Raw genomic sequence first — 72,089 nt, 5'->3', positions numbered from 1 at the left:
GCTGAAGTTGACAACCCTCTGCCTCACTGCCATGTCATTGCCACTCTGGTCTGAGGATGATGGTGCTGACATGGCAGCCCGAGAGGCAGGTGTGGGTGGGCAAGGTGATCCTGGAGCTGGGCTGTGGAGCGGTTGTGGTGGAATGGCACGGTGGGAGTCCAACAAAGCAGCTGAGGTGGCAACAGGGCCAGAGACAGGAGCATAGGCAATGTATGGACAGCAGGCACTCCAAACGCAGTGCAGGTGGGCAGCAGGCACACACACTGTACAGGCAGAAGCAGATGTCAAGGTTGGAGGCAGCACAGGGCAGGTGGAGGCAGGGTAAATGGCACGGAGGCTGGATCGTGGGTCTTCCATGTCTCACAATGATGGCAGCCATGAACAGAGTGAAGGGACTTTGCGTGTAAAAAATGAGAAAAGCGTGGACACGTGAAATCAGAGGAAAGGCCCTCAGCACGTAACCTACGTGACATGCCCTGCGCTTAGGCGTTGAGCACACCATATTCAGGGATACATTAGTACGTGTAGAAGCAACTCCGAACGTGCATGCGAAGAGGAGGAGACAGACGAGTGGAGTACTGCGTATTTTGGGGTGCCACACAATCCGTTCACTTTAGGGACCATACAAACTTCTTATTTTGGTGGGGGATTTGCCTCTGCAGATACGCGCATCTACTTTTGATTTTTGAGAGGCTAACGGTGAGAGTCATGTACACATTTTTTTCTACTATGGGTCCCCCTGTGTATCACGTACCACTATTCTTACCTTTCTGGTAGCTTTCCGGCGTTCGTGTATGCATTTTTTGTTTTGCTAGGTGCCACTGCATATCGCGTATGGCTTTTTTCTTATTTTGCAAACTATCCTGTTATTGCGTACGCATTTATGTTTATTTTGGGGTGCGTGTGCATTATGCATACCTTATTTTCCACACCTGGGGGACATTTGAGCCTTGCTGAACCACAGAACTACGTCTTCAATCATGTAGACTGCCCCCTCACTCAAATTGCCCTGGACAATTACTTGATGTGCCTTCCATATTTCCGTCACACCTGGAACATGAGTGGAAAGGCCCCAAGAGGGAAATGTGGGAGACGGGGCTGGGGTCAGGGACGTGCTGTGGAAGCAGCTGTCCCGGCCCCAAGGTATCCGAGACATGCTGTGGAAGCAGCTGTCCCAGCCCCAAGGGGTCCAGGACCTGTTGTGGAAGCAGAAGTCCCAGCCCCAAGGGGACTGGGACATGCAGTGGAAGCAGCTGTCCTAGCCCGAAAGGGTAAGGGATGTGCTGTGGAAGCAGCTGTCCCAGCCCAAGTGGTCTGGGACGTGCTGCAAAAGCAGCTGTCCCAGCCCAAAAGGGTAAGGGACATGCTGTGGAAGTAGCTGCCCCAGCCCCAGAGGGTAATGCCATGCCCTAGGCCACTTGTGGTCTGACACCTGGACCCCAGAGTGGTCCCAGCAACACAGGGGTGTGGCTGGGACCACTAAAGAATTATTTAAAATTCTGAAGGAACTAGAAAACCCTATCTCACCTCCAGACACCTGCCTGAAAGACAAATCCTGGTGCACCAGCATCCAAAACGCCCTCAACAATAAAATGTCAGGACTCCAAACCAAAATTGAGGACAAACGCCAACAACTCTCCAATAACAAGGTCTCCAACCCCAGCCCACCCACGCCAATCAATACTAGCTCTGGCTTCTCGTTTAAGAAAGTCACTATCCCAGAAGTTCAAAAAATCATCACTTCCTTGAAACCCTCAAACTGCAAAGGAGACAGCAACCCGGCACAGATCATAAAAGATGCACCCAGAGAGCTCTCCCCCTTCATCACCAAACTCATCAACCTATCCTTCACCAATAACTCAATCCCTAGCATCGTAAAACAATCATGGGTTCTCCCACTCCTAAAAAAACAATCTCTCGACCCGGCCATACCCACCAACTAGAGGCCCATCGCCACAGTCCCCTTCCTACTAAAAATCCTGGACAGAGTTGCCTACATCCAAATTCAGGAATACTTGGAATCCAACCAACTTCTAGGAATACGCCAATCTGGCTTCAGACCTCAGCACGGAAAGGAAACCGCCCTTGTTGATCTCAAAAGCCAGATTGATAAAATTAAAGACAAAGGCAATGCTGCAATCCTTCTCCTACTAGACCTCTCAGCGGCTTTTGACCTGGTCAGCCAGGAAATCCTCTGCAATCACCTTGCCACCGCAGCCCACTTCTCCTCCTCTGCCATCACATGGATACAATCCTTCCTGGCAAACAGAACCATGCGGGTCTTCTCCACAACAGCTGCAGCAGACCCCATCCCCATCACATGCGGGGTCCCACAGGGATCCTGTTTATCCCCCACTTTGTACAACATATTTACAAAGCCTCTATTTGACCAACTGGACCGTCTGGGTGTCACCTACACAAACTACGCAGATGACACCCAGATACTCCTCACCATCACAGGTAACTACCAAGCAGACTCTGCCCGGATCAACAAAATATTCTCCATCATTCAGGCATGGATGGCCTCGCATGGTCTCTGCCTGAATGATGAGAAGACAGGGCTCCTAATTGTCGGCTCCCCTAACACCCTAACTAAACTCAACCCTAGCTATAATAACATCACCATCGATGGCGACTCCATCCCTATAGCCAAAAGCGTAAAAACCCTTGGCTTCTATCTAGATGCCAACACCAACCTCACCAAACACACCAATATGACCGCCTCAGCCGCTGCCTACACCGGCAAGCTCATCAGGGCCAGCAGACCATTTCTATCACCCAACAGCTGCCTCACCCTTGCAAGGGCCCTCATACAATCCAAACTGGATTATTGCAACAGCCTGTACCTAGGTGCCAACCAATCCGTACTCAACAAGCTGCAGGTAATACAAAATAACGCCCTGCGCGCAGCCCTCAACATTCCTAGACGAGAGCATGTCTCCGCTACTAGGAAAGCCTGCAAATGGCTATCCATACGCCAAAAAATTGATTTAAAAACCATTTGCCTCACGTACAAGTCCCTCAATCACCTAGCACCACCATATCTAGCTAATAAATTCACCATGAAACCTGCTACCCGATCCACCAGATCCTCCAACACTCTATGCTTGACAGTGCCCAGGTTCCACCTAAAAAGAGCTGGAGGGGCAAGCTTCACAGTACTTGCCCCCCAACTCTAGAACACCCTACCTCTCAACATCAAAACTATCGAATCCTTCCAGATCTTCAGGAAGCAGGTCATCAGCTGGCTCCTAAACAAAGAATAGCCCCATTAACACCAGACCTTACACCCCTGTGCGGTAACTGGTTTAGGTACTGTATTTATATTGAAAATTGTATATTGTGCGTATTGTATGTGCTCTGTTTATTGATGACTGTATATATATATGTATATATTATAAGTATGTACGAAGTATGTAACACAAAGATACTTCTCAACGCTGTAACCATATTCTTAAGCGCCCTTCAACCCCTGGGTTTGGAGCGCTATACAAATAAAATAAACAAACAAACAAACCAACACTTTGTGGCAAGAAGGCAAAGCCTGCACAGCAGGAATAGGCTCAACCCTGTGACACGGCACAGGAAACTGGCGCGTTGAGGAAGAAGAACTTCCATGATGAATTCCAGATCCTCATGGACTACGTGGCCTTTCACCACCGTGACATGTGCCAGCATCCGGGGAGCACACATACGACTGCTCAGCGTATGGTGCATTGGCAGCATGTCACGGATGAGATCAAATGCCTTAGGTTTTGAGAAGCGCACTGCTGCACAGGTAGTGAAGCACTGGAATGATCTCACCCGTCGCACCAAGTCCAGGCTGGGTGCCAACCTGGCCTCTGCTCTGATAACTGGAGGGGGGTCACAAGAGGAGGAGGAGCTGACCGAGCATGAAGAGGCTATGAGCCAATTCATTCTTCTGGAGCAGGTGCAAGGTGTGGGAGGCCTGGAAAATTATGAGGACACGTCTGTTGAGTGCCCAACATTGTGCATCCTGAGTATGTGAAGTAATGCATCACCAAGATGTATGATTGTAATGCACATCTGGCTACATGGGAATGAATGCCCGGGGGAACCATGTCAGGTGGTATACTGACTCCTGTCCAGTGTACACAAGAGTGTATATAAACCATTGTTGTCCATCAGTTGAACATGTCTGTGTGACAGTACTCATCCCCCACTAGCATACCCCCCCAACATCTGCAACATGATACCACTACGTGAACAGCTGTTTGCTGCATCCTTGATGTGAGTAACTCTGCTCTCCTATACGAGCGCGTGTATCCGAAATCCTAGTTATACTTCATGCCATGCAGGGTATCGAGTCTGTTTTCACACATGTACATGTGTGCTACCATGCTACATAGAACATCCAAGATGACACCCAACACGCCTTATCGCGTGGCCTGAATGAGCGTGCATATGTCCAGACTGTGCATATCCCCGCTGCCCCAATGGCAATGACTTCTGAGGCAAATCGTTGTGAGACCTGCTCCCTGTTACCCTCGCACACTCAGCCCAAACTTCAAGGGTCCATGCCCCTCTCCATCTTGTGGGTCACTGTACTTTGTTCCTATTTACAACACCATTGACTTACTCTCTCCATTTCACTGACCTTGCCTAGGTGGTACTCTTACAGCCATACATCACATGGGACCATTTCCTTTTTCCCAGACTTACAGCATGTTCCCATTGTGTACAGTCCTTGTACCACTACAACCCTGGTGTGGCATGTGATGGATGCGAACTTGGATGTAGATATGTGTGTCTGCCTGTTGCCATGTGATGTATTGCACGTCACAAAGACACATGTCCATGCCCATTTCACTGGTATTAGTCAACAGTTTGCAGTACCATGGGCCATAATGTGCTTCTTAACGACCCTGTTGGTTGGCAATGTGTCCACTGGCAGCATGGCCCTGAGCACGGAATTATTTTGCCAGTCCGTATATGCCATGCTCAGATATCTTGTTGTCCATAGTGTGTGGATGCTGCATTTCTTATGGCGACATGCCCTGCATTTTGTTGCATGATAGCAATGTGATACACATGTTTACTGTAGACGTTGCACATGTCACCACATGTCTTTTCCTGTCCATGTGCAGGTGAGGAGGTACCAGATGCAGAGGAGGAGGAGGATGAAGAAGAGTCTGTGGTGCTTCAGACCACAAGTGGAGGATGTGGTGTGGCAGGCCGTGAGAACCCACTGGTGGTACAGACCATCCTGAGCCGTGCTGCAGACACTTTTGACTCTTTGGACTCAACTGGCTCTGATGCTGAACTGGATGTGCAGTCGGCAATGCTGGCAGAGGTGAGTGCACCAATGGGTGGAGCATTTGGGGCCTATGAGTCTGTAGGCGGTCAGGTGCCTTCACAAGGCCTGTCAGTGGTGGCACACCCGTCTGTGGTGGTTACGTCTGCAAGGCCATGCTCCCATGTATTGATTTCTGATCCTGGGACAGATGTCCAAGGGAGTGTTGCAGTCCTGCAGCCAGGGACAGGGACATCACAGCAAGGGCCATGCTCCCTTGCATCAGGCAGGCGTGAAGCCTGCACACATGGGGAGGTGTGCATGCTGGGCAGACAGAGTGGGAGCAGCAGATGTTGCGTTCTGCACACCGACAGGGTGATGCCTTTGAGAGTTTGGCTGAGGGCGTGTATAGGGTGGCCACTTCCATGATCTTGCCAGCAACACAGGTGGAGCAACAGCTGCAGGTCATGCAGTCCACATGCTGCTCCCACAGCCAACATCAGGTGGTGAATATGAGTGGCCGACGGGCAGATCTGGAGTGTCTGCAGGCATCCCTGCTTGCAGAGGGTTGGGCACACAGGGATGCCCTGAGGCGTGAGGTTTTGGCCCACAGGGCTGCTATCCACGAGGAACATACAATCACCAGAAGACTGCTCCACCAGGAGGTGTTAGCATTGAGGCAGACAATCTCAGAGGAACTCTGTGCAACCAGTGAGGTTGTGCATAGTGACCTCCAAGCCCTCAGTCTGCTGGTGCATTCATCAGTGTCACACATGGCAGCTGCAACTGAGGACCAGGCAAGAGCATTGTGTGGTGAGCCTCCTGCACCACCTCCACCTGTAGATTCAAGGTAGGATGAGGGTGCCAGCACAGACATGCCTCCCGGTCCAGCATAGCCGTGGCAGTCTGTGACCCCATGGAGGGGATTTTTTAAAAATTAGATTTCTTTTTTATTAGATTTCTTTCTGACGTCCACCCATGTGGACATGCACCGTGCCCCTCCCCCCTCTTGTTATGTTGTTATGTTATGTTATGTTATTTTATTTGTAAGGCGCCAAAGCCCGAAGGCAGAACAACCAGGTAGCTGGAACAGAGCTTTATGAAAGTAAAGCTCCCCTTCCATGATGGACATTTAAAAAAAATGTGGGTACCTTTTGTAGGCCCCAGGCCCGGATGTTATTTTTGAGTTGCCCTTTCCAGGTATATTGTTATTTTTTTGTGTTTTATTTTTTACTGGAGTTGTGCAGTTACCCTCTCAAGGCCATGACGTTTGCAGTGGTGGACATGCAGGCATGCAGAGTGAGGTCAACTTGCTTGTTTGCATGGTGGTGCTCACAATGGTATGTGCAGGTAACTATGGGTTCAGTGTATTAACACACATGTGTGCTGTGTGAATGGTACTTAACTATGCCTGTTGTAATGTCTTGTCCCATGTTGTGTCGGTAAAGCAAAATGAGGTGGTGACTGCTGTAGAGGAGCAGTTACATGCCGCTGCAGGAAATCCCACCCCCTATCTCCTATATGTTGGAAGTCTGAGATTGTGCCGTGTTTCACACCAGCAGTTGTGCCAATACCGCAGCGTATATTCGAAAGAAGATACCCATTGAGACAACCCTATTGAATGTATCCCTGAAGAGATGACAATCTGAGGGAGGAACTCCCTGAAGGAATATGAAAAAACTGCAAAGAGAGAAGCTAGTGATGCCACAAGAGACATGTGCAACGTCCTGAGATATTGGCTGAAGAGGATGCGGTTCTAGGTCAAAGGATCGACAGTGAAAGGGTTGAGAGGTGAAAGGATCGACACCAAAGGGTCGACAGGTCACAGGATCGAATGTTTTTTTTATTTTTTTTCACATTCTTTTTATATATATATAATTTTTTAAAAAATTCGATCCTTTGACCTGTCGACCATTTGGTGTCGATCCTTTGGCCTGTCGACCCTTTGGATTCGATCCTTTGACTAGACACCCATGGATCCTACAGAAACTAATGACAAAGTAAAGAATTGAGTGAACTCTTAAATATGAAAAAGAAGATTACACGTACACAAAATGCTGCATAGAATCAAATGTTCAATAAGTGTACAGATGCTGGAACACAAGTAGATTAAGTCATCATAGAAGCTGGCTATACATAGTGAATAGACTGCAGGCGAAGCCGCCATTGTACAGGAGCTGGACATCAGTGTCATGAATTTAGTAAGTCAGAACCCATGACCACTTGGGTCTGGGCTTACGTGCTGCTAAGTGAACCAAATGTTCCAGACATGGCACAAGCGTGCCAACCAATTGTAGAGGTCTGTATAATGAAGGACCTTATAGTTTGAAGACCAATTGAAAACTGTGTACTTAATAATTTTAAGGATGACATATTTTAGAGGTAGGAATATATTGTCCACCTGACAGTGGGCAGCCAATCACAATCCTAGTACCTATGCAATGTATACTTAGATGTTCCCCTGAAGCCAATTACAATCCCTAGTAGATTTTTCAGTATTTGCCACGTAGTATGACATCACCTCTGACGTATTTTTAGTATAAAAGGTATGTTTTATGAGAAGATCGCTGAGAGAGAGAAAATTGAGCGAACGTCCATTGATGTTCGTTGTAACTCCCTGTTTTAGATAATTGTTAATAAAACAGTTTATTTGCCATCTTCCTGAGTTGGTTTTGTTATTTGGACTCAACCATCCATTGCATGCACGTTACTAAAGGGCCCTAGGCTCACTGCTGTCCTGGGGGAGACACCCTGCACCCTTTGACGTCCATGCTCCCCATGCCCTCCGCCAGGCACTGGGCCTCCTGTCGCTCATTCGGAGGCACAGTTCCTGATGAAGGTGATGAGGGATTCACACCATGCCGGCTAAGTCAGCTGGTAAGCATGAGCACTGTCTTGCATGTTCAGCATGCACCATTGTTCCCCATGTTTGTTGCATGTGGAAGTTTCCTATATATGTGCTTTGCATGCTACCATGCCATACTGATTTTTTAAGTGCTACTCATGTAACTATCTTCCTCCCTCAATCAACTCAACTATGCCTGCACCTACTGTAGTATAGTGCATGTCATTGGCCATATATAATCCAGGCTGTGTACTCCTTGATGTGGCCTTCCCTCTCACTGTCACTCTCTCTCTGTTGTGCTATGCTGCACTCATGGGCAGATCACAATCTCTGTCCTGTCACCCTCTTGTACCCTGCGGTCTTTTTTGCAGTTGGTGGTCCCAGCATATTTTCATGCTCCATTCATGTGTTGTCATGTATGTGCATGTTCTTTCTTTTGTTACTATGCATGTCATTGCATTTAGGGTATGTGTCTCCCAGTGGGTTGCATAGTATGCAAGGCAGGTGGGTACCCTGCGCAGGTAAGTGAAGGGCATTTGCAGACACTTGTGTGGTGTTTGGCTGGGAGTCTTGCACTGTGTGTGATCACTTGGGATTGACTTGTTTTGTGGGGCACCGGTACTACTTCATGGGTGCATGTGTCACATGGTGTGGTTCTGGTCATAGGTCTGGGCATGGTGTTTTTTCTATGTATTGCTGGGGCCAGAGGTGTCTGATTCCTAATCATGGGAATTCCAACTGTCTGGGCCTTTCTTGAGTGGTTGGGAGTGGGTGGCAGGGCCAGCTGTTTGTGGCCTGTGACAGGTGTTGATGGTTGTGGTGGTGTGTGTCTCATTGCACTTTGCACATGTGTACTGAGTGACACTTCACATCCCTTGCAATGTTTGTGGGGTAATGGTTTGATGGCACATTTGGCCTCTCTTGGTCAGGGTTCCCAATTGATGGTGTACAGCCCCAGTTATGATCCACAACCATGGAACCATTGATGCACTTTTTTTCTATGCTATGTTGTGAACCGGCACACTAAGTTTAGTGGTGTTGGTGTTTTCACATGCATGTCCCATGCATACTGCACCATGAGTATTCCAGGGGTGTCCCTGCTTTTTGGGGGGCTCAATTATCTGCATATCTCATGTCTTCTCATAGTCATGCAGCATGTTGACTGATGCGTGTGTTGTGTATGTGCCATCAGCTTGGGAATGGGGATATGTGACATGCACATTTGCTGCATGTCATTCAGGCGGGTCAGTCAGTGTGGGGGTTGTTGTTTCTAAGTGTGTGTTTGAATTGCATGCAGTGTGCAGGTGTTGCTGCATGTGTGCTGGGACACATGCTGATGGTTGCCTTGTGAGTTGTTGTTTGCATGTGTTGTATGTCACTGATGGGGGCACGTGGTCTTGCGTTTTTGGGTGTATGGATGTGTTGGCTGCACTCTGTTTCATCTTTTTCATTGTCTACAGATCCTTCTGTCAGGGAATGATGGCTATTTCCTTGTATGAATTTTGACTGTCGACTGCATGCCCATGGGACAGGTAAGATGTGCATTTATCTTGATCCTTATGGAATGACTACATTCGATGCTGCCTGTCCGGATGTGGCCATTCTGGTGTGTCACACTCTTTGTCACAATTGTCAATTACCTCTTTGTAATTTGTTATTTTGGGGTGGGGTTTCTTGTGTTCATGTTGCCAGATTCTGTCACATGTGGATCGTTACTGCACTGCTTTTCAACACCCCACAATAAGGACATGTTTGTGCTCATCATGCACATTCTAGGACATGTGTGCAGCGATATGCCATTGTGCTTCTTGTATTTTGTGGACCTGTTACTTTGGTGGCCATGTATGGATTGCAGCTCAGGCATGATGTTTGAAGTTGTTCTGGATTTATCGCTGCTTACACACTTAATAGGTATGTTAGTTAATCATATGGGATGGTTTTGGTGCCAAAGGGGTGATTTAATTTGTATTTGTATTTATTTTGTTTATTTAGCGCTTTACTCCAAAACGCTGTGAATTGAATGGTTGGCATGGTGGCAGTGGTGTCCTGCCTCTTCAATGTGTTTCTTTTCGAAACACAAAGAGGAATGTCTTTTTAGTTCTAAGGGATGCACACAAATTTGCACTCCCAAGGGCACTTTCTCAGGGTGGTTTAGTGGGCACAGTGGATTGGCCCATTGTCATCATTGAATGGCACCTGGGATTTTGCGGGCTCGTGTCGACTCCACAGGGAAAGGATTTTAGGTGAAATAAGATTGCACAAGCTGGGTACGTAAGCCTCTCCACGTGCCCTTTGCCCAGCCATATGCAAGCCATGTGCCTGTGGGTGTTGATGGTGTGCCACCGTGTGCCTGTGGGTGTGGATGGTGTGCCACCACCATGTCCACTGGGACGCCACGCTGTGTTGCAACATTGTTCAGGACACATGCTGCCACAATGATCCTGCAGACTACTGGTGGTGCATATAGCAACACACCACCAAAGTGGTCATGGGAGCAGAAACGTGACTTGAGTACTCTGAATGTGTGCTCCACTATGCCTGAGTCACAATATGGGCAGTGTTGTACCTTACCTCCGCAGGTGTGTTGGGGTTGTGTATGGGCGTCATCATGTATGTGCTCAGAGGGCAGGCACTGTCCCCTGTAGATGTGAGAATAGTTGTCATTGTCATTTGTTGACAGTGTGTATTGGTCTGTGATCAAAATGCATGCATGGCCATTCATACTCACCAATGAGCCATGTGTTGCCATGCTTCCCAGCTTCCATGGCCCGGTGTACCAGACACATCCTGAAGATGTAACCATCATGTGTGCTACAAGTATAGTTGGCATACACTTCAGTAATGATGCCCTTGGCATCACACACAACCTGAACATTGATGGAGTGCCAATGTTTCTGGTTGCGGTAGATGTGTTCTGTTGCTCTAGGTGGATTTAGAGCAACATGGGTGCAATCAATAGCACCCAGCACTTTTGGAAAGTGTGCCACCCCATAAACATCCTGGACCACTGCTTGCTTTTCTGCCAGTGTTCTGGGCATATAGATATGCCAGCGGACAGAAGGACGTGCGTGGCCTGGGAGATGCCACCTACTATGGCGGTGGTCTGCTGGAATGACCCAGTAGCCAGTAGCCATTAGCAGTAGCCAAGAAATGCAGGACAGTGAGCACCTTTTTCAAGGGGCTCAGCGCTTGGGAGCACATGGTGGGTGATGTGAGGTCATCTTCTCACTCCTTGACCAGGTCTAGGATGATATGGGGGGGAACCTATACCTGGCATAGGCCTGGTCATCAGGCATCCCAAAAAGGCTGGTCCGTCGGTGGAAGGTCCGAGTCCTGGCCATCCTCCTGCTGTGTCCCTGGATGATTGCTGCAGCAAATGGTGGATTAATTGAGGCTGTATCCGTTTGTTTGTTGTGCGCGCATGTTTTTATGCATTTGTTAGGGTGTGCGTTGACGTTTTCGGGATTTGCGCATGTTTTTTCTCGAAGCAGCGGTCCCTGTTTTAATCTATGAATATGTTTGTTTTGCGCACGTATTGTCAGTGCGATTATTTGTCGGTGGAATGTCCCTCGTAACTGCCTTGTGTGCTGCCTTTGCCACATTCCTGTCCCCTGTCTTTTTTTGGCCAAGGGAACTTCCCACGCTCCTGTGCAACAGGTAAGAGGGCGGTAACTTGGAGCGGTTTATTACATGATCCGCATAATTGCTTTTCTATGTATTCACCCCACCCCCTCATATGTTCATGGAGTTGTGATTAGCCCCCACGCCACCCTCTGCAGGCCCTTTATCTTCGCCTCTTCTTTCCATCCTTAAGGAATTACTCATCCGCTACCAACCCCTTATGGCTCCCCCTAGAGAGTTCACACACCTGCAACTACTTCCCTCTCTCCTTTTTTAGAGTGCGTCTTCTCTCTTTTTACTCCGTCCCCGCCACATGACCACCCTCCCACACACTACCCCCCCACCCCCACCGCCCCAGCGAATGCCAAAGGACTCTTCATCTTTTAAATTTGTCTTCACATCGTTCTGAAGACCGAGCCATTTGGGCGCCCTCACTTGGGGCCTGGCTTTGATCTGAACTGTTCTTCACGTTGGCTCTCGATTCGCTTTGGTCACTCACCTAAAGGACTGGGATTTCTCATGGGATCTTGCTGTCTGCCAGCTCCTCCTCTTCAGCCCCTTTCATTCCGCAACCACACTCTGAGGGTCTTTTTGGCCTGGCGATTAACGATAAAACCTTGCACCTCCTCCTGGTCACCGAGGTGTTGTCGAAGGAACAAAGCAGCTCTTGGCGCCATGACACTTCCCCTTCAGGGCCTCCAGGCTCGCCTTTGCTGGAATGCTTGGGGTGGGGGAGGGTCTGTCTCCATCCTGCCTATAACATAGCCAGGGCATTCCCCATTGCCCACACCCCCTTCTTGGGGTATAAGACATCATGCAATGGTTACACATACCTAAGACTCACAAGGACAAATGGTGTGTATTTGGAAACACAAGATCACATTTATTGGATCATACAACATTTTTGGGGGGCAGTCCCAAGTAAAGTCACATCTCCTTAAACTTGTAAGGTAGCCCCTTGGTTATGTTGGGCATTGTCATTATCTTACAATTCCGGGGGACACTTGTAACTTCCGCTTTGCAGAGTAGCGGACGTCCGCCTATGATTGTAAACTGTCAAGCACAGGGACGCCACTTCCTCCCATGGAGGAGGCCAGGTGAAAGTACCCTGGGGGTTTGGGGGGGGTGGGAGGCCAGAAGGGCAGCTCGCTATGCAGACTGTCCCTCTAGCGCCCCCTCGGAGGGCTGAACATCCAACCATCACCCAGGTACTGCCAGTCTTCGCACTTCAGGGATCATGAGGGAAAGTGTGTGTGTGTGTGTGTGTGTGTGTGTGTATGTGTGTGGTAGGGAGTGGCTGTATCGGGGCCTCTTAGCCGAGCTTTGATAGAGTGATTACCTGTAGGCGCTGCCTCCCCCTTCGCTTCCACAACACTTCACCCAGGTGCGCCCAGTTTTCAAATCTTTTTACATGAGGAAACACGAGGCATAGAATTTCCCAGCTGGTGGATCAGCCCACCCATCAACATGGTAATATTTTAGATTACATTTTTTCCCCTAATGATCTTATTTCAGTGCTATCAGTTTTTCTGGTTTACTGGTCTGATCATCTTATTGTGCCTTTTCACATTAACACCAAGATGCAAAGCAGCTTGGTTCCTTGAGCTAGGACTGTCAGACGCCGCTGGGGCCCTGTTCCAGATGCTACAATTATTGCCCAAATTAAGACTGGTTGTATGAAGACCCAGGGCCTGATCACGACCTCGGCGGTAACGCTAACGCTATTAGCGCGGGGGCTATTAGCGCGACCGCCATAGCCCCGGCGCTAATAGCGCAGGATCACGAGTTGGGCGGACTTGGAAGTCCCTATTGAGCCCATTCGGGAATGCCCCATTCCCCATTGGGCTCAATGGGGAAAATTTGCGCTCTTACCACCGGCGGATTTCCCGCCGGAGGTAATAGCGCAAATTTTCGGCGGATTTCCCCCCAGCCAAGAGCTGGTGCGAAATCCGCCGAAGCCCTGATTCGGCGGACCCTTAAATCCGGCGGTAATAGCGCTACCGCCGGATTTAAGGGTTACCGCCGAGGTCGTAATCAGGCCCCCAGTCTGTTGATCTTTCTTCCTTTACACAGACGTACGATTATGGCTGTTGCCAACAGCCTGGTCCCCTTTAAGCTCTGTGCTCTTTGTCCTGCCCCTTCGGAGCCTTGGTTTACAGGCGACCTGAGGTTGCACAGGCTCAAATAAAGGCAGGCTGAGCGAAAGTGGAGGAAGTCATACAGTAAAGCCGAAAGGCAGCTATTGAGGCAAGAAACTAACTGCTACCATAAAGCTATTTGTGAGGCAAAATGACTTTTTTACACTTCTAAGATCCAAATGGCAATCAATCAGCCAAAGGAACTTTTTAGCTTAGTTCGTACACTTTCACTCCCCCCCTAACACTCAGTCTGGGGTTATTCCTTTGCAGTCTCTGTGTGATTGCCTGTTCCAGTTCTTTCTTCAGAAGATTTTGGATATCAGAGACAAAATGGCCTTGTCAAGTTTAAGATTAGGGATTAGGCTTCTTCTGACTGCATCTGTTGATCCTTAAAGTCGTGGTTGGCTTTTCCCATCTTTAGCCCTGATTTGATAGTCGGGGCCACTCTGAAAATTAAGTCTGTTCCCCCCTTGATCCTATCCCTTTGAAAAGCATGAAAAATATTATTTATTTTACTGTGGTATGGGTTGTGCCGGCAGTTAACCACTCCTGCAGTTCTGGAGTTATCCCTGCTCATTTTAAACACGATTTGGTGATCCCCCTTTGTAAAAAACCCTCAGTGGATCCTTCCGTGCTTTTGGATTTTTGCCCAATTTCTTTACACCCTTTTTCTATGTAATTACTTGAGTCACTTATTTCACCTCTTCTCAGTTCTTTTCTTGAGAGTTCTGCGTTCGTTGATCCTTTCCAGTCAGGCTTTTGTCCTGGCCGGGGCACGGAAAGTGTTTTGGTTTCCTTCATTGATGACCTTGCCTGGCTCTCCAATCAGCGTGGTGTGAGTGCACTGATATTTTTGGATCTGTCAGCTGCTTTCGACACTGTCAACCACTCCATCCTGATTGCTCGGTTGATGGAGGCCAGGGTGTCCGGCCAGGTGTTAGCCTGAATAGAATCTTTTCTTACTGGACGCACTCAGTCTCTCCCTTTCTCTTCTTTTCATTCTGCCCCTGTCTCTCTTTTCTGTGGTGTCCCACAGGACTACGCAGTGTCCCCTACACTTTTTAATGTGTACATTCAGCCTTTGGTCAAACTTGTCCACACCCACGGCCTCCGCTGCTACTCATATGCTGACGACACACAGATCATTGTTCGCATCGACCTTCATCATCTGGAGGCTGCGTCTCAGCTGCAGGGTTGGCTGGAGGGTGTATGGGTGATAATTGGCTTAGGCTGAATGGGGGCAGGACGGATATCTTGGTGGTGCCCCCCCCCCCTTGCTGCCTCTTTGTGGACTTCAGATTTTTGGCTTGTTCCTCCCCACACCGCTCCCCCGTTTTAGTTTTGAGGAACCTTGGTGTTAAACTATCCGCGTCACTCTCTTTGGAAGCACAGCTGCCCGCTGTCTGTCAGGCTGGGCATTTCAAACAAAAAATTCTTCAGAAACGTCCTCCCCTTTATCCCTCGTAATCTTCATGCCACGGTAATTGCTTCCCTCGTTTTGAGTGGAGCTGACTACTGTAACTCACTCTATCTGGCTCAGCCATTATATCTCCTTCAACGTCTGCAGGTGCTCTAGAATTCTGCGGCACCTGTGGCATCTCTGGTCCCATTTTCTTCTCATATTTCTACTGTCCTTCGTCAGCTGCACTGGCTCCCCATTGTAAAACGCGTGAGGTTCATATGTCTAATGTCCTTCATCAGCTGCACTGGCTCCCCATTGTAAAACACGTGCTGTTTAAATCTCTTTGCATGATACATAGGGCTTTTTATGGATTAGGGGCTGAGTACCTGCAACAGATGTTTCTGCCGTATGTCTCAAGCCGTGTACTTGGTTCCCAAGACTATGCAGTTATCGTGGTTCCTAGGTTCCGTCTTTCCCATGTTGGTGGTCGTGCCGTTTCTGTTGCGGATGCCAAGCTCTGGAATTCGATCCCTCGTGAGCTGCGGGTTACTGAGAATCATCTCGTCTTTCAGCGAGCCGTAAAGACCTTTGTTTTTAATTGGTGGTCTTCTGGCGACTCCATCTTCCTGGTTATAGCACCAAGTGGCCTCTGGGTGCATGCGTGCTCAATAAATATTAAATAAAATCATGTGAAAGGAGTCAAAAAGAGCATAAAGGGTGGAAATAAGTAATGCCTTTGTTGGTCTGTATAACAGGCGAATTAGCTTTCTCTACTACTTCCTGGGGTTAATTTGCACTCAGGTTTTGGTATTAACATTAACATGGGCAGGGAGGGGCCTGTTTTTAAATTTAAAATCTTACTTGGCAGACTTTGAAAATTGGTTGGTGGAACATTGGCAGGGCTTGTTGAAAGTAAAATAATCTGCCTGAGTGGCTGTGGAGAATTGGCTGCAGGTGAGCTCCACGCTGCAAGTAGCCCTGGAATGTGGCATTCTGAACAATCGCAGGGCTCTACCAGTTTTAGAGCCCACAGATTACCGAATGAGAATGCCAAATGGACATTCCAAGGGTAATAATTAAACAATATGCCCCGAGCGGCGGGGGCATTACCAACTCAGGTAATGCCCCGGGGCCATAGTTATAGGCCCCGAGTGAAGCGAGGGCCTTAATGAAGGCCCCGGGGCATTACCAGAGTCGGTAATGCCCCCACCGTGAGGGGCATATAGCTATTAGTACCCCAGCCTGCAAAAACTGCGTGACCGGGGCACTAAAAGCTTTTTTTTTGTCCCGAAACGCTGCAGCGTTTCGGGAGAAAAAAATAAAAAAAGATGAAAAAGAAAATGGCCGCCGCCATGGAAAGGGAAAATGGAGTCCATTTTCCCTTTCCATGGTGGCCATCGGGAGCAGACGCGCTGGGAACACAAGTGTTCCCAGCGCGTCCGCTCCCGAAAAAAGGATCAAAAAGAAGGTAAGTGGGGTTGGGAGGGCGGGAGTGGGATGGGGGTAGAAAAAAAAACTTACCTGCGTCCCCGGCGGTGGACGAGGGAAACCTCCAGCCGTGTGGAGACGTGGAGCGGGATGGCCCTGCCCCAAGTCTCCACACGGCTGGAGGTTTCCCTCGTCCCCCGCCGGGGACGCAGGAACAAGAAGGTAAGTTGGGAGGGGGGCGGAGGGAGGGAAGGGAATAAAAAAAAAATACTTATCCGAGTCCCCGGCGGGGGGCGAAGGCAGCCTCTCAGCCGCAGGGAGGCTCAGAGCGGGTATGGCCCCGCTTCGAGCCTCCTCATTGGCTGAGGGGCTGACAGGCCCCCGCCGGGGACAAAGGCCGTGGAATCCCGACGGAGGGATTCCCGGCCTGGTTACGACTCAGCGAGGGCCAATCAGAATGGCTCTTTCATTCTGATTGCACCCTCGCCGGTTACTAATGGGTTTTATTAGTCTCCAACTCAGTGATACTTAGTGTATCAACCTTACAAGGTTGTGTGGCTAGGATTCAAACCTGGGACCGCAGGTACTGTAACACACAACACTTTGAAGCTGGACTATTGTAACAGGTTACTGGCTTAAGTGAGATTGCCTTAGAAAGGAAAAGATGGTTAATTCTTGAATTGCAAGTGTCCCACATGCCACAGCCTACATTACGGCACTCGTCATCATCTACACCGACAATTGCACCAGAGTTATTGTTGACTCAGGAAAGCCCAGAGGACTGCCACTAGGAGTTTCTACTGCTTTAGGGCAAGGCCACGTGGTGGTATAATGGGGCTGAGACTTGGCCGGAAGGAATTTCAGGAGGTCAGAGTAGATCCAAAATGCATAAGGTGATGATGACAGGGAGAAGACCAAGTCAGGGCACTCCAATGAGCTGCACTAATGTGTCTTCTCTCCTCCAGATTGAATGAAGACAGTCCATACCCAGGAATAATGCAGAGATCAAAGAAGGCCAAAGACGGTAAACCATGAAGAAGAGGAGGTCAATAGCTAAAACACATCCAAGAACCAACTCTAGGGCTACAGAACTGGAGGGTCAGCTCAGAATCCAATCTGGAAAATGGGCCAATAACCTAATGTTGACAGCAGTGGCCAATAAAGAGAGCCCTTCATGAATGCGATCCGACGAGCAGCTGGGATCCAATTGCAAGAACATCGCTGGAACCAACGCTGATGAGCAGCCCTAGAACAGCACTAAAACCCATTCCGGAGAATAGCTCTAGAATCCAATAGAAAAGCAGCCCTAGATCCCAATCAGCAGAGTAGCCCTTAAATCCAATTGCAAGAACAACTCTAGAACCAAACTCAAGAGTTGCCCTGGAATGCAATCAAGAGGACTTCGGTGCAGCAATCAGGCAAGCATCCCTAACACTGCATCAGAAAAGCATAACTAACAACCAATCAGAAGCGCGGCCCTGGAATCCAATCAGACAAGCAGCCCTAGAATAGAAAAGAATAGTTCTATAATACCATCTGAAGAGCAGCCCTAAACATGATTTCAGGGGCAGCTCTAAAATGCAAACAGAATAGGAACCCCTTAACCCAATCAGAAGACAAACCCAAACCTCAAACTGAAAAATATCTCTGGAACACAACTAGTAGGAGAGGCCCTACAGGCAAAGCCAGAGGTGCAGCTCTAGAGCCCAGCCAGACAAGCCCTGATAAACAATCACAGGATCAGTTCTAACACCACAGCACGAGAGCAGTCCTAGACCCATGAGAACAGAGCGGGAATGCAAACAGAAGAGCAGACCTCGAACCCACCCAGGCTGCCAGAACTGAAATCTTATTAGAAGAGCGGCCTTAGGATCCAATCAGAACAGTGACCCAGAACCCAATCCGGAGAGCTACTCCCAGTCACAATTAGTTAACACAGAGCCTATTTCAAAAAACCCTTAACCGAAGGGGCCATAGCAAAGCTAATTGGCAGGGCAGCCTTGCAACCCAATCATCAGAGAGAACACAGAACCCAAGCAGGCCATCAGGTTAAGAGCCCAACCCAAACAGCGACTTCAGAATACAATCAAAAAAGCAGGTGCAGACACAGTCCAATTAGGAAAGCAGCCCAAGCACCCAAGAAAGTGTTCCACAACACCTAAAAAGGAGAGAGATTCAAGAACCCAACAGAGGCCCAGAGCAAGAACCTAATAAGGAATGCAGGCAGCTTGAGGCGGAAGCCCAGGCATAGGGCGCGATCATTAGGGCTGCCGCTGCACCCGCTCAAAAGACCTGCCACAGGAAACAATTTAGGATCATACACCAACAAGAAGACATAGGGCCTCATGCCGAGGCTGGCAGTAAGGGGTTAACGGCGCCGGTAAGGGTTCCAGTGCCGTTAACCCCTTACCGCCGCATTACGAGGTCCTTTAGTGGGTTCCGCTAAGGGCGGCTGGTTTTACCAGGCACCCTTAGCGGGTCCCTCTAGCAGACCAGGGAGCTAACACCGGGCCCGTTGTTAGCTCCCTCCCCATTCCCATTGAGCCCTATAGGGGCTCAAATGGGAATGGGGATGGGTTCCCTGAATGGGGAAATACCGGGTCCTCCAAGGTCGGAATGGCTCGGTATTTCCCCATTCAGGGAACCCGGACCCGGTATGCGGTATGGGGCTAGCTATGGTGCTAATAGCACCATGGCTACCTCCAACCTCGTAATGACCCCCATACTCTTCTCCTCACAATGGGCCTGTTGCTTACAGTAGTTGCATGTGAATTGTGTAAATGTTATTCCCTGTTATGTTATGTTGATTTTTACCACGCACCCCTACCACCCAAGGCGATTACGAGTTTGGCTTTATTACATCTTGTAATACAGCCAAAACCATAGTTACCGCTTTGCGGTAAGCATATGGTCATCTGAAGGGTCTGCATTATTACGAGTCATGAAGGCTTTTCAGTTATTCCCCATTTTGGCGTCCCATAGTACCACGGTGCCAAGTCCTAAAAATTAAAGTGGGGGGGGACTCATCAACAAATGCAATGGGATGTGACGTCGCCAGACATTAGCATTTCAAGGTGAAGTATGCACATTTCATTAAATTGACTTTTCATGACCACCCAAATTGCACAGGACGAATGGTATTTGCCTTTGATAGAAACAACACACACACAAAACCCAGAGAGGATATTTTCTTCTAATAGTGTTTTTGAACACATTAAAAGACGTGCATGTTTTAAACTTCAAGAACCAATGCAAATGTTTTACCTGGGACTTGCAGTCCCTAAATGGGACATTTTACCTTTAGTTGTTTGTTATTTTTCATCAGGATATATAGTGCACTGGTGAAGTGGCCGCCGGCACATCTGCTGACTGTGGTTCGATCCCCGTGGTCCGCTTTAATGCATACATTCAATGTTTCTCATTTTAGCTGGGGGGGACTGAGTCCACCCTCTGAAAAAAGTGGGTGGACTCCGTCCCGAGCTTTTTCCCCTCGACTTGAGCCCTGCATGGTACTCCATGGAGGTTGCATATTTCTGCATGTGGAAATGACTGCATGTGATAATGCTGTTGTGTCGCAGTAAATACCTCCACACATAATCAGGTGGATTCTAAGCCTTTTGCACCTGAAACGCAGAATTTGCCAGAGTGGTGAACATCCGGTGTTCCGCAAACTTGTACTAAGGGCCTCATTACAAGTTTGCCGGTATCCTGGTGGATTTACCGCCAGGATACCGGCAAACTGTATTACTGTTTCTGGGCACTCGGTCTGGCGGAATTACTGTCGGATTCCGAGTGCCGGAGTGACGACTCCGTGGGGGATTTTCCGGTATTAGCGGCACCGGTAATACTGGCTATTTTTTAATACGGAAACACCGGCACGTTAATTCCACACCAGCAAAGTCGTAATGAGGTCTGTCTCTGTTTGTAATACTCTCATTAGTCCTTCTTCTACTTCTACAGCCCATAGCACAGCCGTCATCTTCCATCTACACACTCATCTGTTCAAATGTGCTCATGATGCTTTTGGCTGGTTCCATATGGGCCATGTATAAACATCTAGGGGCCATAAAACATGATGTAAAATTTAGTTACATATAAGAGGGCATGCCTTAACAGAAGCCGCTCTAAGAATTGTAAACTTAACCTCTCACAGCAGCCATATGTAGTATAGTAAACGAACTTGCAGGCAGAGGTGGACTGCCCTCTTGCAAACAGAGGTGAGCTGGCCTACAGGGAACTCTGGAGATGTCCTGCACCATGGACCTCTTTTGTATGGGTAGCCTAGTTTTTGGTTCCACATTATTTATTTGGATTTGTAGAGCGCAATGCAGCCCGCAGGCCTCGAGGCGCTATAAGATGAAGTTAAGAAGGCTTGATTCGGGGTTACAGGAAAGCCACCAATCATAAGTAGACTTAGTGCAGGGTATAGTACAGGGTGCATGGTTACAGGTACAGAAGTCACTTATCCTCTCTTCCATGCATCCTAACTCCTGCCTTCCATCACCCGCATGCTCACATCTTTTTGTTTTGTTTTACTACTTTTTAATCAGTATAATGTACAAATGTGATTTCCTATTCACTATTTGGACACATATTTTCCTGTAGGAGAACCCTGCCCAACCCTACATAGGGGGTTTGGGTTTTCCCTTAATTGGAAAATGGGGTCACTTTGAAAAACATTTCCAGGGCCACTTTTGGTTCCCAGTCCACTCGTGCTTGTGAACTTTAGATGTCAGCTTACGTCAGTAGCGAGGGGGCGCAGTCTGGAATGCGATGCACTCTGCCCCGGCCCGACCATCCTTAAGAGAACCAATCCCTTATTAAGAGCCCGACTCATGGAACTTTGCACTGCAAAAATACACTTTGCACAGTTCCATGAATTAGGGTTTGTGTCGGCAGTGCAAACTCACTTTTCAGCAGTGCAAAGAATTCCATGAATCAGGGCCATATGCGAGGAACTGCTGTTGGTGCCCTATTTCAAACCCCATTAATTTGCACCTGTGATCACAGAGTCCAGCGCAGCAGGTGCACCAACCCATTATGATACCTCTTCAGCCAAGTTGCCAGTTACTGCAATCAGAAAATACATCCAATAGGGGAGCCCCTTGTGAGCATGTGCGCTTGGGGTCAATATAATGTAGTAAAAGAAAAAAGTGGTCCACGCTGCAAACAACTCAAATTACAATTATTTTAGAAGGATCATATTGTGCAAGAAGTCACGGAGAGTATCTCAAATATTCAAAGCCGAGGTTTATGTGCAGTAAAAAATACAAATCTCATTTTGAAACATCCAAAGTCAAGACAAACAACATATTTGCATATATGAAACAAAAGGGTGAACACAATTCAAAGTAAAGCAATGAGAAACCACGACGAAGAAAAAAGATGTACAAGCCCTCCTCCACACGCCCCACCAGAACACAATACTCCAACCAACTCCACATCCCACGTATTAACAGAGCCAAAGCCGGTGGCTTAGGTTTCCCCTATATTGCTGCAAAGCTCTGGAATGCACTACCCACTGAGATTAGAGCAGAAAACACACTCCTGGCATTTCGCAGGAAACTCCAGACCCAAATCCTTGCGCAGTAAATTGTAACCACATCTGTAAATATGAATACATCATATGTAAATATGTAGAAAATAACAGATCTACTGTAAGTATATGCCTCATCATGTATATGTAACTAAGCTATGTATGCAACAAGCGCCACGATGCCCATGGGCTGGTGTGCGTTCTACAAATCTGAATAAATAAATAAGTATTCTATTCATTCTTTGTGAATCCAAGTTATTAGGTACTCCAGGGTATTAATGATAATGATGTGTTATTTATATAGCGCCTTAATCCAAAGCGCTTTACAGAGCATATATTTACATACAATATCACCCAACCGAAATGGGTACTCATTTATCGACCTCGGAAGGATGAAAGGCTGAGTTGGCCTTGCCGGGATTCGAACCTGTGACCTGCAGATCACGCTCAGATCGCAGCAGAGAGCGCTCAACCCGCTGAGCTATCTTACCGGTGAGCTTGCTTATCTAATAATAGATATCTTATCTATTATTAATGATAGCCTTAATTTTGCATGATAAATAGATATTCATGCCCTATATCTGCCAAACACGTTTCGGCGCGCCAAAAATGTGGCATCCATTTGCACCTTCCTCAGGGCAGGGAAAGCGACCCTAGGGGGAACAGAAAAAAACGAATTCAGAATAGTTAAATGTTAAATGTTAAATATTAAAGATATTTGTACCACGCACTGTCACCAACGGAGTTGGTCCGAAGGCGCTAGTGTTCCGAGAAGTTCGAGAAAGTGAGATACTCTGCAGTACATTTATTGAACTGCCCATACTACTATTACAAGTCCCCAAGTAGCACTCACCCTGTGTCTTTGACAGCGGTGGGTGGGGATTCCAAAATTGCGGGGTCCTCACAGGGGAGGGGGGCAGACTTCCAAAGTCAGCCTCAAGGCCCAGTTAGTGGTTTCTACAGGTACGTTTGTCAAGAAATGTTTTTTTTTAACTTTGTCCAGCTGTGAGCAGCCTACCAGAGAGAGTTACACATGAGCCCATGTATGGCATATTCAGAAAGATGTGGACAGGCTATATGTATGGATCTACCCGATTGTTTCTGTATGGACGGAGATCCTGCTGCGCAATTCCTCTAATTCAAAATGCGGCGTACAAATTGTGTGGTGAGACTTGCCGTGTCAAAATTGAAGTGTATAATCTAGAGGGCACAGAAATGGTTGTGTGCAGTGAAGCTAACTGACGAAAGTGAGTATAAACATTAATAAATATGTTCAGTCGCAGTCTGCAAGGTAACAATGCTCTTTGGCAGAAGTCTCGTGCCGCGCGCCTGTGATCTCCAAAAACCGCATCTGGCCGTCCTGTCGGAATTAACTACAATCCGGGTTTCTGTATTATAACTTTAAATGCCTCGAGACAAAGCTGCTGTTGGTGCCCTATTTCAATCCCCAATAATTTGCAGCTGCGATCTGAGTCCAGCGCAGAAGGCGCACCAACCCATCGAGTTACCCCTTCAGCCAAATTGCCAGTTACCGCAATTAGGGCATACCACGAGCGCACCTGCGACCACCACTCTATAGTGGGCGCCTTAACCCACAGAGACATCTCCTGGGTGGGAGAACCAGCCATTGGAAGCGAAGCACCCCAAAGAAGACCCTCAAAAGCTGTAATATTTCACCCAGTAAGATTGTTTGGGTCAGAGAAATTACGACACGTTAGGAAAGACGCGTTATTAGCCCAGAGAGTGGTTTTTGAACTCCGTGATGCAAACAAACTTGTCTGTTGTTGCCGTCAGATGTCAAGGGCTTGAGTGATGCAACCGGCTCGCCACACAACACATAACTTATCCAGGGGAAAAACAAAAGCCCCGGACACGCAGACTCACCACTGGTCTTTCTTCTAGGGTTTGCAAACAGCAGCGAATAAGAAAAGAGGAACAGCTCGATAAAAAATGGAAACCGAATATAAGGACATCGAAGAGAAAGTGAAACCGGCGAAACTCCGGTCCAAGATGTCAACTTTTCATTTTCATGATGTAACCCGGCGACTGTGCAATAAATACGAAGCGATGTGCGAGGCCGGGCGAAAAACCTTCACCGGCAGACTGAGCAGGTAAGGAGATCTGTCCTGGGGGAGAGTGGGGGGCTGCGCCCGTTACTGTAGCGTTCGATATTGTGCAGAAAAAAAGGCGCTTTCGTGCAGCTGAACCTATGAATGAGTGATGCGCCGGGGCAGTAACGATGTGAATGGGTTGCCAAACTTTTTCTTTGCAAGGTGAACTTATTTCTAGGCTGGAGAAGCTCCTCCGCGGTGGGCAACTTTCTGAGATGTTGCGCTTATGAAACCGTCCACAAAAGCATTTCTCAGTTTTTTTTTAAAAATAAGTCTTACTATTCAGTCAAAGTGGGCATTTTAATGACTTGTCCATTTGCTCACACTTTTTTCAGAAGTTGCTCTAACCCGTTAGCAGTTATGTGCATATTGCATATTTATAATATATTTATTCATGAATATGTCTTTTGGGGTTTTTTGGGTCACTCCAGTCCATCGTATACAGCTTTAACATTCGTGAGGGCGCGTGTGCTCCTTTAGGATAAGAGTAAATATTGTTTTTAATAGCACAGTGTAGTGTTCCGACTGTATTTTGTAAGTCACATATATGTGTGTGTGTGTGTGTATAAAATGACTCATAGCGCTTTGCAGCTCCAGCCTCTCCAGAGTCCTGCGAAGCGCTACAAGCTCTATATAGGAAACGAAATCAGAAGGGGCACATGGACCCCCGAGAAGCGCTTTGCAGGCCGGGACTGTTCTTGAAATGGCGATTTTTCTCATAGTGCATTTTCTCCGGTTTTGCAGCGGGCCCTGTTCACACCCGCCATGGCTTCCATCTCGGCGCTCACGGCGCTTGCTGTCCTCCTCTGCGGCGTCCAGATACTGTGACAGACGTGTACATGTTCCCGTCACCAGCAGAAGCGGGTCACCGAGGACAGCTTGAATCGGCTGGGAGTGATGGTAAGGTGTATGTCTGTGCGTGCATTCTTAGTGACCTCTCAGGGGCCACGTCCAGGTGTCATTAGTACACGGCCACTTGGATGGCGATTTCATTTACCCCCAAAGCTGTAACAGCGCCCCCAGCCCAGCACCTCACATGTTGAATAAACCCGCTTTTCTGACCCCAAGGACGCCAAACGTTGACCTCGGGCCTCCGTAGGTGTGTCCCTTCGGTTAGACTCGGCAATGATGCTCCTTTCTGGGTCTGGCCAGGCTGAGAGTTGTGGTGGGGGGTGAGTCACGTTGCTGCTGGGGAACCCCGTTAGAGGAGGGGGCAAGTGAGGGGTTTTAGTCAAAACCTTGCTGTTTGGCTAAAATCTCTGCATCAGTTCTTGACCTCTTCTAGATCGTTTTTGGATCCATGTTGTATATTGTCTTGTCCAGTGGAATAACTTTGCTGAAAATGTTGGGGGTGGGGGGACATGACATCTGAAGAAAAGTTTCCCCTGTCAAATGAATGGGGACAAAATGGTGTGCCATGAAAGTTGGGGGGACAAACACCCCTGTCCCCCCTAAAATTACGCCCATGGTCTTGTCTGCGCCGTCATGCGCACGGGTTCATTGCCGCGCATTATAAGTTAATTAAAGTAAAGAACAGTGCAACGGGACCTCACCAACCTAAAGAACCTGCCATGTCAGGCAGTGGGCACCGATGCCAGCCTGCGGCCTGCTCCGCCCAATAGGAGACTCAAAGAATACATTTGCAGACAGGGTGAGCGAGTGTAAGAGGGAAGAGAGTATTCCAGCATCTTAAGAGAGAGAGGGGGCAGACGGCTGCACAGTATTCCAAAGCCGTCTAAAAAAAGGCTGTGCCCATGTACCACAGGCTGGTAAGAAGAGGGGCTCACTATACTTTCAACATGGAAGGGAAAGAGTATCAGGGGAACCCTGACAGGGGGAGAGACCCAGATCATTCCGAGGGTGATCGGGAGAGAGTAACATATTACTCTGAGTATCACAGGAATACCAATTACTCCACTGCACCGGAGCACTTTATTCCAGTCCTTGACTTTTCTTTTACTCCACTTTTACTGGAGTTCATTTTATTCAGTTGAACTGATCCAAAATACAACTCCCAGGATGCAATGGGATGAGCATGGAAAGCCCAGGTCCGTGGCCTGGTGACCCGGTGGTCATCTTAGTACTGGAGCAGGGATGGTACAGTGTCCCACTGCGCATGCGCAGGCTTTCTCCACATGACCTTTCCCAGGGATGGCTCAAGTTAAATATCTGGCTTTGCTTAGTTCTACCCTAGCCAGACCAATTCCAGGGTTTCCAATAGGAAATGCCACCAAAGCTGTCCAGGTGCCACAAGATGCCACAATAAGCAATGGCACTAACGCGCTCGAGATGTGCATCGCATCTAGATAGGATTATGAATGTTAGCATGTTTCACACTTAGATGGAATTCTTAATAGTAGCCTGCGCCGCATCTAGAGAGCAATGTGAATGTTAGCATGTGCCACACTTAGATGGCATTCTTAACTTTGGCCTGTGTCGCATCTAGATAGAAATGTGAATGTTAGCATGTGCCACACTTAGATGGCATTCTTAACTTTGGCCTGTGTCGCATCTAGATAGAAATGTGAATGTTAGCATGTGCCACACTTAGATGGAATTCTAAACTTTGGCCTGTGTCGCATCTAGATAGAAATGTGAATGTTAGCATGCGCCAAACTTAGATGGAATTCTTAACTTTAGCTTGCGTCGCATCTAGATAGAAATGTGAATGTTAGCATGCGCCACACTTAGATGGAATACTTAACTTTAGCCTGCGTCGCATCTAGATAGAAATGTGAATGTTAGCATGCGCCACACTTAGATGGAATTCTTAACTTTAGCTTGCGTCGCATCTAGATAGAAATGTGAATGTTAGCATGCGCCACACTTAGATGGAATACTTAACTTTAGCCTGCGTCGCATCTAGATAGAAATGTGAATGTTAGCATGCGCCACACTTAGATGGAATTCTTAACTTTAGCTTGCGTCGCATCTAGATAGAAATGTGAATGTTAGCATGCACCACACTTAGATGGCATTCTTAACTTTAGCCTGCGTCGCATCTAGATAGAAATGTGAATGTTAGCATGTGCCACACTTAGATGGAATTCTAAACTTTGGCCTGTGTCGCATCTAGATAGGATTATGAAGGTTAGCAAGTGCCACACTCAGATGGAATAGTGAACGATAGCAAGCATCACACCTAGGCATTACTGCAAGGACTGCAATGTCAATTAACCAATCCACTAATAATTTCACCCCTCTGTATACACCTCTCAAACTCTAACCAAACACATGCACAAGCTTACTACAGAACAATCCTCACAAACTTCACTACACTGTAACAACAAGACAAACCACACATAGACTCGCACAACAGCACACGACGACTACCGACCGTAAAACCCAGCCAACGGACTCACAGGGCTGAGGCTGCCAACAGCACATCACTGCTCTCTTGACTTTTCAAGCTTATTCCCACTAACTCACCCCCGCTCCCCCATTCCCCTTTTTCAGAGCCGCCAGAGCGCCAGGAGACCACTCCGGTGGTGATAGTGCGCGGTACAAATATCCTTTAACATTAACATTAACATGTGGCACGCAAGGCTTGATGGCTATACAGGTACATTGCAGGACTCTGATCTGAGAATAGGCCGCACTTTGCAAGCTCGCATCATACGGCAAGACCTACTCAGTCTTTCATCCCAGGCCGATTTAGCCTTTCATCCGTCTCAGGTCGATACATCAAGTACTATCCAAAATGGGGTATTAGTGACTGTCATTACAGTGCTATAAAGCCGGAGTAGTCTGTCATGAAGCGCTATAGAGGAGCACAGCATTGCTTTGGTTACATGAATCGAAGCGACTTAAGTAACAGCACGTGAATTCATGCATACATACATTGTAAACCTATTTCCAAATCTGTCGGTGCTGTCCCCACTTAATGTGCCCATCAAACCCCTACCCCCCATCGGGTCCCACGCGAGACACAGCTTCAGCGCTGCACTATTATAAAGCACCCAACAATGGAGCTGCTCACCCCCTCCCCCACACCAGGTAAGGAAAGCAGGTCCCATCCTCTTCCCGCTGCACTCCCACTGCTGCCATGCGCGTAATAGGACTCCTGATGTCACTTGTGTGCTCCTGGCCTCCACTGGATGTTTTACACTGTGTTGTGGGCCCACACCCAGGCTCATTTGGGCTCAGCTCTGCCTCCAAATGTTCTCCCAGCCCTGCCTCTACATTTTCTTTGAAATTCACCGCAGCAGCTGCTCAGTCACAGTTGAACATAGTTGTTGTTTTTTTACAGAAAATATGTGTACATGGGAGCAGGAGTCAGCGTGGGAAAAAAAAAGTCCCCAGCATCAAAAAAAACGCGTCCCGCATTCACAAGTCGTTACTTTTCACGATACAATGTTTATGTATCATCCGGTGACACTTTTTTTGTAAAAGATGTCGGATATAGTGCATTTTTAAGCATGCTTGTCTGGCCACATTGTTTAAAATTATAAGCTGCACATTGTTGCCATAGTGGCCCCCTTTGCCTAGAATGGGCCCACACTGGTCTGATATAACATGATAGGTTATTTATAACGCGCTTTTAATACCCAGCGGTTTCTAAGCGAGTACCCGGGGATCGAACCTGTGGTGCTTCGTGTCGTCTTGCTTTTAAGACGAGCACGTTGCCCCGTTCACCAGACCGTGGTAAGGTAAAAACCTTGACACGGCCTGGCTTCCCAGCACTTCCAACATCGCCCTAAGGGAAAGCCCAAGCCTGAAATGGGGCGAAAAGTCCCAAATAAGGGTGTTTTGAGTTTCACTGGAGTGTGATAGGGGAGAAGGGGTGCAGTAGCAAGATGAGGGTCAAAGAAGAGGGGGGTGGAGGGACAGATGCATATGTACCTTGGATCCTGTTTTTTTTTTTTTTTAAATCCAGCAACGCTTCATTCTATAAAATAAATCTGTCACATGACTCAAGGAAACACTGTGCAAATGAGCTGTATGGGATCAGTGACATAAAAGGCCTTGAGTGAGCCAGGGGTATGTGGGCCTCAAAAACTGCTCCGCAGGTGGGGCACTTTCAAGGCTCTCGCTGTCACCCACCAATAAGCAGCTTGAGCTTGTGGTAGTTGAGAATTGCAGGGAAGTGATGAATTACAAGGTGTGAAAGGAAAACCTTTGGGGAAAGTAGACGTCAAAGGAAATGACCCCCACGCCCAGTGTGAATTACGTGCTCTGGTTTCACAATCGAATCACTACCACAGATGAAGTTGTCAAATATACAAATCCGTTGTTATTCATATGTTCCCAAAATGCTCTTTAATTTTATGCAAAACAGCCAGCAACTCACGTTGGTGCTATTTGCCCTCCTTCCTTTCGCATAGGTTTTTTTATTTACCAACTATGTGTGATATTTTCTGACACATTAAAGCATCTTTTTAATGTTTTTCTTCTTTCAGAGAGGGACATTTCCAAAGCAGTGCCTCGACGAGACATTGAACATAAAGTTCCCTCATGGGATTCTGAAGCGGATGCAGAAACATCCACATGTAAGTAACATGTTTATCACATGACTGAACCAACGTTCAGCATTCTACACGAGCATGTTTAATAGACACACACATATATCTGAATAGGACAGTGCCACCCCCACTTGCCCCCCCACCCCCTTCAGTGAGGCCTACAGTTCACTACACTGATCTTCACACACTGAGTGCCTTATGAATCATGACTTCTGTTCTCTTTTCTAGACCCGACAGCGCCTCCTGCTGGAGATCTTTAACATCTTGCACTCAATTAACAAAATCAACCGTGACCTGAGCAAAAACCTGGCCAAGACTGCCCAGGACACGAGAAACACTGAGTTGTTCATGCAAGGTCTGCAGCGGCAAGCAGATATCTTGGCCGAGTGTGTAAGTAGACGACTGGAAAGACACCAGAGTTGTGTTTAGAGTCTGCGCATGCGCAATATACGTGACTCTATTGTCTATGCGCATGGCCTTTCTATGTGTGTATGTCTGCACAGTAATGCTGGTGTTCTATATAGTTCTACTACTCCATAATCTATGCTACGTATTACCATCACTGTTATCCACATAGGACCAATGTATCCGCCTGGGAGGGATTGTGGTGTGGGTAAGGGCTGAGTCAACCCACACTGGGTATGGAACTCATGACCCACCTCGTTGACCTGTTCCCAAGTCAAGCCTGTTGTACTTCAGCTGCCCTACTTATTGTATGCGTGCTTCCACAACATGTGCACGAGGATAGCTCTGTGGCAATGCACTCTTGAAATCAAGACCAAGCTAAGCAAGTACAGGTTCGAATCCCGAATCCGAGTTTGGAAAAAAAAAAAAACCCTGAGCACGTTATTAATTACCCTAATTTCCACAACTCGTACCTGTTATGTGCACTGCAAATAAATGCAAAATGAATAAAGATGTGTGAATGTGTTTGGCATTTGAGGTGTGTGTTTGTGATCTTTGAATCCTACTCCTGAGTTGAAAGGATATGCTTATCCTACCAAATTCTGTATCACTCATGATACAAGGCCCCCTCTCCTTCCGGGTCTACAGTCCTCCCTGGGTGATGATGCCAGGCTTGCAATGGACCAATGTCTTGCTAGAGCGGGGCGCCATCTTCCCAGCGTAGGCTTAGGAGATGACGCTATAAACGCTGCAGTATGCGCACCCGTTGACACACTTCCTCCTCTGCTTTTAGTTGCCTGGAGACAGCGGTATGAAAATCAGAGGCAGAAAGAAATTGGACAGATACTTCCAGAAGATGAGGGTGTACCTTAAACAAAAGAAGGTAAGCGTTTTGTATTGCAATATACTATAGGCCGTCTTCCCTGTTTATCAAACCTCTCCTCTTAAAGTCACGTGTGTACAGCAACCACCCATGCACTCCTTTCCACATTCACTTAAGAGCGCATTATGCCATGCGCAGCGCAGGGCGGCCAAGGTTTGTTGATGGTGAAGTCCATAGGGTCCTGTACAGGGATTCTCATGGAATGCAGACACTAATGGCCCGATTCATGGAATATTTGCCCGGTTCAAAGTGAATCGGCACTGCTGAAAAGTGACTTTGCACTGCAGACACAAACCCTGATTCATGGAACCGTGCAAAGTGTATTTTTGCCGTGCAAAGAACGTGCAAAGTCATTTTGTACTGCAAAAAGGACTGTGTGCTTACTTTGCCTGGAATTTGCACAGCAAAAAGACACTTTGCATGGTAAATCAGTGGCATACCACGCAACAGATTCATGCATCCGTCTCATCTGACGACTGGACCCCTTAAATGAAGTTTGACCATTTTGGAGCTTTGTTCCTAAGTGTGCCTATTCTCGGAGGTGAGCTTTGGCAAATTCAGGACATGCTTGCCTAGTTTATCAGGTGCCGCTTGAGCAAGCGCTAAGTGTGGCTAGGCCCTTGCTGTTCCACCTCGATTCACAAGCAACCCAGGCCGCCCGGAGCAGAAAGGCCTCAAGCCACGGCCATAAGCACCCAGGAGACACCAAAGCCTGCTAGTGACTCCACCTAGAGCTTTGGCATAACAAATCCATAGGCCACATAACAGTTGCAACATACCCGTATACATGAAGGTTTTATTTGGGCACTTGGTGCTAAATCACCAAGTTGGTGGATTGAAAAGTTTGCGTGACTAGACACTATCGTGTAAGGAAAGCCCTCGCTTTGAGTAGCTGAGAACCTCACGCCAGGCAACCCTTATATTTATTTTTTAATTTTTTTACATATATAAAGCGCACAAACAGCCCTCTGGCATCGTGGCGCTGTTACAAGAATACTTTCTTAGTTCTATTAGATACAGTGAGATTCTCTACATAACACAGACAATATCCCTGGTACAACAAAAGTACCTATTCTTTCTTTCCTTAATCAATCACTCCCTTCCATGGCCAGAACTTCTAATGGGTTGGGCGATTCCACTATAATAAGACTAAAAGGCCTGGTTGTGCCCAGCCCCGGACTGGCCTATTGGGCAATAGGCCCATGGGCAAACCAAAAACGCAAAATGCTGATGTGGACCCGGTTTTTTGGTCAAAGTGGGCCCCTTTTTTGGCTAATGTAGGACAGTTTGATGAGTTACTTCACTCTGCGGCTAATAGTTTTGACCAGTGTTGCTGAATAAATATTCTTTAAAATGCACAATATCCATCACAATTTATCAAAAAACTCCCCCTTGGGTACTATTCAAACAGTGTCACAAAAGGAATGCATAGCTATTTTTAACTGTGGGCCATTTTATGGCCCATTTCGACCCTGCTGTGATTTGCCTAGTTCTTCACCTGAGACTAACTGAATTGTCCCGCAACGTGCTCGCCTTGGAAGCAAGAAGACACAAAGCGACATGGGTTCGAGCCCCGGGTCGTGCTTAGAAACCTCTGGCTATTAAGCGCGTTATAAATAACCAATCATATCATTGAGAGCAGGATGTTTTTGCAGCATTAAATAATGAAATATTTCAACCTTGGTTACACAATTTCCTTATCTCTCTATACGTTTCAGAATGACAGTTCTTGTGCTTGGCAGAACGTCAACCTTCAGCTGGAAACATGTTTGCGGTACGTGGACAGACTCACATCAATGATTCCATCATCAGAGTGCTGAAGAGTAGAAAAGTTGCGCCTAAGCCGAAGGCTAGCAGACACATCAGCTGCACTGGTTGGCAAGGGAAGGGACAGAGTTCTATTGTTACAAATGCGGATGAATCCGCCAACCAGTCTGCGTTGCGTTCCCGCCACAAATCAGACCAGTATTCTCCGTGAACCACTGTGACCAGAGCCGGCTCTGACTGCCGTTCATGGATCTTTTTTTTCCTTTGGGTCAATGACTGGACTTTCGCTAAGCTTGAACCTGCAAGGATTATACCAGGCTTAAGCATCTTTCAATTGCGACCAACGACGTCATTTTTATTATTATTATTTTATTTATTTATTATATTTATTATAATATTAAAATAATATCTATATTTGTACGGTGCGTTGTCACTGCTGAGAATGGTACTTCAATTTTTATAGAAAAATAAATAACTCAATTGGATAGTATATTTTGTAAGTGTGATTTTTCTAATTAATTAATTTATTTCATTTATAAAGTGCACAAACAACCCTGAGGCATTGAGGCGCTGTTGCAGGTACAGGTACAAGTCAATGAAGCGTACTTTGTCATACAGTTAGCAGATTACGTCAGTAGCAAGAACAAAGCACCGTTGCATAGAAGAGAAAGTAGTATCATACAAGTAGGTGATCGCAATGCTGAAGATATTTACAGGATGGGGGAAGTGTGCTAGGTTAGGAGAAGAGCTGGGTTTTGAGAGCTTTGCGAAAGATCCAATATGATTTCTCAGCCCTGGAGGATGGCGGGAGGTTATTCCAAAGTTTTGCTGCAAGGTAGGGGAAGCTTTAGCCTCCTGCTGCAAATCTCTTGAAGTGACCACAAAAGTGATGGGTGGAAGAACTCAGAATTTCAAGGCACCACCTTGTAAATGCTCAATTCAAACACAGTTAATGCAGCAGTCTGAACTTCTGGTGCTATGTATCCACAACATCCTTGCACATGGGTGAACAAGTAAGACACAACAAAAGACTGTGGAAACAATTCCACAGTAATGGCTGCACTGCAAGAGGGAATACCCCTGTTGGAATTAGTGAGACATTCGGTAGTGCAATAGAATAATATGTACAAAAAATTAAGGTGGAAAGATTTTTAATGAAAACATAAGGTGGACCACAAAAATCCAACGAATTTCAGTCCTCGCAGGTTGTTCATCACAGCAAAGTCTGTAGAAACTAAAATAAAAGATAAATAAATAAAAAGTGACCCCTAATGTAGAACAGAGAGAAAAAATAAACATAGAAACAAGGAAACATAAAATAAAGCCATACATGGCTTGTGTAATCAATGAAAAAACATCATTAAAAACATTGTCTTGACTTCTAGAAGAAACAAAAAGCAAAGTAAAAAATAAAATAGTAAAACATGAAAAATGAAAAGTGGAAAATAAGAAGAGAAAACGTGACATGCACCAGTGAAATTTCCTTGCCATTATGAAATAGTAAAGTAGACCAGGAGTTGGTCACCCAACATAACTCGTTGCAGGATTCAGCAAGTACAGTCAAGAACCGTCTCTGTAAAAATGTAAAATAACACTGTGCCCCTCATTACCAGTCTGCCTGTAATCCGTCGTTGTTACCGGCGGGTTACCGGCAGACTCGCCTTAGCGTGAGTGGCGCTGGCGGTAAGTTCACATTCCATGGAATCCTGTCAGACTCCATGGAATCAGAACTACTGAATCACTGGCACAGTTGTTAACGGTGCTGGTGATGCAGTGATTTCTCTGCCAGTAGGGGCCTGAAGTCCTAGCAGGTCGGGCGGCGGGTATGCTGGTCCAGGAAAAATGCCGGAGACCATAGTACCAGCCGTTTTACCAGCATTTGTCCCGCACTGGCATACTCGTAATGACCCCCTGTGTGTAATGAAAATGGCAAGATAGGAGCTGTACCTGTAGATAAGACAGCAATACTACTCATGCGCACCTACAAGGGCTTCAAAAAAACAGAGCGGACCGATGCATGTTTGAACGGTATACACGCATTTCACCGCGGCATTTTTCATCGCGTGTTTTTTCATCGCCGTTTTTATTTCGAAAAAAAAATCATTTTTTTTTTTTTTTGGGGGGGTTAAAAAATTAAATATATGGTTGTGGGTGTAAGGGAATACAAAAAAATAAAAAAAAGAGGGGCTTGGGGGGGCAAACCCCTAAAAAACCCCAAAAAGCACGAGTTTTTCGAGAAAAAAAACGGCGATGAAATAACCTGCGATGAAAGATACTGCGGCGAAATAACGTAGAACCGTTTGAACGTAGGTGAACGGAATTCTTCCACCTCACTGGAAATATATTTTCAGCTGTGCAGTAAAACAACGCAGGGTGACCTAGACTTGTCAAGCGCGTGTGGCGCATACCTAGCACATAAGCATGATGTGATGAAGTCATTGTTGAGTATGTGACGCGGTTCACTTTTTCTTTTTTTTCTGTTAGCACCTTGGTCCATGCTGGTAAAATACCGGCACCGCCTTGGAGGAAAGGGGAATTACCGCCCTATTCCAAGGTTGGTGGGGCGGTAATTCCCCCTTCCCCCATTGCCCTTCCCCATTCCCATTTTTGCCCCATAGGGCATAATGGGAATGGGGAAGGTGCTATTTATGGCACCGCAAATTGCGGTACCGTAATTAGCTCCCTGGTCCCTTTGCGGGTTGGTTTTTAACGCCTGCAAAAAGCAGGCGTTAAAGTCTCCAACCCGCAAACAGACCTCGTAGTAAGGCGGTAAGGGTTAACGGTCACCGGTACCATTAACGGTGACCGTTAACCCTTACCGCCGTCCGTGTAATGAGGCCCTATGTGTTTATCTTTGCCATTGCACTACCAAATCTCTTAATAAATTGAAGAGGTGTATTCCCTCTTAGAGTGCAGCCATCACTGTGGAATTGTTTTCACTGACTTTGTTAAGAATTCAGAATTCGCCAACAGTGGAAAAGCTTGCTCAGAGGATAGCATAGCATGTTAAATGCTTGCTCATACATCTCTGTGGAACCTGTAGACACAGGATCAGACCCCGGCAGAGATAACTCTGCTCAGATGCTGGAGGAATAATGTGATGAAATGACTATTGGTCTACAGGGGAACAGGGATGAGTTGTGGTTAAATGACCTACCCAGCCCGCAGTAACTACTAAACCAGCAGTGATCCCAATCACCAAGGTGAAACAGGCACAGTCATACAAGTATACCTCCTCGCCTTTTGTGGTATTGTTTGCAGAGGGCAGGCTATTGTTATGTATGCTTACCAACACATTTCATTACATATATAAAAACACGCATGTTTAACAACTGTGTTATTGATATATATGTAAGTATGCATGAGCGGCAGCTGTTTCACACAGGCTCAGCTTCTTGCTTGATTCATGTGTACATAGTTGATGAGGGTGTGTACATGGTTATAATTGAGAGCAATGAAGAAGTAGCATTCCAGCGCGGAATGACAATCTTCTGCTGCAAGAAGAAAAATGTTAGCTTTTAAACCGTTGAACTGTTTGCTCTGCTGAAAAGGTGGGGGCTGCTGTATGGAGAGGAATAAAGGTCCTGTTTGCACAGACTCACCGGCCCAGTGTGGTCTATCTTCTTAATAGCTATACTCTTCAGGAGGGATGTGAGGTCATAGCAGTAGTAGCCCAAACAACTTAAGTACAATGGACCACAATAAAGTAATGTCCAATCAAAGTTCTATGAACATATAGACTATTTCTAAACAATGACATGCAAATGACTAATCAGAAAACAGTGGGAGCACCCACAACTCTAAGAAAATAACACAGGGAATGCAGACATTTGTGAAAAAGGGCAGACTGTGTAGATGAGCAAGGGTGTTCAGGCAATGGATTGGCAACAATGTCACTGTTCCAAAAACTTTCTTGGAGAAAAAGGTACAGAAGGGCGAGCTTGAAAGTCACTATTCCCCTTTGAATTGGACCAGGGGCACAGGCCATTTCTGTCTTGTTCTAGTGGCTCGAAATCGTGAAGCCAGGATTTGAGGCACTTTCTGAGGCAGTATTTTGACATCAGGTGGAGGAACTGGGCGACTGGGTCCAACATACAGTGCGGTTGACGGTATAGGACGATTTTACTGACAAAAAATGGTCGCAATGACCAAAAGTTCTAAAAATGCTACGACCAAAGGTCTGAACACCATAAGTTTGAAACTTTGCTGGGAGCATTGTAAAAAATAAACGGGGGCTGCGGCGGTGTCCCCCGCATCGCCCCACTCACTATACTTTATGGTATAGTGAGCGGGGGGTGCGGGGGACACCCCTGCAGCCTTCCGTTAAAAAAAGAAAAGAAAAAGGACCCGGTGGCGCCGGTTCCCGATCATGGAAGTGAAAGGGAACTGGTGCTGCAGGAACCCAGCATGAAGATGAAGGTAAGTGGGGTTTGTTTATGTTGGGGGTGTGGGTGGGCTGAGGGTGTGGGTGGGGGGTGTTATGGGTGTGTTGTGTGTGTGGGTGTAAGTATGTATGTGTGTTCGCATGAGAAAGGTGCAAACTTACAGTAGTTCGCACCTTTCTCATGCAAACGTTCCGGCCGCAGTAAATTCAGCCACAGTCGGATCACTGCAAATCGCGGTTGACAACCAGCAATGGCAAATGGCATGAAGACGCTTGGGACAGGCAGGGGATGTCTGCGTCAGTGCAGCTCACAAGCAGCTTCATGCGGGAATCACAGCCCAGAGCTGTTTCTTCTGGGCTGCTGGGAGGCACAATGTGAGACCTTTAGACCTGCACTCCTATACCAGAGAGCCTGGTTGGCACCTACAGGGGATCCTCCACCCCCAGTGAACAGGGTCCTGGTTCAAGTGCAGCCAGCAAATAGGTATTGGTCCAACAGTAGTTTACTCCAACTGTTAACTGGGGGTGGTTCGGCACCAGAGCTCTCCTCTGCTTTGGATGCATTATGCCTTCACCTCACTGGTGAAGGACTTTGGAATGTACTGCACCTCCCAACAATGGTCCAATGTATCTTTCTTATTCTCTTGATAGTCCACAGATAAATAACAATTGAGGGCACACACTCTCCTTTTAAAAGCAAAATGTCACAGGGATTGGTCCAAACCAAACCTGCAGTAAGTGGTCCCATTCAGATTGTTGTAACATGTGCCATATGTCATCACACCCAAATGGAGGGGGCAGGAAAAGGTAGGGAGCTCTGACAGAAACCAAATGATGGGACCCTTCCCCCAGCCCACCACTCCTCTGTGGCACGTGTAGCTCTCCCCCATTACCATGACTACTGACTTCAAAGTGCTTCCAATGATCAGCACCCTGGTGTGAGAGGGGTTTTGTTATATCAGTGCTGCCTCTGAAGCACTGGCACCTTGGGACCTCCTGGGGGAAGTTCCTATGACCTGGGGGGAGTTGTTACCCATCCCTTAGGAGATTCAAAGAGGAAGCACCCTGGCTATTGTGCAACATAGCTGCTGTGGCGGCAGTCAAACAAGGCACCAATATACACCAGTCCTGTCATAGCTGGGCCCTGCCCACAGAGCTGAAACTAGTGTAATGTCAAATTGCTGTGGCTGTATAATTGTGTACTCTTAGCAGTCACCATGCGACAACAAGGCATGGCTTATATTAATAGATTTACATGCCACTAGATTGACTAAGATATACAATTATAATTGAGCTCAGAGGGCCAGAAGATGAAAAATCCACCTCTAGCTGCAAGAACTTTGGGTTGTAGCAGCCGTAAAGGATGCACATGTGACCTTTGCACCTGCTCTATGCCACTGTAGAGCTATGCTGTAGATGTCAGGAGACTGGTGACAGGAAAGGTACACCTATACTATAATTTCACCAAGGAGCATTTGTGAAAGGGGACCGACTAGCAGAACTCCCTTTCGTAAAAAGAATTGCTTGCATAATTTTAGGTGAACACAAATAAAAAAGTCTGGCCTATTCCACCCTTACCAGATGGAATTCTGTCACAGTTTTCTTAATAAAAACGCTTAATTCCTCAATAGAAATGTGTATAATGATCACATTATGTAGGGCGGTAAGATAGTGCAGCACATTAAGGGCTGACCACTAGCATTTGCAGGATACAGGCTGTTATCCCATTAGCCTTTCATGCACCATTAGGCCCAACATCACCAGACTAGAATCTATAAGCTGCAAGTGGGCCAGGTGCAAGAAACAGGCTTCCTGCTGAGCACACAGTGGTATGCATCAGATTTATGGGCCCATCTCCCCAGCACTCCAAGAAGATACTGAAGTTGCTGATTCTCAAGGATCACCTCAGTGCCAATGAAGCCCTTGATGGCACTTCTCCGCCTCTACACCCTCCACTTCCTTGCTCTGCCAGTCCTCCTCGCTCGGGTTCTCCATCTTTTTCTATACAGGGATCTGTTGCTTACTAGCTAGGTTTCTCCTTTAAAAGTCCTATCCATAAACATGTCTTCATGTGTCTTGACTGTGGGGTGGTACAAGTCAGTTGCCATTGATATCTCTATGGACTAATTCGAATGCACCAGTAGACACTTACCTCCAGTTTTCTAAAAACTCACTCTGGCATTAAATGGGCCTCATTACGAGTTCAGTGCAGTAAAAAAGTGACATTAATTCCGTCAATGCCACTTGTTCTGGTGGTAGCGGAATTACTGCCCTTTTTACCGCACCATCGAAGTCCGAGTTTGAAGGAAAAGTGCAGGATTTAGCTCCAACAAAAAAGCTGCAGGTAAATACTACACATTTCCTCAGAAAATCGGCAGAATTACTGCGGCAGAATTACTGCGAGCAGTAATTCCACCAAAATCCCCATGGATTCCTATGAACTCCAAAAATGGGGATTTACACAGTCCTTTCACTGCTCGTAATCCCGCGGTAAACCCACGGGACCGAGTTGGGGAACGGTAAATTAGTTTGACGGTAATTCAGGCAGATTTACCACTGAATTACTGTCAAACTCGTAATGAGGAAGTAAGACTGTTCAGCAGGGGTGTTGCTAGGCCTGGAAAAGATCTGGGGCTACACTAATGTCGGGACTGTCGGGACTAGGGTTGGGTTGAAGCCCCTGGGTTTCTATCCGGGGCTACAACCAAAAGACCCAGGACTATAGCCCCCTCAGACCACCCCTAGCAACGCCTCGCAATGCCTCTGCTGCTCAGATCCTTGCAGCAACACTGCAGGATAAGTAGTTTATCAGGAGGCCATTTATCTAACCTCAGTGAGTTCCAAGTTCTGGAGTCCAGCCAATGTCTGACCACACAGAGATGCAAAGACACATGAATAGGTCCAGAGAAGGAACGTGTGTGGGACAACACTTGCGCCTTCTGAGCTTCAGAGCTTCAGAGGGGGGACACAGATGGGCTTTTTATGGAGCCCCTGTGCCTCTGATACCCAGTTGGCCCTCCAGAGGGCTGCATGTTGGTTACTCTCCCATGTCTACCCACACAGAGAGCTATAGAAGGCCGAGGGGGAGCTGGAGTGCTTCATGTGCATAGCGCCCGAGAGACATAAGGAGGTGACCTTGTTGGGCACTGACTCGGTCTTTGGGACATCATGTTTTTTATAGAGTTGCTCCTGCTTACTGAAGTCAGGGTTATCCACATTTTTCTGTGCAGAATATTCATCGCCAAGGAATTCACCTACAATATATAATTCTAATAAGATGTACAGACAGAAAGTTTGGGAAATGGATCCTGTTTTTTGGGATGGGGTGGGAGTTGACGGGGGACAGCGGCATGTGCTCCAATTGAATTCTTCGGCTGCTTTGAATGTCAAAATAGTGAAAATCTGAAATGAAACATTTGGGGCTGAAAAAAAAATCAGTGGTAAAAACACATGGCACCAAGTCAGAGTAAAACAACGCCATTTTAGGCTTTCTCCAGATCTGATCACACTAGAGGTCACAATGGTGCACACATGTTCTCTGCACTAACCAACGATGCATCCTGATTCCTGATCTGAATACAACGCTAGTCGCGATGGGGCTGTCGCGATGCGGCTGATATGCCAACTGAACTGAACAGATAAGAGCCAACCCCAACTGCCCGGGTAAAAGCCTGTACTGTGGCAATCCTGGCGTCACACTAGAGAATTGAATTATACTCACATAGCTGGCTCCGCCTACTTCCAGTGCTTCAAAGATTTGAGGAGCAGAGGAGTTTGGCTTCATTTCAGTTTTGTAAGGTGCCACTTCGCAGGAATGCTGCCCCAAAGCACTGAGATTCTGGGATTGTGCCCAGAGACGAATCCCACCTGCAGCACTCTTGGGGAGGGGTTGAGAGTCACAGGCAACTTGTGCAAAGGTACAGAGATCTCCAGTGCAGAGGCTCTCACAAATATCAGGCACAAGTGGTGTGAGGGATTTGAGGAGGTTAAGAGTTACGTCACTTCCTGTGCTACACAATGCCCGCCCACCCCTACTTACTGCAGCCCGTGGGAGGATCTGGGTGCTAAAAACCTCCATTCCTCGCTTTTCTAGGACTAGACTCACAAGAAATGGCTCAGCGAAAAACCGCCTGTCTTATGTTTCACAAAAGTAGGCAGAAGCAGGGAGAGCAAAGGGGTCGCAATTATAACCGCTGGTCATGTCTGAGTGATGCAATGTTCGAAGTAAAGGAACTCATTGTGAGTTTGGCGGAGCAGTGAGAAAGTGGTGGTAATCCCATTACTTTTGTGGGTGGTTACGGAATTGCAGCCACTTTTACCGCACTCCTGAATCCTGAGTATTTTTTTTATTTTATTTAAATTTTTGTTCACCCGTGGCCTTACCCAAACACTCTCGGACAGCCTTTTATGGTTCAAAGGTTGAAAAAAGGTGGGAGGTGAAACAGAAATGCCAGGGAGGAGGGCAGGGGTATGTGTGGGGGAAACAGGTATGTTTGAGGCTCTTTCTGAAAGTGGTGATGGAGGATGCAGTGCAGCTGTGAAGAGGTAGGATGTTCATGCTCCGGGTGCCCATTGGAAAATACTGTTGAACCATGGTTTATGTCAAGTGCCTGTGTGACGGCGGTGCTGTAATCATCGGGCAGAATGGAGTGAGGTGTGTGTGTGGGTAGAGGGCATGGAATGAGTGGTGCTAAGACTGTGGTCCTGATTGATGGAATTATTTGCGTGTAAAACGGGGATTCGCGTGCCCTTCTGCCCGCAAATCCCCATTCACCAAACAGGGATTTGCGGGCAGATTGGCATGCAAATCTCCGTTTTACACGCAAATAATTCCATCAATCAGGGCCTGTGCCTGCAATGTGTTTATTTTTTCTGGATGGTTAGGGGGCTGTTAGGCAGGTGGGGGGAGTATTGTGTGCAAAAATGTGTATGAAGGGCACGACAAAGTGACACGACACGCAGATTTGATTTTCCGCAGAGACACCATATTTGCTTGTAATCAGAAGGTCCAGGGTGTAACCAGCTATGTGGGTGGAGTAATTGGTCAGTTGTGTGAGGACCTAAGAGGCAAGTAAAGTGAGGATAGTGATTAGTATGGGTTTGATGTCTGGATGGGAACCAAGAGGGTTGAAGTTGTCAAAGTAGATATTGGTGCATGGGGAGCTGTGGTTGTTAGTTGTGAAGTATGTCAAGTCATTTTGGAAGTTGGGGTTGTGTGTTGGGGGTGGTAAATGAGGTGCAGAAATGTGGGGTGTGGGTGTGATCTAGGGGAGCATGTGAGAGAGAGCACTTCAGAGCAGGTTTATGGGGTGTGTGGGGTTGGTAAGCGGTGAGCATTTTTTTAAAAATGATGGCACGCCACCACCTTGTTTGTGTGGGCAGTGTCTGTGGTGGATTAGATAGTGTTGGAGAAGCATATTAGGGACAGACAATATATGTGTGGCAGGGTTTCAGCCATGCACGAAAAAGAATGCCTGGGAAGTGTGCATTGATGAGTACATTGATATCATATGTGTGTGTGCAGGTGCAGAGTAGCAGTTGTGTAGGATGCAGCGGTATGTGAGTAGCTCTTTAAGTGGAGTGCTGTGTTGAAGTTTCATTTGGATGTTGTTTGTGTGCTTTGTCTGATGCATTTTTGTGGCACCCAGTGGCAAACAGGGGCTAACAGTGGACAAAGAAGTAAATAGAGAAAAGATACTTGCAAGAGCCCTTAGTTCTGCCTTCCATTTGCTCTGGAAGCCTAGGCGAATGGATGCCCAAGGCAAGTACTTAAATACCCCAAGTAACCAGGGCCATCTTAACAGTTTTTGGGGCCCTGGATACAGCCAGCCTTGGGGCCCCCCTCGGAAACCCATATCCTACTCCCACCCCCCTCAAAACCCATGTCGACCCCCCTGCCCTCCCGGAAACTCATGCCCCCCAAATCTGAAAAATGAAGGGATTACATACCTCATGTCAAATTCAACAGATACTCGTCTAAGCTTTAAATGGATTACCTAGTTGTTAATAAAATATAAACATTGCACATCTCTGTGACCTGTTTCCCCAAGAGGACATTTTCACGTTGTTCCTTTTTTGGCCTAGATCTGTCAAAGAACAGGGAATGCTGCATTCTTGTGAGCAGTGACTGACTTCAGGCAATATTTGTGGGGCATGAAATGTATGCTATGGGTATACCATAAGCCATTCGTAAATGTCCTAAGCCATAACAGGCTCCCCAGCTCCCCAATTTTAGAACAGATTTGTTGTCCTCACCCTGAAAGAGAAACGCCATTAAGGTGCCAAATGCATGATTTAGCCAGTAACTGCTTCATTTGAGCTTTGCTGCTTTAGACCGTGCCAGAACAGCTTTGTTTGGCTGCAAGTGCTGATTGTGGAACTCTGCAGATTTCTGGGCGGCACCAAGATCTTTTGAGGCCCACTTGCTTGAGTTTGTCTCTGTTGGATATTCAGGAGGTGAACCACTGAGGAGCTGTTTTCTGAAAGCTAATGCACATGACAAGAATGTTGAAGAGTGCTTCATGGTCAATTAAGGCAGAAGAGAGGTTCAGTAGGATGAGTAATCAGAAGTCCCCTTTGTTGAGGATATGGAGAGCGTTGTTGATAACTTGGTGGTTATGGTCTATGTGCTACATAATGGTAGGAATCTGATTGCTAGTCCTGTAGGAGATATTGTTGAGTGATTCTTTCGGGCAACCGTCTTCTTGATCACTTGTATGAATAAGAAAAGACACACAAACATGTGACAGTGGCAAAAATAGTTCTGGACCAGCACTTTTGCAATGAACCTCAGATGTCGGTAGCATGTGTGTGCCCTTTTCACTGATTGTCCTATTCTGTGAATATTTGAATGTGGTCAAAGTGTGCATCAGGCATTGGCATTAAAGCACTTGTGTATAGGCGAGTTATAAATGCCATATCATATCATATCGTTGTGTCTCACCAGCTGCCATTAAAACTGCAATAAGCGCAAAACATGCACCTGGAAAATTAGAGACAAGGAACCAGAAAGGAGCTCTCATTCTAACCCGTAAAATGTGCGCCCAGATACCTTTGGGTTAGGAGCACTATATAAATAAATACATTTGTTCCGTCAGTGGCTCTTTACCTGTAAAATTGCACTGTAGCGCCAATAAAATGACATGTGCCTCGTTTTAGTGTGGTCATTAAGCTCCATGAGAACTGTAGGTCAGCTCTCCTTCATTCAGTGCGACTCTGGAAGGTGCCACTTTTTAAAGCTTTTAGGTGCCTGGAATAATGCAAATTAGTATGTAAACCAAAGTTCCCATTTTCAGGGTGTGTGTAGATCTTAATGCACGATGCCAGTGTGTGTTTATTTAGAAACTGTAAACCGAAGTTGCACCCCTATAAATCAAGGCCCAACATCTGCTGGGGACCTGGAGTTCAGTAAATTAGCATTTTACCCATAAAACTAATATAAACGTTTGCTTGCGTTCTAAAGCTTACCACGCTTACAGATGGAAGTAGGGTATGGTGTTACACTCCCAGTATTGGAGACCACTACTTACTATATGCAACTCAGGTGCTTGCGTTCATGCTCAAAAACGTATAATAAAAGAAATATATGGTTGCGTCACCATTCCTCATAAAGTAGGCGAAATTCATTTGACTTTCCATTGTATTAAAATTGTCATTTATGTTGCGCTTTTTACCATTATTATAATCTCAATGCACTGTTAGTGGGAACGCCATCAGAGGACCGAAGTTCAGAGTGTTGGAGGTCATGGAGTAAGATTAGGATGCATGCGTGTATTCGGCCAAATAAGGCTTAGCAGGGCTGGCCATGCTCCAGTAGAAAGCAACCCATGCGTTTGTGTGTTTTATTTTGTTCCACTTCTTCAGGATTGAGCAGTGTGTGTGTGAATACGTATCTTCCGCCGATATGTTATGCTGTGTATTCCATGTTATGATTGCTAGTCCATGCTTTGATGCATTATTCTATGTTGCACTATAGTCGGTTTTATCATGTTGTGTTCCTCTTATGTTTTGCCATATTAGGCTATGCTGTTATTCGAGACAGCTCTTTATTCCAATCGGCTTCCTTTCCATAAAACCTGGCAATGGTTAGACCTCCAACAGTCCTTGCTAAAAGCGCTTCTATCTTTTGCAGGCAGGGGAATGAAGAGTGGCTTTTCTTCCCACAAACATGACAACATGGCGACATGTAGCACTCTAAAAAATGTAAATGCCATTTAGTTCATCAAAATGTGGAAACATTTTCAAGTTTCAAGCTTCTACTAGCAAGCCATAAAAAGACACTGAACATCTCAGTTCTACATAAACATAGCAAACCATAAACCATTTCTTACTCGCCAGGAAACCATTATCACTAGCCAATGGCGACTGCGCATTTTGAGCCCGGGCAAAAGTGTACCTACAAATGTTGAGTAAATAGGTCAGCTCTCCTCCCGTTCCTCAACCCCAGGAGCAAAGGCTTGGGGGGTATGCAAATGTTTCCAAGAAGAGCCTAGCACTGGCTTAAAAGGGACCCTTTTTGCACAGCATCACTAATCCCAAAAGGGAGCTGGCATGCAGGAAAGACTCCGGTGAGAGCGGGCACAGGTCACTGTGCTCATTTGGTAACTTTCAAATGGAACTCCACCCTTACTTGAGTGTTTAAACCTGCAGCGGTTCGACCCTTCTCACAGACAAAGTATACACCCTTTGGCTCAATTTATATTATTGAAGGAAGCTTTTTTTTCCTTGTCATTGGAGCGGCGGCTAGAGATGTCATTTCACCAAAATGCCAGGGGTAGCGGAAGTGACATCACACAACCCTTGACCTCCCCAATGACATCACAGGAAATTATGTCATCTGACCCCGCCCCCAAGTGACATCACAGAAAATGGTTGCACATGACGTTTCACCACTTGGTATCACAGGAAATGGCATCATCTCCTTCCATACACAACTCAAATGACACTTTGCACAACACTTGTGCATAAGAACACACCTACCTTTCATGAAAAATTTCGAATTGTAGCTACACACATAATGACTATCCTCTTGCATACCCCCTCTGGACTACCTCTCCACCCCCCCCCCCACATGCCAACTAGACATGGGTGGCTAGAAGGGGCCTGGCCACCCCTTCATATCCTCGTATTGGCTATAATGCAAACATGCATACGAGCACCTCCTCGAATTTCCCTCACCTTGAACTTCAGTCCCCCCAGATGGCATGCAAACTATAGTGCGTTACGACCACGCCAATGGTGAAAGGTACTATACAAATGACGCACTACATTACACAGCATCGTCCCTCAGAACACTAAGAAAAATATGGTTACAATATCACTGTAATGTGACCTACGTTTCATACAAGAATGGATTATCATATGTAGCGTTATTATCAGCGTGTCACGGAGTCTATGAACCCAAATTCCCTCTTTACGTGGATCTGCCCTGTTATTTCAACATGACTACAGCGCAAAATCACATTTTGGGGGGACAGGGGCGGATCAGTGGTTATAGGGATGGGGGAAAGCCAGGATAGAAGGGGAGAGGGAGAAGCTGCATGTTCTACTTTCTCCAGAAACCAGTGACAGAAGACATAAGATTGGGACCTGTGGGTTGGCCCAGCAGCAGAGAGGCTATATCATGAATAAAAACGCATGCAGAAAGAAAGATAAAAAACACGTGTTACCTTAGCTAAGTAATCTTCATGAATAAACAATGGGAAGGGATTCATTTTAGGATGATCAAATAAGTGACATTTATAGGGAAGACATGAACCCTTTCAATCTTCTGAGCAAGGTAAACACCCCATGGAGTTAATGCACCTGCTGCAGAGACCTGTGTGCAACCTGTAGCTCCCACATTGGTGTAAAGTATTTATGCATCTGCAGAAGAGACACTTGTGAACACTGCAAGGTCCCTTGTTAGAAAAATGAGCATCATTGATTCTTCATAATAGTGCCACAGAGTCGTAGGCCTGTGGCAGATAGAACTGTGGAAGACAGTTTGCTAAAAAGGTATCCACATGCAGTTATTCCCTGTCAAATAAGAACATCGAAATCTAAAGGTAAACCATGAAAGACATTGTCAAATATACCAACCTACTGAATTAAAGTACTGTTAAATGTTATTTAGCAAGCCCAACATTTTATAATCGGTGTCATTTTATATAACCCTGACTGATAAGAGCAAGCGCACGCGCGCACACACACACACCTATACTCCTACACCCTTAGGGCGGATGCATTAACCCACTGAGCTAACTTGCCAACCTGTGACTTGCAGAGGCTTACAGGAGCTTGCCAGCAAACAAAGCAGACTTAGGAAAGTGTAAGGCAAAGCGAGTCAAAGCCATGGAAGAAGAGATCCTGCACTACGTGTAAGAAGAGTAGGAGATTGAGTACCAGGGCATTTTATTCACATTATTTGTGAGGGCAAATCCAGATCCAGGGTAAAGGCCAGTCTAAGCTCCTAACAGTTTGATCTTTCCATCCCATTTATTGATAACAGGGTGATACATCAGTTCCAAATCTAATGCTGACCGTGATCAGTGAACTTAATTTTCTCTTTTTTTTATCACTAACTGATCATAAAGATATTTATCAAGCAGTCATATCAAACGTTGTGCTTCAAAAGGGACCGAGTGTTGTTTCAAATCGATCTTATGAGCGTTAGGGTGCAATTCATGGAATTTCTTGTATGGTTCAAAGTGACGTTGCACTGCTGAAAAGTGACTTTGCACTGTCGACACAAACCATTATTCATGGAACTGTGCAAAATCAGTACACATTCATTTTTGCAGAACATAATGACTGCACTGACTTTGCACTGCAAAAATACACGTTGCACAGTTCCATTAACCAGGGTTTGTGTTGGCAGTGCAAAGCCACTCAGCAGTGCAAAGTCACTTTGAACCATGCAAAACATTCCATGAATAGGGATCTAAATGGCTCAATTGCTGCTGTAAAAGGATCCAAGTTTGCCTCCAGCCACTTGATGTATGTTTGTTTCTTGCACTGAAGTCCTGTTACAAACAAGCATTGACTAATCCAACAATTCTGGCTTGTGCATAGGTTTTCGGTAGGCATTCACTGCTATCGTATGCCCCGAGATAAGCACACCGTGTTTACCTTGTTCCCGTCTAATAGGCCAGGTAGGACCATTATGGCAGTTCTTAGCAAATACCAAGCCCAGGCCTACACGACGGCCAAACTGCTGGCCATGCCCATGCATGTTTCATACACCACTTGCTGCTACAACTTATGACATTGTATAGCATCGTAAATGGCCAGTGCAACCAGTGTTCATTTTAAATAAACTCCATGTATTTAAATAAAAAGGATGAAAGGAGGAGTCGGTTCTGTCGTTACTGGAAACTGTAATTTGCACAGTGAACAGGGATGTTAGAAGCAAGTGCTTAACGCTCTGAGCTGTGCTATTTTATCAGACTTGCGTTTCTTCAGACACATACCATACCATACCAGGAGTTTCCGGTCTATTTTTACAGTAATCTGTAAAGACATCCTTCAATAGGCCCTTACCGACGTGTAAACCCTAGTAAAATATCCATTCAACTGGGAAAAGCACAGCAGCCTTCCTTCCAACTCCAGCAGCGACCTTTAAGCCTGTAGTGGAAAACTAAACACTCAGATACCTTGAATCTCGCTCTGCTTTCTCCGTTTTGGGAGAGGCATGGACTATGACGCAGTGCAAAACCCGAGCTTTGTATACCTGAGCTATGTGCATTCCTAAAATAAATACGTTAAACACCACAGCTTCTCCTGCCCAGGCCCTGGTGATAAAATAACCGTCTGGCTTGCCTGCTGTTGGTAGTGGTACTGGTGTCTTAAAGTCTAATGCCTGTGTACCTTGGTGCTCCTTCATATGGCTCCATAAATTCATATGCGTTCTCAGAGCGGCTGTGTAGAGCCTGGACTGAAATGTGTGCTGTGTGTGATGCTGTAAGCGACTCAAGAAATCAAGCATTGTCAGCATCCATAGTTATGACCTTTTTGTAGGCATGGGATAGGCATGTGTCAGACACTGCCATAATTGCAGTGCCTGGCCATATGATGGCAACAGGAAATAGTGTGAATACCTGGGCCAATATGTCAGTGCCTGCTGCCTGGAAAATACCTTTCGAATGCCTGTTCACCAGCGAAAACTGTTGGCTTTGACAATGCTTGTTATATCCAAGTGGAGCACATACGATCACACAATCAATGTGTTACAAGGAATGGGAAGAATACGTTTTCTGCAACATAAAAGGCCATGCTGCAGCACCCTCTCTGTTGATCTGTCTTCCCTGCTACTTTCAGAAGGAGGAGCCTTCAACCCAGCCTGCTACAACACTCCTTCCTACCGCGACGCGGAATGGCGGCGAGTGGCAGTCCTGGCTGCTAGGCTGCGGCCCCTCCACTCTCGCCTGGCAACGAGGAAGGGAGAAGACTCCAGAGTACTCGACCTCGCCTGAACATAGACCATGCCTCTTTCATGGACATACTAGAGTCATCAGACCATCTTCCACAATTTTGATCCCAAAACAAAATCTTTACTAAGAAAATGGGGGGCCCGGATGGTACGGCTGTGTCAAAAACAGTTAAAGGAACGCGCAATGCAATTGTGCCCCGTGCCTCAGCCAGTGCTCAATTTGTCTCCTGCGTGCAGCAACTATCAGGATCAGCGTCCATCAAGCCTTTCGCTCCCACCCGATGTGGCCTGTTGCTCACCCTCTGCCCGCCTACAGCTTTCTCCCGGAGGGGAGCCACGGGAGGCGGCGCACGTGATGCACGGAGCCGCGGCGGCAGAGCCCTTTGCCTCACCAGCTCCTGCTCTGCGGTCTCCGCGAGCGGGAGCTCCTGTTTTGGAACAGAGGCAGAGAAAAGAGGACAGCATGATAGCCAGCGAGGCCGCCTCCAGTGGTGCACCGCTGCGACCTTTTGCGTGCCCATGGCCTCTGAGGAGTCGGGTACGAGGGGTGCCGCGACCCCGCCTCCATCAATCCACCCAGTTCAAGTAATGATCCACACATCGGCGGAGGATGGCGATTCCTTCCTGATTCCAGACGCCGTCCTCTGCACGTCAATCACAGAGCATGACCCCGCCTCTATCGGGATTGCCGAGGCGGGCATTGTTGAACCTGAAACAGACAGCGTGGAGACTAGCAGGCGGTCTCCAGCTGTAAACCCCAAGAAATGGGACAGACCAGCGCCCGTCACTCCATGGGGCATAACAAAAATTGGGAACACAACGAAGTTAGCAAGTAAAAATAAACATCAGTTGACTGTTCCGCAAAGAAATAAAAAAACTAATGGTAAAAAAATCACAACTGGGAACAAGTTAAGTAGAAAGCCATCGCCTCTAACCCTTCTGGCTAACTTCTTTAATAAGCAAACCAATCACCTTACCAACAATGGCTGCAAATTATCAGATGCTGAGATCTTAGAGGCCGTTTTTGAAAATCAACCTGCCCATAAATGGAGAAAAACAAACAATAAGAGCCATGACAAAGCTTTAACAAAACATGGAACGCAAAACAACAGCGTGGATTCCCCAGATGTATTTGTATCCACAGCCAATCAGAACATCAATGCACCACTGGTCTTAGAGAACGCGGAGCCCTCGAAAACTCTTTCTGCAACAGGTGTGGCTCAAGCTGCCCTACTTGACACTAAACAAATTTTGGCAAATAGACTAGGGCTAATGCCCACTTCGCAAAGAGAACCTCAGAAAGACTCTTCTAACGACGATCCAACTTCGGAGCACTCTGTCATACTGGATGCCTCACCAAAAGCCAGTACACTGCAGAAGCGGCATCTTTCTAGATTACAAGAAACCCAGCTGACAGAGAAAGAACCCTTATACGTCTTCGACCCAAAAGAGCCCTGTACCACCGACAAGAATGGTACGAACATCCCTAACAACAATACTGATCTAGGAGGCCGAGAGAACGTGCCACTAGTAACACCATCGACCTGTGATCGCAATCAAGCAGAAAGGCATACAGACCTGCAAAAAGCAAACCCTAATCGAAATCCACTCTGTAGATTCTCTCTAGATTGGCCACCCAAACCAAAAAAGCTCTAGAGAGAGCTCAGGTCCTCCCTCCTCGCCCTTCCATTTGAACAAACCTCTTCCAAAGACACTCGGAAAAAACCAAACATTTTCTCTATAATGTCAGCTATTACTATTTCACTAGCGCCTTTCATGAAACTCTATGAGTCAATGTACGACACAATGAAAGACCAAACAACGCTGCAAGCAATGATCCACAAGAAAGTAATCTTTCTTGAAGGTTATATTATGGCACAAGAGGATAGAGCCAAACAAACAAATATATCCCTCGAGAAAATAACAACGCGCCTCTTAGCCATGGAAAAGCTACTAACAGAAGGGGAAAAATCAACCTTTCCTCTTCTGGGAAAATTGAGTCAAACTGTGCTGCCACCACCAGTCAACGACTTGACATCCACAAACCGGGCCAACGAACTCTCATCTACAGAAGAGTCAGTTATTAAGTCCTTAAAGAAAATAAAGCCTGCCCCGGCTGCTACGTCAAAAGGCATGGAAGCCATATTTATTATTGACGAGTGCGATCAACCCCTCATTAACAAGCCATTACAGAAAGATCTTCAAGACCAGGCTTACGCAATATTTGACAAAGCACAGGTAAGACCTGGTAAACCCCAGGAAGGGGCTCCTGGTGCAAGATCCAAGCAATCATCCAAAGCGAAAGAAGTAACTCTCACAGCTGAATGTAGTGTTAAATCCACAGCACCACTTAGAATTATACCGAAAATCCAATTGGAACCCAAACATCCGCTGCCCATAGCTACAGAAGGTTTTTTGGTGGACGCATCCCTAATGGACGTCACGCAACACCTTGACGATGAATCGCCTCTCCATACCAGAGTCCGAACCGTGCCTGAAAACCAGACGAAAACAATGACTTTCACTAAACGTATAGACTCAAACACTGTCATTTCTGAAAGCTCTTCTGCGTCACCCTTTCTCACATTGGAAGAGCGAAGAAACAACCTAATTAAGAAATCATACCAGAATACCAAACGTTGCCTAGATAGGCACATGGAGTCCCATAGACAAGATGATAAACAGACTACTCGAAATGTAAAACCTTCAACCGCTGACCTGAATCAAAACAACTGAGAAATCCAAAGGAAAATGTCAAATTCACACCCAGCTCTGAAATACTCAACAGGTAGGAAAGATTCAGTGAACTACAATCAGTTTACTTCTGATAATCACTACAGATCAAGAACAGAGAAATACCGAACCCCACGACAAGTGATTCATCTCCTCATAAATGGATCCTGAAATTAGAACAAGTACAGGAAAATCACGACAATGTGACCCTAAATAGAAGTTCAGTCCTAAACTGCTCCACTTTATTCCAAAACTGCAACAAATCAAAACCGACGATCTGAAAATAGTGGAGCCGAGCCACCGACATGGTAAGGCTAGAAGCCTTTTACACATCTCTTCCACCACAGTTAAAAACTTCCTAAAACGAGAAAAAGACGAACTCTTAAGATTAGGTTACTCCTTATCGGATTATAAAAGAGAAACTTCCATTAGAGAAAGAACCTCGAAGAGGTCTTTAAGCAATACAAACAAACCTTCATGGCTGACTAATAAAGAACGGGTCCCACAATCAAAGAGACACGACCAACCGTTGGTTGGTGGCACCGAAGCCAATGGGAGTGAAGATGCTCGCATTAAACATTCACGGGCAAAACAACCATCGCCCAATCGACCATCAAGAAGGACTGAGGAAATCTCCCAATCAATGACAACGAGATCAGGCCTAATTCCTCTATATTCAAAAATAGGGGATATAGAGGAATTAGCCCGCAAACAAAAGAAATGGCACATCAAGGAACAAAAAGAACTATTATTCAAGAAACGATTGGAAAAAGAGACTTGGCGACAATTAACGCAGCAAGAACGAATTAACATAGCTTTTGGTCCTGGCTCCCGAAAGCGCTAACCATCCAGCGAAATAAATAGCAATCCAAGTCTGAGGAACTTCAAGGACAGGAGGACTCACAACATAATCTGCTCACGGATGACCTAACACTAGGCTCCTGGAATACGAGAGGTTTTCTCCATCTAACGATTAAAGGAGACATCAACCTCGGTCAATACGATTTTCTATGTCTCCAGGAAACCTGGTTAACCAGAACCCCAGTCCTGGATGGGTACGAAATAATTCTGGCCCCGGCAAAACAAGGACCGAGAGGTCGACCATGCTCTGGGCTGTTAATAGCCTACAAAAGCGGCCAGGGCATTTTGATGAAAGAACTACTAGTAGCAAATCAATTTCTACTAGCCGTAATAATGACTTGGACTCACAAGCCAGCTGGATCTATAATTAACCAGGAGACTAAAATTGCAGTGTTTACAGTGTATTGGAATCCAGCAATAGTCTTGTCTTCACAATTCCTTGATACAATCGAGAATACGATTAACTCGACGCTGGCTGAACACCAGACCTACTACATCTTAATATGTGGAGATTTAAACGCTGTGTGTAATTCACAATACCTTAAACCTAACAAAGAGGAACGTCATGGCTCAATCTGATGCATTCAGGAAACTTGCACAACCTAAATAACATCTACAAAGCTGAAGGCCGCCTTCCTACGTGAACTAACGGCAAATAAAACTCCACAATTGATTACATCTTTGTTTCTACCCAATTCCTTCAGATGACGACGTCTTTTGAAGTGTTACAAACCAAAGCCAGCGACCACAATCTCCTATAGACGACATTGAAGAATACCATCAGGGCCGAACAAAGACCCATTGAAATTTTGGAAGTGAGCAGCCAACGCAACAGAGTAAAGCTATCTGAAAAACTATTCAGGAGCTGATGCAGAGATACATGAAGGACGAAAGCCCAGATGGCAATAAACAAGTTGACTACGGCCCGTTGCTGATGGCCTACCACAGACCAGTTAAGGGAAACCTTTCAGCAACGTCCCTAAAAAAGCATACATATGACAAGGCCGTGGTTCTCAAAAGCCGCAAGCTCAGGAGACTAAAAAGAGCAGCTACCACAATGCACCCGAAGCAGCCAAAACGTATCGCTCACGGGTAAGAACTCATCGTTGGCAACTTCATCAACAAGATGCAGAAGCTATGCTCAAAGCAATCTGCACTAACAAGACCAAGGAATTTTGGTCTCTTCTGAGATCCATAACCCCAGAAACCAACAACGCGGTTTCAAACAGAATTGGGGAAGCAACATGGGTAAACCACTTCACTAATCTCTACAAAGCACCAGAAGGATCTGATCGAACCCTTTTAGGCTCACCTGGGAGTACAAATTCTACATCTATGGTCCTGGCAGATGCATTGACTACAGCCCAAAATAGACCAGACTCAGATCCAACTAAATGGATCAAATTTGACAATCCAACTGAAATTATAGACCTCCTGAAAAAACTGTAAAACTCAAGAGCGCCTGGCCCGGATGGCATTACGAACATCAATCTGAAGGCCCATCCCGAAGAATGGGCAGAATTTATGTCTGAGGTCTTTTCAAGATGTGCAGATTTAAAATCGATTCCGACCTCCTGGACCTCTGCCATCTTGGTCCCTATCTTTAAAAAAGGAACCTACAACGTTCCGGCCAACCATCGGCCCATAGCACTACTAGATCTGATAGGAAAAATCTTCGGCTCCCTACTATTAAAACAATTCCAAACCTGGGCCATAAAAGCAGTATGTAACGACGATTTTCAATCTAGATTCAAGAAAAACACTGGCACAAACATCAACATCTTGCTAATAACTACATTGAAGAACAAAGTAATGGAGAGGGGCCCCAGACTTTTTGCTGCGTTCATAGATTTATCCCATGCATTCGATCGGGTAGACAGGGATCACTTGTGGGAGAAACTGTTGCACTGGGATTGCACGAAAAAAAATCTGGAACCCATCTAAGCACTTTACACCAATACCAATGTAAGAGTTCGTTTGAGCCAGCAAGGATTGCTGTCAGCCTCAATCCCTTCATTCAAGGGAGTTAAACAGGGGTGTCCTTTGGCCCCGGCACTGTTTCTTGCATATATCGGAGACTATCGACAATCTGAAGATGCTGTGCGATCGTTCCCGCCTAATCTAATGCAAATAAAAATCAGTAGATTGCTCTACGCAAACGATCTGATCTTGTTCGATCAGACCCAAATTGGACTCCAACGTCAACTGGATAATTTATATGCCTACACTAAGGCAAACAACCTTGACATCAACATCGATAAGGCAAAAATAATGGTCTTCGAGAAAATACCCAAGAAGAAGGAAAAATTTACTTGGACTCTAGATAAAAGTAAACTAGAGAAAGTAACTAATTTTAAAAATCTTGGAGTTACTCTGGATTCAACAAAAAAAGATAAAGCAATGCAGACGAACATGCTTATTAAGACCCGCAAACTGGCTGCGCAAGGAAAGGCTATCGATAGAAAATTCAGCAAATTTTCTACAATCCCGGCCATAAATTTCTACAAGCAAAAAGCTCTCCCTACTATCATCTATGGGGTCGATGCAATGCCAGAGTTACCAAAAGCAATATGGGTAAAGTTGGAAGCAATCTACTGGAGAACAGTTCTAGGCCTACCCAAATCAACACCAGCCGCTCTAATAAGACGGGAACTCGGCCTGCTTTCCATGAAGGGCATGGTGAACAACAACTCCCTGATGCTCTATAGGAAATGCGGATGCCAGTCAGCACCTACCTGTATACTCTGATAAACAAAGCTCTGGGAGGCTCCAACTGCGAAATGCTGTTACGGTTGAAAACCGAAAATCTACTTTTGTTGGAAACAACATTGTGTGGTGAAGACGATCTAATCGGTAACCCGGATATAGTCCTGAAGAAACTAAAAGAATTGGACTGGATTGATACTCTAAATGAGGCAGACGGACACAAACTCACCAGGCATTTACCCCCCATATGGAAAAAGTTTAACGATCTTCAAGGATACATCAAGAAATTCCCCAGCAGGCCAGCTCGTAACTTCATCTTAAGAATGGGGCATAACCTCCTAGACACGAACGAGATCCAAAAATTCCGAGGTCTCTCAATGACGAATACCTGTCGAATTTGCAAAAACACAAATGAGAAGGAGACTATTCGCCATCTCTTCCTATCATGCCCGGGAACGGAATGGGTGAGATCCCAATACATTAAATCTTTTTTCGTAAACCCTCATTTGGCAGATGAAGAAACACTGTGGTTTAGGATGATTAGTGGAGACAAAGTAACATGGCAAATAGCCACTTTTAAAATTCTACAGCACATAACAACAACTCTGCAAGAGATCTTGAATACTTCAACGCTGGAAACGCAAGCTGACTCATGAAAACAGTCTGATTTTTCCAGTGTTTTCGGCCTCTTTCACCTCCATTGTCGATGACGACGACACTGACCATCTAGACGAGATAGCGATCAAAAATACTTTTTAGTTGTAAAAATCAATTGTTTGATTATAAAACAATAAAAAAATAAAAAAATAAAAGGCCTTCGAATGGGGGGTTGTGTGGGTCATAGATTATAATGGATTTTTGTTTCCTAAAGGTAATTCCAATGGGTGAGTAAGAGCCACCTTGAACTTCATTGAACATAAAACATATCAACAGCGTACAAATGTGTTGCACAAAATAGGTGAAAGCAGGATGTAACTTGTCTGTCATCACTGAACACATTTTTGAGACTTCTGTTTTTGGCTGCTAATGCATTGAGAGCACATGTAAAGCGACACAGGGCCTCATTACGACCCTGGCGTTAAGGGTTTAACGGCGCCGTAAAAGGTGTCACCGCCGTTAAACCCTTAACGCCTGATTACGAGGTCCCTTTGCGGGACCCAACCATAACGGCTGGTTTTTCCCCCATTCCGCCATGGTGGACAACGGCATGGACCATGGTGCTAATAGCACCATGGTCCTCCGCCTGGGTCGTAATGAGGCCCACAGCCTGTTAGTAGCTGAGACTGATGCTTCCTTGGGAAATAGTCACATGCAGCCAGAACACCCTTTGGCTGGTGGACAGTCGTAGATAAAGAGGAGAAAGACGTAGCTGAAGCCCTATGACCACCACATAAAAGCTAAGCTTTAATTGCCAGTCACAGGGCAGTGCCCCCCACACACACCCCAGAATTCAACTTGAGATCCCAACACTGAGCCTTGCTATTATGTGAGGGGTACCAACACCAAAGAGGCGCGCAGTTGCACTTTTAAAGAAGTTTATACTGGGGTCTAGAGGGCAGGATGGTGGTTTCTGCAACAGCACTTACCACTTTTGTCTTTCCAAAAGGATCTTTCTTTCTTGATGGGTCAGCACAAGAGAAGGTTCGCCAGCTGTGCACGCGTGCATAATGCTGTGCAGCACAAGCGTTTAAAAGTCAGCCGAGGAGGACTCTGCGCATGGGCTGAAAGGCAATCGGAAAAGCAACTGCAATTTCTGCACCTTTGTGGGTCTGACCTGGCACCGCTGTGCCTACGCCCACTCTCATCACAGCACAATGTATTGATTTGTTAGTTTGTCTTCTCTCCCAGAGTCCTTGATACAGTATGCATAATATTAATTATAATTTGTAAACTAAAATGCAGCCCAGGCTGGCCATGCATGTTGTAACAAAATGTAGTGATCAAGGGCTTCTTTTTCGTAAACTGCTAACACCAATTAGACAGTTTGTGTAAAGTAATGCTTGCACACCCTCGCTGGGTTGCCAAGCAACCCAACCACTGAGATTAATGGTTGGTTATTTTTCCCAGGTCAGGTCGAGAGTTCATGAAGTGAAGGAAGGCCTGGCTCTGCAGCAAGCTGCCAGTTCACCCTGCTGGGAGGCCCGTGTGTGCAGGCTGCAGGCAGGCACTGTCTCACTCTCTTGGCTCAGACAGTGTGTGCACATAATTATTAATAATCAACACTACACGCACACATCCCGCTGGACACCCCCCTCCAAAGTGAAGGACAGGACAAGTTGGGGCCCCCCTCCAAGCATCACAGAATGGTGGCCGGGGCACGAGTCCCGTCTGCCCTCCCATAAAGACGTCACTGAAAGTAACCCGGAAGTATTTCAGCAGGACAGAGGTATAAACAGGAAACAGGAAGTAACTCCTCTTTTCAGGTTGAAAGCTGCTGTAGGATCACTAGATACAGGGGGCTTCAGGCTGCAAAATGGCACCTCTAAGGTGGGGTTGGCAATCCAGCCTTACCTGTGGATAAAAGAAAGAATGCATTAAGATACATCCTAGGCGCAGGTTGAAGAATGGCTTGTGGTGCATGCGTATTGGGGGGCTTCAGGCTGCAGCATCGTACCCCTGGAGAAGGGGACAATCAAGCCTTACCTGTGGCTGAAAGAAATAAAGAATGCAGTCAAATGCAGTACAGACATGAGTTTAAGACAGGCTACTGGCACTTGCATATTGGGGGGCCTCAGGCTGCAAAATGTCACCCTAAGTGGGAAGGGGGGAGTCAATCCCTACGTGTGGAGGAAAGAAAGGAAGAATGCAGTATGAAAGCAAGTGGAGGATTCACCTCCAGCAAAATTCTGGAGGTGAATCATCCCCTTTACCTCCAAAAATCAGTCAATTATTGCATGAAATGACGGCTTGCAGGAAATTCACAAAAAATCCCCATCGAGCCCTAAGGACTCAAAAAATGGGGATTTACAATGCCATGCCGCCACTTGTAATCCTGTGGTAATTCTATGGGACCGAATGGCGGTAACAGTAAATAGTGTTGGCAGTAAATCAGTAGATTTAGCATTGATTTACCACCAAACTCGTAGTGAGGCCCAAACATGTTCTAATTAATGGCTGAAAGTTTCCCGTGGGTGTAGTAGGACATCACCTAGCAGCACTTAATGGAAGAAGAGCTACTTATGGAGACCAAAGAGACAGTGGCATATACGGCGTGCAGAAAATCTAGCTTCAATGTGAGATCAAGGCAATGTTCCGTGTTCTATCAAATATCATTACAAAGTTATTGTCACAATATATTTTTTGAGTACATTCTAGAGGACTCCAAATGAAGTAATGTAAAAATAAACAAATATTATTCTACCATGTTCTTAAAATTATGCAGAATAAAAACAAAGTGATTGGATGGGGATATGTTTGGTACTATTCCTAGAAGCAAGGTCGGTTTGGATGGATTGTAAATTCAGGAAAGCGCACTCTGTGATGTGTAAATCATGACACATAAATCAAGCACCTCCATGTGAAATCTGATAAATATGAACTGTTGTGGGCATTCCGTAGGGCAAGCAAAGGAGGAACATCACATGTGAACATTTGTGGGCACCAGTTGTCTTGGAGCCATAAGTGGCTTGAGGTGGGTAGGTAGCACATCACTCAACTCCCCCTCATTTGGTGGGAATCACCGGTCCCAGAAGTCAGTCTGGTGTGAACGAGTGGAGGAGGGCAGCTTAAGGTCCGCAGTAATTGCGTAGAAGTAGCTGCTGTTGCCCATCCAGTGGTTCACCAAGAAGGGGTAATGTTACCATTTGTCTCCGATTCTCAGGAACTGTACCCAAAATTCTGTTTTACGGTGGTGCTGTGGAGCAGCCGTCTAAAATGGCAGCTTTCTTCTAAGCTCTGTGCGGATCAGAAAACTATCAAGCCCATCCTTGCATGCAATTATAAGAGCTATGAGAGCATTGTCCTGAGGAGCTGCTGATCACTTTGTTCTGGCTCCCGCCTGAAACCGGGAACTTGGTGTACATGACCCCGCTTGGTGCTCGTGGCTTGGAGCTCTCCCGGACAACATGGGGCACAGCTGATCGGATGAGAGCTGACTGCAAATCTGCTTGCCTGCAACACCCGCACTGTCAGGACCATCCCCGCGAGGCAGAAATTTGATCATCGGGCACCCAGCCCACAGCGGTGTAGGGCAACTGCCAGCCTGGATCGTGGGCTGCGCAGGGAGCGGCGACCTGTCCCGTCCTGCAGTAGCACATGACTGGGACCTGTAGAGTGGTACTGTCCCGGGTGCCCCCACTGCGCCACAGCAACTTGCCGACGATATGAGGCATGGTGCGGACCCGGTGATAACATTGGATCGGTGAGTGCGGGAAAGCTGAGAGGGTGCTGTGTAGGGTGGTCAGCCTGGGACAACTGAGAGTGGTCCCCGACTTGAACACTGCACCCATGCTTGGGCAGAGGGTGTCTGGGCCTGCCTTGAGGTGGGGGAGAGTATCCTGCAGCGACTTTACACAATGGCATAAATACAGCAGAGACAGCAGCCTGGCTAAGACCTAACAAGACTTTTGTCCTACACAGTGATTGCCAGTGCATGTGAGGAGGCTGCTGCAAGGCTACACTGCCACGCTGAGAACAGCCGGTCCGGGGCTCTGGTGATCTGGTGTGTGGGGGCCTTACCCACGGATGTCGGCCCCCTTTTAAGTAGCACGGGGAGACAGAACTTTGTTGAAAGGTCCACACATCCGATGGAAAGAGTGCAAGACCTGAGGAAGGAGTGTGGGTGCGCAGTTTGAATCTGGGCACCTAGGAAACTTGCAGAATTCTGCTGGTGGGCTACGTGAGGGCGAATGTACCACCGCGGTCACCACTGACAAGCCAACATCATTGTCATCGCTGCCCACAGCGATAACAAGTAGTATAGTGCCTGGTAGTGCCCTGTAGCTGGGACCATCACAGCTAAGCTTGAAATATGACGAAGGGGGGCGGAAGTAAGACGGAAGGTAGCATGGACCGCTTCATAACGGCAGCACCTAAAACCTCGGAAGTGGCGGCCACAAAGTCCACCATAGCCCCGGCTACTGGCATCCAGGCAGCGCCTGAACCACTGAGTATGCAGCAAATACATGACACTATGACAAAGGGGTTCAGCGCAGTCCACCGCAAGTTTTACGACATCACTATGACAGTCACCTCCATACAGACACATCTCGAGAAGGAAACACAGAGAATTACAGAAGCCGAGTGCAGGATCAGCACAGCAGAGGGTGGCATCACAACTCTACAGACCACAGTGGCGACCCTAGCAAAAGATATGAAAACAATAAGGGCTAAGTACAACGACTTGGAATCAAGGTCTCGCAGGAACGTCCTGCGCATTGTAGGACTGTCAGAAGAGGCTCCCCGCGGCAACATGGAAATAGCAGTGGAAAGGCTACTTGGAGCACTACTGGGTGACACAAGACTATCCCCTCATTTCACTGTTGAGCGGGCCCACCGAGCACTAACGGACAAACCTAAACCTGGAGATTATCCCCAGCCCATCATCGCACGTGTCATGAACTACAGGGATAGAGATCATATCCTGCAGTGCTCCAGAGAACCCGGGGACCTCCACTATGAATCTCAGGTCATTCACATTTATCCAGACTTTACATTAGGTGTCCAACAGGAACGTCGCACATTCGCCAGCAAAATGAAGCTTTTGCAGGAAAGAAACATCTACTATGCCATGCTGTTCCTGGTGCATCTTAAGTTTCAGCACAATAATAATACGTAGTTCTTCACTGTCCCGGATGAGGCAGTATCCTTTATAGAGATGCATATACCTCTGTCTTTCCCTCGGCCCACTTGATTGTTATGCTCTCATCCCTGAAACCTGCTGTTGTGTGATATGGGTTCATAGAAATGCTCATAGTGATGGGCTAAGCTTTATGAGTTAGGCAATGTTGAATTATGTTCTGCCCGCCCACTCCGTGCGGTAACAGCAACCCTCTTGCGAGTGCAATGTGCTGTTCAGGGCTGGTTAATGTTGGAGAGGGGTCAAGCACTGCCATAGTTCAGGCTGCAGTGAGTGTGGTGCGTAGGGGGTATTGTTGGGTTGGTTAAAAACACACTTGGTGAAAAGTGGGAGGAAGCATGGTCTGAATATGTTCAGTCACCCACACTGGAGAGATCCGTTGACATACTCATGGTTTAGGCAATGGGGATGACCCAGAAAGCTGGAATGTCCGAGTATTCGCCAATCTGGTCAAGGCTCGCAAAATTGTAGCGTATGCAAACTGGAAGGGCGTCACATGTCCTGTTCTGGCAGGAGATGCACACTTTAGACCACCAAGCCCTTGGATTGTCACCGAGCTGGGGACCACAGCGCTATTATACTACTTACTCCACTAGCGATAGGAGTGCACTTACATCCTACATAGGAAGGAAGTCCTCTTGCTAAATGTATATGGCCCTAACACAATGACCCGGCCTTCTATGACATGCTGTTTGAGCTTTGTGCCTCATACCCTTTGGCAGAAATTATGCTTGGTGGTGACTTGAACACACTATATTGGATATAACACTGGACCGGTCTGGCGTTTCAAAGTGATCACTATCCAGGGCGGCTCAGACAATATTGCATCATATGGAAACACAGAGTCTACTAGATGTTTGGAGGACACTGCAAGGCGAAAACAGGGAGTACTCCTTTTACTCCTATGTACATAATACGTACTTCTGCATTGATATGTGCCTGGTATATGCCCCCTTACTTAATATGGTCACACAATACTCAATTCTATCCTGCACCCTCTCAGACCACTCCCTGATACTTTTGACACTGCACTCGGGAAGGGGGGGACCCGCCCGCTGTGGCGGTTTAAGCCAACTGCACTAATGGACACAACGTTTTCGGTGCATTTGCGCGACCAGGTAACAACCTTCTTTTATAATACTGTGGGGTCAGTCTCGATAGTAGCAACCTTGTTGTCGGCTTTTAAGGTGTTTGCTTGGGGTGTAGCCACGTCGACTGAATTTGTTCTTAAGTGTATTACGAGAGATTTGGCTAGGAAAGAAGCAGAGCATTGGGCCCTGCAACAGAAAGATGGGCTATCCCCAAATACGAACCTACACCTTGAGATGAAATTAGCATTAGAGGCGTACAGGGACTTGGCTCAGAGGGAGGTGAGGTTCATGGATAGACCACAGATGGGCAGGAGGTACGGGGAAGTGGACAGACCGGGCCGGACCCTGGCTAGCTTAGTCAAGTCGGTGTCTGGGAATGTGCATATGTGAATGTGCATATGTGACTATGTCCATGCTTCTGATGCCTCCATAGCTTATACCAACACTGACATAAACAAGGTTTTCTATGACATCTGCTGGGCCCTATACCAACCTAATGGGAGTGCCTTTGTGAGTGACACCAAGCAATAGTTTAACTGGATTTAACTGGATACTTACCACTCTTGAGGAGCCTCTAACACCAGAGGAAATTCAGGCAGCTATAATGGACCTGCTCCGGGGCAAGGGCCCGGGTCAGACGGGCTGGGTGTAGAGTTCTATAAGGAATACTCTGGCTTGTTCCATCCATGCCTACTGCAACTCTAAGAAGAGGCACAGAGGGCTGGGGTACTGCCTGACACTGTACGGGAAGCCATCATTATACTCCTGCTCAAACCTGACAAGGCGCCAGAGGAATGCAGGTCTTACAGATCATTGTCCCTCATCAACACGGATGCCAAAATATTTGGCAAGATACTCACAACGCGATTATCCCCCTTTATGGCCCACATGGTACATCCGAATCCAGCAGGATTTATATTTGGCTGATCGACGGCATTGAGCCTCCGGCGACTGTACAATGTTATGGGCCAGACTCCACTTGATGCACAGGCGGTGGTGGGTTCATTAGACATGCAGAAGGCTTTTGATACTGCATTGTGGCCGTTCCTTTTCCATGTGCTGCCCAATTACAGATTTGGGCCTAGATATATACCGCGGGTGAAACTGCTTTTTGCACGCCCATACGCCTGTGTATGCACAAATGGTTGCGACTCCCTACGCTTGCCGCTGTGCGAGGGTACCCGAAAGGGGTGCCCATTGCCCCCATTGTTATTTGCGCTAGTAGCTGAATCACTAGATGAGATACGGGCTGAACATAGTCGTGCCAGCATAAGGATAGGGGGGAACCGGAAGTTATATCACTGTATGCTGATGATATATTACTGTACATAAAGGATCCCGATGTTAACTTGGCTAGAGTACTTGACACAGTGGTGGGCTTTGGAGCGCACTCAGGTCTGCATCTGAACAGGAGTAATTCTGTACTTTTCCCCCTGACTACCGGGTGGATGCAACATATTCACACTATGGGGTTAAAATGGGCTACACAAATTGTTCGTTACCTGGTGATAGTGATTGCGTGGATACCTGGCCTCACCAGAGAACTGAACTATGGGGTCTACATGGGGGACCTAAGGGGTAAGCTACAAAAGTGGAGAAAGATACCAATGTTGTTGGCAGGGAGGTTGTCCCTTATTAAAATGGTGATACTGCCCAAACTATTCTAAATGTTCCACAACATTCCACTTTGGCCCGGTCGCGCACTGTTTCATGATATTACTGCTGAATGTACTGCTTTCATATAGGCGGGAGGCATAGCTTGCTTGAAATGGTTGCATCTGACCAGACCCTATGAGGAGGGGGGGTTCAATGCACCTGACTTCGAACTATACTATATGGTGGCACAGGTACACTATGCAATCTATTGGACTGCACGCAATCTCACCCTCCCGCATTCCCGCTTGGAGAAGGTACGCGCACAACCCACTTTCTTAACTTCTTTACTGCTGGGTGGTACATACCAGGAAAATCACTAGCTGGACCCTGTGTGGGGCAACCTGGAAAGCATGGAAGAAGTTGAATGCTAGAGGGGCGCAGGCACCAATATACAATAGGCTTCTTCCCTTGTTGGGGGTCCCGATGCTTCCCCATACCGAGGTATAGTTAAAGCCTGAAGTGGAGAGGGAATCCACGCGGCTGGTGATTTCTATATAGAGGGTCGTTTTGTGGACTGGGAGTTATTAAAGACAGCTGTGGGGGGGGGTTACAGGCAGTGTACTATTTGAGAATGCGCACCGTGTTCCAGGCGCACTGGCCCACAATTCCGGATGAACCTCCAACGCATCCATTTTTGTCTACAGTTAAGAAAAGTATCTCTGTTATCTCTGTATTATGCAAACTGACACAGTATATGAACACAGGTACTGCAAGAACTATATGCTCCAGGTGGGGTAGGGACCTCCAAGTAGAATTCACCAACTTTCAATGGAGGGTGCTTTGGTCACTGTCAAAGGGGGTGTCATTGAACTCGAAGTTCAGATTCATACACTTCAAGGTTTTGAATAGACTATATTACCCCCTGTCAAGACTGAACCTGTTTTGGACCGATAGGGTCAATGTATGCCCCAGAACGCAGGTTCGAACCCGGTAGGGCCAAACTCAGCCTTTCATCCTTCCGAGGTCGATAAATGAGCACCACACACCGTGGGTAATAATAAGCAGCGCTCAGATACCTGAGGGTTTGTAGCGCTATAAAAATGCGAAACTATTGTTATTATTATTATTATAATATGGTCTGATTTACGGCATACATAGCCAGGGTTGATCCGGCACCATGTTATGAACTGTCGTTACCGCCAATTGCAATTATCCATGTTTGCATGAATGTACCCTACAAGATTGTATTAGGTTTTGGTCATGCTTCTATACTCAATATGTGTTAATGTTGACAGCATACTCCAAGTTTAATAAATAAACAGTTTATGTAAAACAAAATCAGTTTTACTGTGACAATAGGAATATACTGTACCGTATGGGAAAATATGGGACTAAGCAGCACTGTATGCTGAACGATAGTCAAACCTGAACTATCCAGGCATTGACAAAGATGCATAAAATGGAATTGTGCAGGCAAGCAATACACACACTGGAAATCTAATAGGTTTTATACTGTTTCTCTTAGAAAATTATTTTGAACAGGTCCCTCTGTAACTTATACTGGTATCTCATAGAACACTCTTTAGAAAAAGCACTGCAGTGACATAGGCTTCAGCCAGTTCACATCGACTAATTTACCGGGGCCCTGCCTCCCTTAGTGACTTAGGTTTTTTAATATCTACTGTACCCTCATTCACTGGGTTGTAACCCTGTGTTTATACCTAAAACAATTAGGATAGCGGCTTCCTCCAGTTGATTGAGGGTTTCCCAGAAAAGCATGCCATTCATAAACCTACCAGAGTGATGGACATTATGTGTGTCTGAACATCTACATGTTTGAAAGACCTTTTTTGTTATATCCACCTCCTCCCAATGTCAGTCTATAAACCGCTGTAGGTAAAAAACCCAAGTGTTTAGGTGCTCTTTGTGCTCTCGTGCTCTGCCTTTTATCCATTTGGGGAAATGTAATGGAATTCAGGTGTGCGTGGTGGTCAGTAATTGCCTGACCCTGCCTGGCCATTGTATTGGGACACGTCAGGTTTACGGCTCGGGTGGTAGTCCGTTTCCTCTCACAGTGAGCTGTTATAAGAAAGTGTTTATGTTGGGAAAGGGGGAGTAGGGGTTGAGTTCCTAATTTTCCTACCTGGTAGTGAAAGATTAAAAATATCAAGGCTTACTACCACATAATAGAAATATGCCAGTCCAGAGGTCAAAGTTACAATTGTATTTATTAGCAAGTGGCCACTTGGTTCTCAACACCCCACAATGTGTGCAAGCAGACACTGTGAGATGAGAGACTCCTGAACATTCCACAATTATACATATTTATACAAATTCTTCACAGCCTTGGACACATTGTCCAGCCCCTCTTCATATAATACAGAACCTAGGGTTTGTGAACTTACTACTTAACTAATTCATATTTAAACATCATTGCATAGTTTTCTGTTTTCCATCAAACAATTCAAGACACAAGGTAACATTCCTCATTGTACTCACTTATATTTATCTACCATTTGTTCTTGAGCTTAAAGTCAGTTAGTTCCAAGGAGGGAAAAACAAGGATTTCTGCAGAAAAGCACGTTCAGCTATTCATTATTCTACTTTACTGTTTGAACAGAGAAGGCACTGTTTGGACAGATGGCATCTAAATTACTGATTAGTACAGCTTTTGTTTAGCTTCAAGGTTCTTCAATGCAGGATAAAAAAATCCACCTTAGCAGCTTCACATTCTTATCTATGTTAACATCATAAAGCAGCACAAAGTTCATCTTGCTCTGTTGAAGCCGAAACCACAAGTTCTGAACATGGAACAGAAAGCAGGAGGCGATCAAAATGGTGGACAACTCAAAATGGTGGCGTAGTCAGCCTGTTTCGGATTCATTCAATGCGATATTACAGTGCAATGCGAATGTGCCTAAGCCAATATTTACTATCAGGCGGTATTATAGAAAATACATTTTCACAAACCCTCGTTTTGGCCTAAACCAAGAGCATTATGCAAACATTAGCATCATCCGAAGAGCATGTATCATCATCAGAACATCCTGAATCGCTATCCTCATAGCCATTGATCGCCATGAATTCCTTCATGGTGACATCCTGCATTACCAAGGCATTATTAACGTTTCCTGGCATTTGTGTCTTAGGTTCTAGTTTACCAAACGCTTGATCACAGCTACCCCCTATGATGGAACAAATTACATGAAGACACTGTATGCAACAACAACAAAATAGTACCCTGCCAAGGATCACCATCAGAACTGCAAACATTTTCCATCCCCAAGTTCGTAACAGGTCCCAGAACCATGTGCCAACCTAGCAGTCTGTCTTATTCAAAATGGCATGTGTGGCGTTCATAATCATCAAGAGGGTGTTGTTATGATAACCCCCTCTATGTTGGAGCTCCTGAGGACCAAGAGTATGCAAATGCACATATGGTGGAGACATGGTAGATAAACTTGCAGTCGGCGATAGAATATCAAGTGGACACATACTTTTCAAATACCAAAATCCGAGTGTCAATGTAATTACAATACAAGCTGTTATTGTGATCAGTATCCATTTGGTTTTAGGGGACCATGGCCTTTGATGGACAGGCCTATTGTCAGGAAAATGGTCAATGTCATCATTAGTACGAGTGGCCCCAAACACGGCATAGTTTCTCAGTGTCCATCAAGAAGCCTCACTGTTAGGCTTTTTCTTTTCAGTTCATCCGTTGGTGGCACTTCACCACGTGGCCAATCTTGCTTGAAGGTAACTTTGACGGTCCCTGTCTCTTATCGTATGCAGATGAGGAATGACAAGGGGCTGGGTCAAAGTTGGTTTCTTGTGAGTTTCTTGTGGGCACAGAATCCTAGCCACACTTTCCTATTCTATTACATCAACGTAATGTCAAGCCCTAAATCTAAATCCTGTTTCGTGGTTGCAAGTTGTACCTTGAAACTCCAGGTACAGTATGGTCAGAAAACAACATGTCATCGCTCTCTGAAAAGGATGAAGAAGCAACATTGGTCGATGATGAAAAAGAAAATGAAGAAGAAGCTGCAGTCTCCCCAGGTCCCCTTGTCTCAGGAAGCAATTTTGTAGCACACTCAATCTCCTTGGTATTGATCAGAGCTGGCTCACTTGGAGCGTCAGGATCATCAATTTCCTTCTCATCCCATTTGTCATAGGGCAAAGAAAGAGGAATTCTTTTCACATGCATCACGTGGATCCAGTTTTGCTTGCCATTTACTCGTACAGCTGTTTGCATAGCCAAAAGGATCTGGTAGGTCCCCTTACAGCTAGGTGCAAGGCAGGTGCCCCTCTCAACATTTTACACCAAGAACCACTTGCCGGGTTGGAGTTGGTGACCTGGACCCTCATATTTTACAGGCAGGGCTGCTCATACCTGTTAGTGAATCAAACGCAAGTTTTGAGTCAACTGATCACAATAATCAGACAAAAGCAGATATTCGATGTCCCTCAATTGTTTTGGTCTCGGTGCATTCCATACATTGGCTGGTCTCCCCATGACAATCTCATAGGGGAGAGCCCTGTCTTTGACTGTGCGGTCGTCTGCATCGATAGCAAGGCTATTGGTAAAGCGTCAGGCCATTTCAGATTGCTGTGTGCACATAGTTTAGCAAGTTTATTTTTCAAAATAACTACCCTTTGGTGTTGGTGTTCCCTTTCCAATGTTATGGTGTAAACATATCATACAACTCTGAAACAAGCGTTCAGCAGCTTTCTGGATATTCGGATTATGCCAGACGGGATCTAACTGTTGACAAATATTTTTAGCACATATGTGTGTTGGGCCATGAGGCATGATGACCATAGCAGTAACATAGGCGTTGAGCAGTATTCATCTCTGTTTCTCATTGTCCACCCAACAATCCTCATCATCTAGACCAACTGGACCCTCAGCTCACTGTTTGATTTCTTCTGGGGTAGCTCCAGCCTGAATCTCTTTTACACTGCTAATCCCTGCCTACATCATGCAAGTATCAGCAACCCATCTTGCTGAATTGAGCACACACATTTTCGAGTGCAGATCAGTAGCAGTCTGTTTGGCTATTCTGTCAGCAAAAGTGTTCCTTTACATACATCATTCGTCACTTTCTGGTGTGCAGCGCACTTCATTATTACTAGTTGGTTAGGAAGCGCAAGTGCTGATAGCAACCGGACTATCAGAGAGCCATGTTGAATTTTTGTTCCATGTGATGCCAAGAATCCCCTCTCAGCCCATAGTCGGCCAAAATTATGAACCACCCCGAATGCATACTGGCTATCTGTATATATATTTACACTAGGCCCTTCAGAAATTTCACAAGCTCTAGTTAATGTAATAATCTCTGCAGCTTGTGAAGAATTATGCGGAATTCGTTTGCTCTCTACAACAGTATTTAATGTGGCTATTGCATAAGCAGCGGTGGATGTACCATCCGGTAGCTTAAAACAGGAGCCATCACAAAATAGCTCCCCTTATGGACTCTGTGTAACATTTAAATCAATTCTGCCCTTGCTTTCTTGATCTGTACCATGAAGGCAATAATGTGATATCTTGTCAATGTGAGCCAGTCTCTTGTGGAGAAGGCAATAGTTCAGCCGGATTCAATGAACAACATCTCTTAATTTGGATATGCGCAGCAAATCGAATCAGCTCCTACCTTGTTAGTCAAGCTGATGTGAGATGTTGAGTCTGCGTTCTGTTTAATAGAATGTCTACAGAGTGGGGTACCATCACGGTTAAAGAGTGACCTAAAACCATGCCCTCACTTTATTTCACGGATGCAGCAGCAGCAGCTACAGCTCTCAAACATCTTGGCAAAGCGCATGCAACAGGGTATAACGTGGAGGAAAAATAGCCGCAGTGCCTATTTTTGCCCCAATGTTCCTGTGTCAAAACAGCCAGCGCACACCCGTCATGTTTATGCACATACAAAACAAAGCCCTTTTCATAATTTGGTGTGCCCAAAACTGGTGCTGAACACAACCCAACCCTAAGCAAATCAAAAGCGTTCTGGCAATCCATGTTCGACGGTAAAGGCAAAGAAATGTCCTTCTTTGTCAGTGCCAACATAGATTTTATCAACAGAGAAAAATTCGGAATCCACTGTCTAGAACAGTGGTATTCAAACTGTGGGTCGCGACCCCCTAGGGGTCCGCGGGTGCATCCCAGGGGGCCCTGAGAGCTCAGCATGAAAAAAGATTTTTTTTTTTTTTTTTTTTTTTTTTTAGATTGGAAGAAATGGGCAGGGGTGGCCCACATGGGCGGGCTGAAGCATGAAACTGTCTCAGGCAACAATGAAAAAGTGGCCCGCAGTTGTAAATGGATATTCATTCCTTTAGTCACAGACTGGGCCTCATTACTACTATGGCGGACCAGTAACAACGGTGCTGGTAAGCTACCGGCACCGTTGCTACCGTTCCGCCATAGTAAGAGTTGTGCTCGTGGGTGCTTGACAGCCCCCGCCAGGTCTGACCTCAGCTCGTCGGATGCACCAGCACCGTTATTAACGGTGCCGGTGCATCCGAGCTCCCCCTTCCCATTTGAGCCATTTGGGGCTAAAATGGGAATGGGGATCTACCGGCACCTTCGAAAGGGCAATTATCATGTCCGCCTAACTCGGCATGACCTAGTAATTGCCCATTCGCGGGTGCCAGACCCGGATGCAACTCCAGTGGCAGCCGTGCCGGTTTTACCGGCACAGCTACCGCCAGAGTAGTTATGAAGCCCACTGTTTCAATAGTACCCAAAGGGGTGCTTTGTGTTAAAATGTAAGTAAATTGTTATATATTCAGCAACAATGGTCAACATTACTAACTGCATAGTGGCCCCTCACCCATTATGGAGGAGCTAAGGAGCCAGCCCAGTGAAACAGTGAGCACTCCCTCAGCTGCTTTATCCAGCTAATGGAGTGCTCCTGGGCTGGCTGAACTGTCAAAGGGAAACACTGTTTCCCTTTGACAGTTCAGTTTAGTTCCCCAGCCGCACATGCTCACTGAGCCATGCAAGTGCTGGGGCGTTTTGCTTCGCCAGCATTGCATAGCTCATTGGAAATGCTGGCTGGGGCACTGCATGTCTGTATGTCCGAGGGGGAGCTCCTGCGCCTCCTCGCACATACGGACAGAGCAGCTGGAGCAGCACCCACACACAGGCCAATGCAGAAGGTACGTTTATGTTCATTGTTTTTATTTAAACATGTGTATGGATGCGTTATGAGTGAGTGTATGGTGATGGATGCTCATGTGAATGATAGAGTGATTGCTGTATGAATGTGCAGCGCCTTGCATATACACATAATCATGTTCATTGTGTTAGGACCAGTGGGGCCCAGGGGACAGGGATGGTATCTTTTTACCGGACATCTATCATTCAAAACCCTCTGCCTTGTCCACAAGGCTTTCTGGGGCCTCGGTCCAAAATACCTTCAGCTATTCCTCCGCAAATACCTCCCCTCTCGAGCTCTTCACTCCTCTACCTCCAACTCCCTCAGGGTCAGTCATTTATCAAAGAAACGAGCTGGGGGTAGATCTCCGTCTTCGGCTGGGGCCTCCCTCTGGAACAGCGCCCTGCCACTCTAAAACTTGAGGAGAACCATCTTTCTTCCTGCACTTATCAGACCTACCCTGTCTGCTGCCTTAAACGTAGCACTTGCAAATTGCTGGCTGC

At 46.4% G+C, this 72,089-nt stretch overlaps 1 protein-coding gene and 1 long non-coding RNA gene across 2 annotated transcripts; one reads left to right on the top strand and one right to left on the bottom strand.

Annotated features, from left to right (window-relative positions):
* The first annotated feature begins 25,081 nt into the window (after window positions 1-25,081).
* LOC138520620 (interferon beta-like) lies at window positions 25,082-33,342 on the top strand. Its single transcript, XM_069632938.1, has 5 exons — window positions 25,082-25,235; window positions 29,735-29,824; window positions 30,026-30,187; window positions 30,996-31,085; window positions 32,804-33,342. The coding sequence occupies exons 1-5, from the start codon at window positions 25,233-25,235 to the stop codon at window positions 32,903-32,905; spliced, it is 447 nt and encodes a 148-aa protein (XP_069489039.1). The 5' UTR covers window positions 25,082-25,232; the 3' UTR covers window positions 32,906-33,342.
* A 644-nt stretch (window positions 33,343-33,986) lies between these two features.
* LOC138521318 (uncharacterized) lies at window positions 33,987-50,395 on the bottom strand. Its single transcript, XR_011283012.1, has 2 exons — window positions 49,945-50,395; window positions 33,987-34,086 (listed from the first exon to the last, which is right to left on the bottom strand). It is a non-coding gene; the product is annotated as an uncharacterized lncRNA (long non-coding RNA).
* Between the last annotated feature and the right edge of the window lie 21,694 nt (window positions 50,396-72,089).

This window comes from Ambystoma mexicanum, chromosome 13 (genome assembly GCF_040938575.1).
Source record: "Ambystoma mexicanum isolate Mex_15411 chromosome 13, UKY_AmexF1_1, whole genome shotgun sequence".
Taxonomy (NCBI): Eukaryota; Metazoa; Chordata; class Amphibia; order Caudata; family Ambystomatidae; genus Ambystoma; species Ambystoma mexicanum.
The sequence above is the reverse complement of the archived record's forward strand: the minus strand, read 5'-3'. Positions and strand labels throughout refer to the sequence as shown.

Bases quoted from the DNA above. Each gene is read 5' to 3' on its own strand.
- LOC138520620 (XM_069632938.1), top strand. The intron at 29,825-30,025 runs GTAAGTAACATG...TCTCTTTTCTAG, and splicing joins GGATGCAGAAACATCCACAT to ACCCGACAGCGCCTCCTGCT. The intron at 31,086-32,803 runs GTAAGCGTTTTG...TATACGTTTCAG, and splicing joins TGTACCTTAAACAAAAGAAG to AATGACAGTTCTTGTGCTTG.